This window comes from Carassius auratus, linkage group LG42F (genome assembly GCF_003368295.1).
Source record: "Carassius auratus strain Wakin linkage group LG42F, ASM336829v1, whole genome shotgun sequence".
Taxonomy (NCBI): domain Eukaryota; kingdom Metazoa; phylum Chordata; class Actinopteri; order Cypriniformes; family Cyprinidae; genus Carassius; species Carassius auratus.
This window is the reverse complement of record NC_039297.1, coordinates 174,104-242,804: the sequence shown is the minus strand read 5'-3', so window position 1 is coordinate 242,804 and position 68,701 is coordinate 174,104. Positions and strand designations below refer to the sequence as shown.

Below are 68,701 nucleotides of genomic sequence, written 5' to 3'. Positions count from 1 at the left end.
CCTGTCAGCGTAGATGAGCTTCTAGAGGAGATCTGTGTGAGGAGAGGAGCTGCGATCCGTCCCATAGACACACACTTAAACACACACACACACACACTCTGAGAGTCTGCTGGTGAAATGAGCACCACACTCCCACGCTCTCAGACACAATGCTGGAGAATCAGAGCTGTCCAGCCCCTCACACACACACACACACACACACACACACACACACACAGAGAGAGAGAGGAGGGCTCTATCTGTTTGTCTGTACCAGAATCCTGCTGCTGGATATCTCATCAAGACCCTTCTGTCATGTGAACATTATGTCATTTATGGATGGAAACAAACCTTTATGATGTTTCATTCTGGTGATGGAGAGCTGCTGTGCATTTATTCAGCCTGAGATATGTACTGTGTGCAAATATAGAAGATTTTTCACATTATTCTTATGTATGTAAATGTTATATAGGCTATATATACATAGTCATTCAAAATTTGCAATCAGTAAGATTTGTAATGTTTATTTTTTCTTTTCTTTTTTTTTTAAAGAAATCTGCATTTATTTGATTTAAAAAATTATGTAAATTCAGTAATATTGTGAAAACTTATTTCCATTTAAAACAACGGTTTTCTAAATAGATTGCAATGGATTACCATTTAAAACAATGGTTTTTAATATGCTGATTTATTATAAGTGTTGGAAAGAGTTTGAACAATTTTTTTTTTTATTCAAGTTGGTTTCATGCATATCTAAAAAAAAATATTCATAACATTTTCTAGAAACAACCGATTTAATGAAATATCAAGTACTTTCCGAGTGTACATTTGACTACACAATTTATTATATATTTTTTTATAATAAAAAAAAAATCGAAATTCTGTTTAAAATTAAAAGCTTTAAATAATGATAATAAATAAGTTTTATTTAAACAGAACAAAACCTTTTCGTAAATTGTCACGTGACACGCGAAACCTAACGGAACAGATGACGTTTAATTAAAAAAGGCGCGAACGTTTCACATCAACGGCTGTTTTAGTTTTAAACAAAACCAAAAGAATATATCATATGAGTCATATGAGCTGTTTTTATGACACTATAATTGTACTTTATTGTCAAAGTGTCCAGAACGACGACACAGGGTGAGTAAACAATGACAGAATCTGTATTTCTGTGAGTAATTCTAATCCTTTAAGAGAAATGCTATTGATTTCTTTCACTATAGTGAACTTTCTTGCAACACATCTGCTCTTGTTTGATTGATTCGGACCCATTAATTCAGTTCATAATTGTTTATAGAGTTGGTGTGTTGCGTCAGTTTATTCTCCGCATGTGTTTCTCGTTTATTCTCTTTTTCTGGCTACAAAACAACTGACCAGCGTATTGTGGTTCATAAAACAACACAACAATGGTTTCTGCCAGATATGAGTGATCCAAGTAGAAGAATCTAACGAGCTCTTCGGTCCTGAGCTGTTTTGGGTTGTTTTTCCTCGAGGCCAAATTTCATACATTAATCCATTAATGAAAGCATTAGATTGTGATCCAATAAACACTAGTGGATCTGTCTAGAGGGAAACTGAGCCCAGAAATTAGGATTTCTCAATCATAGCCACTTGATTGTGTCACGGGTCAATTTGACTTGAAATACTGCTTTAAATATATATATATATTCATGAAATTTGGTGAATATTTCTCTTTAAGGGTCATGAATAAGCATGCAAAGTTTCGACACTTAGATGTGTTTTGGAAAGGCTGAACACAAATTAATGTCCCCCATTGGTTTCTGTGCCAAAAATCAACACAAAAGAACAGGGAAAACAGAAAACCTTTATTTTAGTTTGTCAGACACATAAAATACATGAGAACTTTTCCAAGGAAAATTAAGTTTATTTAGTTGAGTTTCACTGTCAAAAAATTTAATAAAAAAATGTTTTTTTTGGTTGTTTTGTTTTTGGATTTGTTACAACACTGAAAATAAGTGAGAAACCTTTTGCAAGGTTTGAGAAGTAGCTATAACAAAAAGGCAGGGGAAGTACAAACAGTAATAAATACTACTTACACAAAGTATAAATAATATTAGATAATATTTATACTAGTCACTGATATTTAAAGTAGCCTAGTTATGACAAAAAAAAAAAAAAAAATATGTGTAAGGGAAGCTAATTTTGAACTAAAATATGTGGGTCAGATTAACCCCTAAACACAATGAAAATAAACCCATTTCTAATTTCTCAAATATTTATGTATTTATTTAGTCTAAACTAAAAGTTTTCTGTTTTAATATGCTTTTTTTCCCCCTAGAAACCAATGTGGATTAAATGTTGTACCCAGTTTTGAACACAACAGGTTAATCTTAACTAGTTTTGTAGATCAGTAAATCTGGATTTCTACAGATGGTCACATGACAGAACGGTATATTATCAATATTGATCATATGTGTTTATGTTGATGGAATAGTTTACATTGAGATTTAACCCTTGACCCATTGCATTGGTTTCCAGGAGTTAATATCATTGGACTGAAGTCAAGCTTACGTTTAGCCCCAGCTATCTTTTTGGCTGTGCATTTTTTGGCAGTGAACTATTTAAAACTGTTTGATGTAAGACCAGTGAACTTTAATACTGAATCTTGTCCCTGCTGAGCAAAGTGCGCCACCAGGTGGTGAAGAAAGGAACTTCAAACATCAGTTAAACAGAGTTTAGTTAACTTCATGTAGAAAAGCAGAACATCATGTTCATAAATGAGTGAAAAATAACACCAGCATTGAGGATAATCACATGAGCGCATAATACTGCCGACATTTCCTTGAGGTACACCAGGAATGTCATCTTTAAGGGCTTTTGGTGTTTGCATAAAACATAAATAACAGTAAATAAGACACTTCCAGAACCAACCTTTCCGATCTAACTTACAAACATCCATTTTCACATCTCGCTTCATTCACTCTCATGTACTCGTCTTTTCACTTACAGCAAAACAACTAGAAACTCATGCAACCGATGAGCATATTTCAAAATTATTGATTTCAGATTGTGATCTCAAATCACAGGATGGGTTTTGCTTCGTGCACACTCGAGTTTGACGTTCAAACCAAAAGCGACCCTGAAATCCAAAACTACATGCTGAAGCAAATTCAGCAACTTCCTTATAAAGTAAAATCTCACTCCTGTAAAACGAGCAAAGTTCACCTTAGCGAACTTAATTAAGACCCTGAATGCCAGAGTTCAGAAAACATCTTCGGATGAAAGAGTTTAAAGTCATGGCGACTCATATATCAATGGGTTTCATCACTGGCAGCAGTCTTCCCTGAGTTAGAGGGTTTTTAGGTGAACCTCTGTAGTGACTCGTATCGCTTTTAGACACTTGTAGCAGGATTGATTTGGGATGTTCATTTGCAGCGTTCTTATTGGCTGAGAGGGTGTCACACTTGGTCTTTGGAGCCTTATTGGTGACGTCTTCCAGTGCTTTGATCGCTGGTTTCTCCGGAGGAACTGGAGGTTTGGGTTTCGAGGATGTTTGCAAACCACTTTCTAAACTCACGGTCTTCCTCTGACTGGCGGAGCACCAACCCATCCTTGTGTCCTTCCGGCCTCCGATCAGAGAGTTGATCCTCCTGACCGACTGCCGGACCGGCGTGCGCTGGAACTTCAGAGGAGATCGGATTGATTTGGTTTGGGGTGAATTCAGCGTCATCATGTTGAAGCGTTTAATCTGGTCGGCGACTCTCATTCGGCGAGCTTCATTGGCTCCGGTAGGGTTCTGTGGCATCTCTTGATCTTCATCGGTCTTATCTGTTAATAAAGACTCTTTGAGTTCGCTCAGCAGAGACGTATTGGCATTCGTTTGGGATCTTGTTGCATACGGAGTGGATTGAACTCTGTTGGACGTCTCCAGTCTGAAAGCCACGGGGACTCTGGATGTCTAAAGCGTCGACCAGTTGGCTGCAGTCTCCAGACGTCTCTTTTAGAAAACCCCTGCTTTTTATTTTCAAGACAAAGGGATCCGTTAGAGCTGGTGTCTACAAACCATTTCGGTCCGCTGTCGAACAGAGTGCTGTCTATATGTAGAGGTGTGTTAACGGTCTCTAACCATCTGTTATCATCTGAATCAGACACTGATTTGGTTTCGGCCGCCTCAGAGTTTGCACAAGTGCTGTCTTGCGGTTCCTCGTGGTTCTGCTGTGTGACGATGCTGTGGAGGTCACTGTGAGATCCACCGAAAGCTTGTTTGATCTTCAGTAGCGTGGGTCCGGTGTGAGAGCGCTCTTCACTGGACGAGTCCAAGACGCTGTCGTCGCAGCAGAGGCTCTTGGGAAGAACAGGTTTGCTCAGGATGACGGTTGGCTCGGAGCGGGAGCTGCTCTTCACACAGAGGCTCATGGGAGTCTCACAGAAGGAATCCCTCGGGAAGCTCAGGTCTCTGCTCCATGAGCTGCTGTGGTCTGTAGAAACACACTGCGGCGTCAGAAGGTTATCCTCGGAGACACTGATGAACCTGGAGCCTGTGAAGCAAGCGTAGACAGTAGCAATCATCTGAGAGAAAACCAAATGTGCATGTATGTGTTTTGAAAAGTCTCTTCTGCATTCAGTTGATCAAAAACACACACACACAAAAAAAAGTGAAATATTTCCTGTGAATATCTATTAATTCCAGTCTTCAGTGTCCCATGATCTTCAGAAATCAGAATAATATGATGATTTACCGCTCGAGAAACATTTCTATTAATCTGTGAATCCTGAAAATATAATGCATCAGTTTCAGCAGCACAACACTGATAATAATCACAAATGTTTATTGAATCATTATCATGATTTCTGAAGATCATGTGACACTGAAGACTGGAGGAATGATGCTGAAAATACAGCGGAGCATCACAGAAATAAATTACACTTTAAATTGTAATAATATTCCACAATATTGCCGTTTTGAACTGCATTTTTGATTAAATAAGAGCATATTTGTTAAGCAGAGTTACTTCTTTTTTTAAAAACATGCTTTTGACAGTCTAGAAGAAATAAATCAACAGCTTTAAGGTCGACCATTTACTATATCTCCAATACTGATGAATTCCCAAATAAAACAAGATATTCAATTAGTTACTTTTGATTTCATGTTGACTTTAAAAATCAAGAATATGTATTCAGCATAAGCTAATGACCACACAATATCATTGGCTTTAGTGGACAATTCAAGAAGTGGTCGCTGTATAAATGCATAACCGTATTTAACCAGGAATATTCCTCTGTTTCCAAAGCTTAAAACTATCCAAGCGTGTAGGAACGTTTGAGGAATGTCTTAACATCCCAAAAGCGTGTCAATAACAACACTGACCTTTCGAGGGGCTCTTGTTCAAAACAGCCGGACTGAGCTCCTTGGTGAAGTGAAACCCAGAACTCTGTGTCGCTAGGCGAAAACCTATGACCTCTGACCTCTTCGGCCCCGGTTGTGAGTGTGTAATGACGTTCTGTTGAAATAGAGGCAGCTGCTTTTTATCTTACAGTGATTCGTGAGTGTTTGAGTCACGTCAGTGTTGAATTAAAAGAGAAAGAAACACCGATAATAAAAGCGTTTCTGGTCAATCGTCTTTTTTATTTGAGCACATACACATGCATAAAATAATGACCACGTCAGAAATGGCACGGAACGACCCCAAACCACAAAGATACATTTTAATTAGGAACATAAAAACGGTTATAATAATAATATTAATATCTGTTGGCACTAAAAACAGTTTATTATTACTATACAAATATCTCAGGGGTTATATATATTTCCTTTTGTAAAGTCAACAACATTGGACAGCTCACAATGATTAGAACAAACACATCACATTACATCAATTATCTTAGTGTCATCAAATTAACAAGTGTAGAATAGTACTTTTCTTGCAGCAGCATTAAAGTGGTTTATCTCCATATTAAACATCTTAGTCGCAGCTGTTGAGGTTAGCAGCTTTCTTTTTTTCATGCAGGAGTTAAACTCTCAAACCAAGGCAGTTAAATATTGTAATGATATTTCTATGTTCTGCCTCATTAATAGCAGCATGTACCTACATTATACTGCCACTAGATGGAGCAAGATACTCATAACGAACATCAAAACAAGTCCTTAATTCTGTTAACAGCTTCTCAAAGTGCTATATTATTCACCCATGAATATTATATAAGTTAGATGACACCATCATGATTATTATAAACATGCGAATCACAGTTGCGTAGGAGAGCGAGCGGCTGATTGTTCAGTCTCTGCTGGAGGTGGACAGAGATGATGATGGACTTACAGACTCTCGGCTGGATTTGCCCAAACTGAAGCGCAGACGCAGAGATTTCCTCACAGGCTCTTTCTTAGCGACTCTGGGCGAGAAACAGCCGGCCTTCCCCGATTCAACTCTGAAATCCAGAGGAGAAACGATTTGAAAAACAAACACAGTGTTTCTGAAGGGTTTCTGCAGATTTGAAGGGAGCACAGTATGTCAATATGGTCTCTAAACATTAAGATCTTATATAAGAAACACTTTAAAGTTTGAAAATGTAACTATTACTTTGATTCACTTTCCCAAAATCTAGCTTAACTATAATAAAAAAAATAAAAAAATAAAAAGTGACGTTCTTCCTCAATTTTTTGGGACGATTACTTAAGCAAAATGACAAGACTTCATTATTTTTTTTTTTGCGAAATCGATCAAAAATGAAGGGAGTTTATAATTAAAACGACCAAAAATCTTCCAACGGGGTCAGAAAAAAAAATCTACTTTTCAATTTCTCAAAAAAGACTTCATATCATTAAATGTGTCTCGAGTTACTGAGGAAGATATTTATTTTTTGAAGCATGCAACATTTAATAGCCATGACTTAATGAACTGAAGACATTCAGCTCCAAATTAATACTTTAAGGCCTTAATTTATGAATTATAGACACACAGAAACCACATGCGTCACTGCAGCTAACAGATGCAGCAGATTCCTTTCGCAATTGGTTCAAGTTAGTCGTGTGATTTCCTCACGTTGCTGCTTGGTTTGCAGCGACTTCTGTGTAAGCTCTGCTTCATATGTCAGAAAACGTACGTTTTTCTCCGCGCCTTAAAGGTTAGCTGACTAACACTAGGAAAGCAGAAGTGAATATGATGGTGTGTGTGTGTGGTACCTGCGGACTCTGAGTCGTCTGCTCGTCCTCTTGGCCGAGCTGCTGGACGCCCGAGTGTTTCTGCCCACAGACGACAGTAAACCGCTGTGAGACGAGTCCAGAGCTCCTGCTGCGCTGTGTGCTGAGAGATCAGAGACATGATGATGATCACACACACACACACACACACAGACACACACACAGAGTCCTGGAGCTGCAGCAGGACCTCACCTGATCCAGGTGTAGACGCTCCTCCAAACAGAGCGTTCGGGAACAGCTCCAGGCCCAGGTTCTTCTTGATGGACCTGCGTTTCTTGCTCGAGAACCCGTAAGTGTGTGTCGACTCGACAGGAAGCTTACGCTTGGAGTTCGGAGTCATGATGACAGGAGTGGCTTTGGAGAAAACTGAGAAGAAGAACCAGAGTTATTACTGGTGAGCAGAAGAGACTTCTCAAAACATTCAGAAATGGTCATTATTCCACTGTTATCTGCTAATATAAATGTTCTTCCTACAGATACGACACAAAAGGAAACAAAGCTGATTAAACAGAAAAGCCATTTCAAAGCAAGAGTTGGAGAACGACAAACAAAGCTTCGTGTGACTGAGAACGTGCAGAAATCATTTAAACAGAAAGAGAGGAAACTGAAACCTTAAATCATTACCCATGCACATGATGCATGAAAGCGTGTGCAGACGAAGCCAGCGCAAACTCAATAATTAAACACTTTAAAGACGGCCCGTGTTTATTACATGCAGTGACATCCACCCACCTGCTCCATCAGACTGAGGGGTATGTGTTGGGGTTCTACTAGTTTTAAACCTATTCAGAGCTCCATTAACCATGTCTGGAATACAAAACAAGCCCATTCAACTAATCATATGCATTATTAACCGCATCCAGCTTCCTTCGAACCAGTCGTTTGGACAAGGACATGTGATGGTTCTTACCTCCTAAACTGCGTCTGTTGCTCTTCTTCAGGTCTGAGTGAGCGTTACTGTCTTCTAGAGACACAGACGATGGAGAAAACACTCCAGCATCACAACCCAACATGACTGGAACCTTCTCCATCAGGAACCGAGGAACCACACCTTTAGACGACAACAGATCGGTGAGATTCCTCCCACTGCGATTCACTGTGTTAGCTGCTTGAAATACACATCTACACATGCATACGTCTCTTAACGAAGCTTCAATTGCATTTCATACATGCATCTTAAAAATAAAAAAAACCTGCTGATTTAAAAAAAAAAAAAAAGTTTGATTTGATGAGGAAAATAATGATAAAAAATGACGGCTTTTATGTAATTATGTAGCCAAATATCAAAAGCAGTCAAATGTCAGTGGTTACAGTTTAAGTGTCAAAAAAAGTTACATTTTAAAAATAAAACATGCTTTAAAATAACAAGTTAAAATGAAACGCTTTGATTGATTTGAATGTGACCATTAATCGACCCCAGAAAACCATGAAATGGGTTGTTAAAGTACTGAAATATGAATGAGCTTTAATGTTTAATAATGTAGTTACACACACACACCGAGGTGTTGAGCGTTGTCTATGAGCCGCTGCACGGCCGCTGCCTGATGCTTGAGTCTCTTCTCTGTGCTGCTGCTCATCTTGTCCCCGCCGTCTCCACAGTGAAAGAGATTAGGAGCGAAGATGACCGACAGATTACTGCTGTCCATCTTATTCTCAGCACATCTGAAACAACAGAGCGATACACACACACTTTACATGTGTTCGGACACGGGAAGAGCCTCAGAGCAGCTGATAATGATCATAACTAGAGATTGGAGAGGAACGGAGGCACTGCTGCATGTGGTCGTACCGCTGGGAGACGCTCTTCAGGAAACTGAAGAAGTACCGCAGTGTGTTTAGATTCCTGTCGGGCAGCACGCAGGACAGCAGGACCGTGGCCGAGGTCCTCTCCTCATCCGTGGGCAGCTCCTGGGCCTTCAGGAAAGCACTGTGGAGGTCAGGGGTCAGAACCGGTTCGGGAAGCTCTCGGAAAAACTGCTTCAGAAGTCCAGCGACGTCCAGCGGGAGAGCAGTGGACAGACAGTCCTCGCCCTGCTCCAGTCGGGCCTACAGGGTCAAACAATACAGTCGCTGTTCACTAACGCGACCGGTCTGAGTCTCTCGGGTGAACCGAAGCGGAGAACACTCACCCTGAGGCTCTTGACCCGCAGCACAGAACCAGACTTCCTGAAGAGCCCCTCGGTGTCCAGATGCTCCAGGAGACTCGTACAAACATCTGCTATAAAACTGAGAAGGAGACGCATTAACACTACATACACGTGCAGGGCAAATAATAATAACAATAAAATATAAAACAATTAAATACAGGTCAATATTTGGCAAATATATCAATTCAAAAAATCTATGAAAAATCATAAATATAAAATAAAAATAAAGGGCAATCAGTAGAAAAATACATAAAATGTAAAAATAATTAAAAATTATAATATAAAAAAACAAAACCAGGACATAATTAACCAATAACATATATATAAAAAATGTCAAATTCATAAAATAGTATTAAAAATATAAAACAAAATTAGTAAAATATAAGGAAATATAGGGCAAATAAATACAATTATATATATTTGCTCTATAATGAAGAAGTATTTTTTTTTTTAAATTAGGGACATAGATAAAATACTGTTATATAAAAAATAAAGGGCAATATAAAATAGTAAAATGAAATACTGGGAAATAATATATATATATATATATATATATATATATATATATATATATATATATATATAGCAAAAAATAAATAAAATTTAAAATAATGTAAATAATAAAATTTAAGGTAAATGTGTCTATATAGCATCAGGCAAAATATTTATATTAATTTGTTATTAATTAATTAATCCGTGCTCCTGTGGCTCAGTGGTAGAGCATTGTGTTAGCAGCACAAGAGGTTTTAGGTTCAATTCCCAGAGAACACACCTACTGGTAAAAAGCATAAAATGCTTAAACTAAATGCATAAAAATTTAAATTAATTAACTCCGGTAGATGTTTTTCCATTTACATTAAGCCGATTTCATGTTTTTTTATTACATGCTTAACCACATTCCAGGGATAGTTTTACTTAATCACTTCGAGGATCAATCACACAGCAGCAGTGTTTCTGACACTGAACCCATTCACACACACCAGAGGAACAGCTTTAGGGTGCTGCTCTGGTTATTAAACATATATAAAAACTCATGTGACTCGGTCTCACCAGGGTACATCTCCGTAGTCTAACACATGACAGTGTGGCAGAGCTTCAAGAGCAACCCCAAACACCTTCACCTGGAGAAACAAGAGAGATCTGTTCAGCTACTGAAGGACCAGCCAGAACAGGAACAAGAGACGCTCTGTGTGCTCGAAAATCAACAGCATTCCCTTCAGAAGCTAAAGAAGAAACGGCTCAAGGGCACGAATTACTCTCAGAAGACCAGAATCAAACTGACTGTACTCTAATTAAATCACTTCTCCTTCTGTGACTTTACCGCCAATAAACAACCATATAAACCTGTTATAAAATAAGGGTTTGGTTTCTGTGATGTGTTAATCCAGCAATATATTAATGAACCGTTCTGTGATAATTTATATTTATGTATGAAACACATTTTAGAATTGTGTTTACTCATCTTTGTACTACAATAAACCACAAACACACAAAGTTTGGCGCATTATGACAGATTCTGCACAGATAAACAGGACAAACAATATCATCTAATGAATACTGAGCATTAATAATAAAACACAGGTCTGGTTGCAGGCGGTCTCAATAATTAGAGATCTATCTAGACAGCATTCTGAGGTTTGTATATTTCTGTTTATTACTAAATCTGACATATTTAGTGTTTTGCGAATTGGTGACGTCACGTAACAAGCTCGCTACCTTTTAAGACACCGCCGTGGATTGACAAAACAAGGAGTTTTCCATTATAAAATCAATATTTAATGATTTTTTATGAACTTACCGTGTTCGACGATGTCTGTTTGTTTCTGTTTTTATTCCAGTTTTTGATTTTTATTCCATAAACCGATCGGAGATGCTGAACAACGGCCAGACGAACCACATTTCGCTCCAAAACCTTCATTACTACGGATAAAAACAGCTAAATGTGAGCTTGAAGGTGCGTTCGGGTTAAAAACAAGCGGAATAACGCTTTGGGTGTTAAACACAAACTCTGACGGCTAACGTTAGCTTTAGCTTGTTTTCCCTCAGAGTTCCGCTTGACGCTTTTCAATAAAAACAACCGTTCAAAGTCACCAAACTCCTCTCATATTTAACTTCCCGACTCTGCTGCGCCTAAACCTCATCTTATATAATAAAACAACGCGGCTTTTAAAGTCTTAAAATCGTTGTATAAACACTGTGTTTGTTTCTGTCTGTCCGCTTCACAACGGCAGCTCGAAAAAAGACGTTCAAATTTCGCCCTGCCCTACGTCACTCAAGCGCTCTCTGCTCGCTGATAGGTTCCTGGTCAGTCACGTGAGGGCTGGACACGCCCCATTGAGCGCGACACAAGTCCTGCGGGCTACAAACGTTGCAACATATTTTGCTACATTTAAACTTTTCTTGCAACTCTTGCATGTTTTATTCCTCAAAAATCTGAGTTTATATTTTGTAATTTCCATCACAGAATAAAAAATAAAAGGTAATTCTGACTTAATTTATGACACAATTCGGACTCATATCTTGTATTTTTCTAGTATTTATATTATATTATTTATTATCTCATTTATTTATTTCAGAACTGCCAAACAAATTATGAATAAAAAATAAAAGAGGTAATTCTGATTTAATTTATGACACAATTCGGAATTGTATATCTAGTATTTTTTATTTATTATTTATAATCTCATTTATTTATTTTAGAATTGCCAAAAAAATGTAAATAGAAAATATATATATATATATTTTTTTTTTGTAGCAGAAATAGGTTTCCATAGCTAATGTCACACAATGCATTATATATATTTTTAGTTTAGAAATCAATCTGTGGTAGTATCATGGTATTCTTTGAAGAACCCTTGAGTACCTTGTAAATGCAGTGGTGTATATATTTATTCAGTACTTTTTTTATGCTTTTACCAACTCTCTACCATAGCATTGCCACTGTTTTGTATCCTTCTGTATTTATTTTATATTTAATTTTTTTTGCATTATTTATTCTAGCATTTTGGCTTGATGCAGGCATGCAAAAAGCATGCTAATGATCACTCCACACACTGTTCTCTGTTAATCTGTTTTTATTACAACATTACATGTATATACAGTAAAAGAGACGGTACAAATGTACGGCTGAGACTGAGGTCGTGGTTGGTTTAGAAGCACTTCCTGTGGACGATGGAAGGACCGGCCTCGTCGTACTCCTGCTTGGTGATCCACATCTGCTGGAAGGTGGACAGGGAAGCCAGGATGGAGCCACCGATCCAGACGGAGTACTTACGCTCGGGAGGAGCAATGATCTACAGAGAGACCGGAGAAACACTGAGTGTCTGAAACTCATAATCTGAAACACTTTCACTACACTTCAAAAGAGATTCGTGACACTTTATAATAATAATAAGGTTTCACTAGTTAACATGAACTAAGAATAAAAATACTTCTAAAGTGTTTATTAATCTTAGTTTCAACATTTACTAATAGACTGATTTTTTAAAAAGATGTTTGATTAGTTAATGCATAAACTAACATAATTATTGTAGAGTGTAACTAAGAAATGTAACGTTGATAAATAGTTTGTAAAACATATTTAATACTTATTTATCTATACAAAAGTGCAATTAATAATGTATATAGGCAAGTACATTAAATTAAAATCGATTAGAAGTAAAAAAAAAAAAGGCATGCATTGCATTTCAAAGTGTGGGTTTGATCAGTTCATGCATTTATGGGAATCGAACCCATGACCTCCCACAGTCTCTAATGTATTGTTGCAGCTTCTCACCTTGATCTTCATGGTGCTGGGGGCCAGAGCAGTGATCTCCTTCTGCATGCGGTCAGCAATACCGGGGTACATGGTGGTGCCACCGGACAACACGTTGTTGGCGTACAGATCCTTACGGATGTCGATGTCGCACTTCATGATGCTGTTGTAGGCGGTCTCGTGGATCCCAGCGGACTCCATACCTGAGAGCACAGCGTTCAGTCATCAGCACTGAGCAGGACCTGTCAATCAAACCGCGATCTCGCGAGACTCACCGATGAAGGAAGGCTGGAAGAGGGTCTCGGGGCAGCGGAAGCGCTCGTTACCGATGGTGATGACCTGACCGTCGGGCAGCTCGTAGCTCTTCTCCAGGGAGGAGGAGGAGGCGGCGGTGGCCATCTCGTTCTCGAAGTCCAGAGCCACATAGCAGAGCTTCTCCTTGATGTCGCGCACGATCTCACGCTCAGCTGCGGAGAGGCGAGATTAACCCGTTATTAGCTCGTGCTGCTGGCGCACGTGTTCTCGCGCGCGGACTGCAGCGCACTCACCGGTGGTGACGAAGGAGTAGCCTCTCTCTGTCAGGATCTTCATCAGGTAGTCGGTCAGATCGCGACCGGCCAGATCCAGACGCATGATGGCGTGGGGCAGAGCGTAACCCTCGTATACGGGGACATTGTGGGTCACACCGTCACCGGCGTCCAGCACGATACCTGCGGAGCACACCGGGAACCGACCTCATACACTGATCTCACACAGCATTACAGTTATACACGCGCGAGACTGTATCATAAACAATACCGCGCTAGTGATAAATATGAAATGAATGATTTGGAAACATCACTAAAATATCATACTGGGAATCTGGGTTATTATTGCTAACTAAAAGTAAAACCATAACAAAAATAGTTGATATAAAATATGTAAACTTATTTAATCTAGTTGCCAAGTCAACATTTAGCATTTTAATTTTGAAGTTAAAAAAAAAAAAATCTGAAAAAATGAAATAAATAATAATAATAATAATAACAACAAAAATAAACAAAAAATAATAAAACGAATATTAAAAAATTACTAAAGCTTTAAGTACAACTGAAATAAACACACACACATATATATATATATATATATATATATAAACTAATAAAAAGAACCAAACACTAAAACATTCGCTAAAATAATGGTTAAAAAACAAAAACAAATTCAAAATAGCCTATATATATATATATATATATATATATATATATATATATATATATATATAAATAAAAAACTATTAAAAATGTCAAAACATAATAATAATAACGGTAAAAATTAAATAACAAATTCAAAATATTACTAAAACTATGAAAGTATCTGTTAATCCTTAAATAATTAAAAAATAAATAATAATCCGGATATGATGCCCCTGCAGGACAACAGAGGGAATTACATATAGCAGAAACTACTCCAATGCAAACTTCATTTTAAAATTTTAAGAGTGAAATAAGAGATTCTACCAGATATTTTAACAGCTAATTGTCACGATCTAAAACATGCATGTATATGTTAACTCTTAGTACTGATTAGTGTCTTTATTAAAGGCCTCACCAGTGGTACGTCCAGAGGCGTACAGGGACAGCACAGCCTGGATGGCCACATACATGGCAGGGACGTTGAAGGTCTCAAACATGATCTGCAAGAGCAAAGCAGACAAGCGTCATGAAGCAGTCTGACTCTGTCTCTGAGAAACCCTCCGAATCTTCCTCTGTACCTGAGTCATCTTCTCTCTGTTGGCTTTGGGGTTGAGAGGGGCCTCGGTGAGCAGGGTTGGGTGCTCCTCGGGGGCCACACGCAGCTCATTGTAGAAGGTGTGGTGCCAGATCTGAACACACACACATCACTGTGTCAGTCACAACGCCACATGCATGCATTCAACCAGAAGAGACTAGACGCGCACCTTCTCCATGTCGTCCCAGTTAGTGATGATGCCGTGCTCGATGGGGTACTTCAGGGTCAAGATACCTCTCTTGCTCTGAGCCTCATCACCTACATAGCTGTCCTTCTGACCCATACCCACCATCACACCCTGAGGAGAGAGAAGCGAGGTTAGAAAGCATGCAGCGGAGCGGTTCCTCTCTCGTGGTGTTCGGCAGATGTGTTCGCACCTGGTGACGGGGTCTGCCGACGATGGAGGGGAAGACAGCACGGGGAGCGTCATCTCCGGCAAATCCAGCCTTGACCAAGCCAGAGCCGTTGTCGCACACGAGGGCGGTGACCTCTTCGTCGTCGCACATGGTTGGTTTTCTGGTTGGTCTGTGAAGGAAACGGAGTTTACATCCTGAGGACGAGTGCATTAACCACACAGACGTCGAATCCAAAAAGTAAGACAGACGCTAATTGGACAAAGATCTTACTTTAGCTATTTGAGATAAAGTATGCATGTGTGTTTTAAAGTACCAAAATGACTAAAGCTGAAATGGAAATTAATAAAAACTATATAGTAGTTTAAAAAAAGCAATTGATAAACACACAGCAAAATGTAACATTTGAACTAAAATGAAAATGGAAAACAAAAAACTGAATTCGGAAATATAAAGAAACTAATAAAAATGACAAAAGCATCAAAAGTACTAAAACTTTAAATGCATTTAAAATTAAAATTGAAGACAGAAATACAAACAAATTAAAGATAACTAATAAAACTAGTAAAAATGACAAAAACGTGTTTATATACATTTTATATATATAAAATGTATATAAACATTTTATATATATAAAATGTATATAAACACGTAAATAAACATATATTTTATATATATATATATATATATATATATATATATATATATATATATATATATATATATATATATATATATATATATATGGAAAAAACTCAGCAAGATTATTAAAACTTTATCAAAAATGAAAACATAAAAAAGGATTCAAAAAATGTAAAAAAAAAGAAAAAAGAAAATAGTAAAACTAACTGACACTAAACCGAAAGCATAAAAAATGAATAAAAAAATATATAAAAAAAAAAGAAAAAAAAAACTTTAATGGACACTAAACTGAAAGCATAAAACATAAAAAAGGAATAAAAAAAATATTACAAAAATTACTAAAACTTGATCCAGTTCCGCATTTACATTTATACACTTATCCAAACACTTTTACGCTTTAGTAACCTAATGATGTTTCTAATAAGTACGAATCATTCTTGTTAGAAACTCACCTAAATCACATATCTACGTGGTATGAATTGCATGCAGCGCAGGTTTTTACAGTAGAATAGTTCAGTAATAATAGCCTACAGCGATCAGCGGCTCTGTCCATGAAGGGTCAGTGAAATCATATCTCCTCCAAATGCCAAAGAAAGGCTAGGGTTTAACTGAAGGACAGACGCCTATTTAGGGCTCGACGAGTCTCTGCTCGCAGCTGTCACGCTTCATTCAAACTAAGCTGATGCTTCACCAAAAAACGCCTTTAAATCTATTCTGAGATTACATCTGAGTTGTTAAAACGTTCTCCAGAAGCAAGATCTAAGTCCCGCGTCTCTCACAAACTCATCAAACTAAAGAGCTAAAGAGATTTCAGATGCAGAAGGTTCTCCGGACGATCGAAGGACTCACCAAGTTGTAATCACAAGACTGATGCTTCCACTGGGACAGAGACACAAGGTGAGGAGCCCCTTTAAATAAGAGCGGCTCTCGGGGCCCGGGGCGGAGCCTGGGGTTCACACAAGCCCAAATAAGAGCACGCAAGAAAAATAAAAACCAGAAAATAACCCTCTCCACCCATGAACCTGATCCCACCAGAGTTAAGAGAGGCTTCCTGAGTTAAACACCAGATCAAATCTGACTAATCTGAAGATGTGTTTGCCATTGAATAGTGTTTATACTTTCACATATTTCAAATATATTATTTTCATGACAAATTGTAATCTGTGTGTGTGTGTATAAATAGTTTCACCTAGGTTCATGTTCTTTTATCTTTCTATGTATTTTGTTTATATAATAAAGTATTTTAATCATGCTAAAATAAACCTTTTATATATAATGTTCATCTGCTTTTATTCAATATTTGTATTTTTATGTAATTTAAAATATTATTTTTTATAAATTATATTGTAAAATCATTTTTGTTATACTAAAAACATACTCATATATATATATATCTAGTGTGCATGTGCAGTGTTTTTTATGTATGTAATTAAAAATGTGCTTTTTATACATATAATATATTTTAAAGATTTTTATTATACTAAAATATACTTGTTTATAGTTGTTTTTATAAAGTATATTTTTTATTTAAAAAAAATAAATAAATAGTGGTTTTATTTAATATTTTTCTTTTTAAAATACAAATTTTATCTTTTATATTTTTGCTTTTTAGTTTTTTTTTAGTTTTTTTGCATGCTTTATCACTGTTGTATCATCTGTATAATTAAGATATGGCGGATAATCATGTATTAATCTTTCCTCCCAGTTTTCAGCAAATCTTCTTCATGTCTGGTTTTTGTCACAGTAATGTCAGGCTTCTGTGGGAAACAGAGAGAGGTTTTCGAGGCTATAGTCAGCGATCTCTTGATATAATTCTGATTATTCAGCGTTTTACGAACACAGGCGGCCTGAAGATGTCCATAACCGTCTCGTTTTAGTAACGTCTTAGAGGCTCCTCGCTCTCTCCAGGAGGAATACTGTATATGTCAATGGGCCAGTGAGCTGGCATGTGGGCTCGAACCCTAAATGTGGTGAACAGCTGAGGGGTAACAGCAGCCGGCCCGCTCCCCCGAGCCGCGCTCTGATTGGCCGGGCTGTAGTAGCAGCTGCGCTCTGATTGGCTTAGCTCTCTCCTTTTAGGGTCACAGTTCTCATCAGGTGTTATGAGCCGAGCGTTTGTCCCATTGGTGTGATTCATAAGAGCACCTCATTAGGAAATACAACCTTACAATGACAACACATGGACGTCTGGAGCCGGGTTTGTGGCTCTTTCTTACACACATCTCCAAACTAGAGCATGAAGAAGAACTGAGAACCGAAATAGAAGAGTGTGAACCATTCATCCATCCATCTGGATAAAAAAAAAAATCACTATAATATAATTAAATAAAATATGAAATGCATTACAAAATCTGAAAATGTGATGGATATGTAAAACTAAAATTGTACAAATATTTATTAATTACATAGAAAGATAAAATAGATTTATTTTGATATATTATACATATATTTAAAACCATTTCTTTGTTGAAGTTAAAGTCTATTTTAATTTTTTATGAATTTATAATTAATAAATTATAGATAATTTAAATTCAAAGTGTGAATTCTAACAAAAGCTAATTATATATTTTTAATTACATAAAATAGGATTATATATATATATATATATATATATATATATATATATATATAAAATGCAAATATTTTTAATTTCATAAAAATATAAAATACAATTATTTGTGTTTATTTGTATTTATATAATTACTAATTATATATTTTTAATTACATAAAATAGGATAATATATATATATATATATATATATATATATATATATATATAAAATGCAAATATTTTTTAATTTCATAAAAATATAAAATAAAAATGATTTGTATTTATTATTCAAATGTTAATCTCTCTTTTAATGTGATTAAAACCACTTCACTTTTTGATCACTTCGATCGCCATGTTCAAGAGTGTAAGAATGGTTGAATTGTGTCCAGAGTAAATAGTTCTTGATATCTGTGTCTGTCTGAGACTGAACGTGTGTTACTGAGAGCTGTACATGTGTCGGTTCAGAAGCAGAGATTGATGAGGCCACAGCTTCAGAGCTCACTATTAATAGCTGTTTCGCTCTGTGTGGAGAGCGAAGGAGCGTTTCACTGATGAACCGAGACACGTGTGTGATCTAATGAAGGAACCAATCCATGCCATTATCATCTGAAGAGCATTGAAGAAGTTCACATCTGTTTTTACTGTTCACCAGTTAATATGTGCATCATATTACACACCAACAGCAGACGTTTAGATCAGCAGTGATGGGAAATCAGTTCCTCACGCCACACACAAAACTCTGTTAACAAGCCAGTGATTTAATAAAACTGACTACAAAAAAAAAGATTTTTTTTTTATTACATAAAGAAAGAGATCAAATAGATTAACCTGATTTCATTTTTAAAATGAATGGAAATTTTTCATAATTAATTTATTTTAATAAAATGACTTTTGAATATATATTATAAAATATTAAATAAATAGTGTTTTTATTTATATTTATTTACTAACAATGCAGATAAATCTCTCTCAGGCTATTTATGTATTATTAAGAATTTTTTCCTCAGTTTTTGTCATGTCACAAATTATGACAAAATGTATTGTACAGTTAAGTAAAAATATTTGTAAAAAACGCAGTGAAGGAATTGATGAAGTTAGATTAGACAAAGATTAGACTTCACACATAAATATAAGGATTTTTTGTTTGTTTGTTTGTCAACTACACACACACACACACATATATATATATATATGTGTGTCTGTGTGTGTGTGTTTGTGTTAATTTAATAAATGAATGCCAGTTTTATTAATTTATTAATTCATAATGTATTTATTAATTATTATTTTATTTAATTATAATAAAACGATAACGTAAAAGGAAACAAATTGTAAAACTAAATTAAATTGATCAAATTTTTATTAAAATAATAAGTCAATTATTTAGTTAATAACGTTAGTTCTTCTGTTCTGAGTTTAACCATAAAGTTTCTCATATTTCTCGCACAGAGAACAGAGTGACGAGCAGCAGCGCCTCTAGCGGCGTCATGACGTAGAGCGTCACCAGAGCGTGACGCTGCGACAGTGTGACTGTATGGTTTGGTTTTCTCCGGCGTTTGGAGCTGAGGAGAGAGAGAGAGAGAGCGGAGCTCACGATGAAGGGTGAGTGAGTGATTACTGGTGTCACACTCTTTCTCTCTGTCCAAGTGTTTCCAATAGCACAAACACGATTTATGGAGTGCAATTGCACTTTAAAACAACTGGCACAAATCTTTGGCACAGTTTGAAGGGCAGGCTGCGATATTAATAATATGATAATAATATTACAGTGGGATGTAGTTTGAGTTAGATTGCAGATGGAAGTTTATGTTAATCAACAAAAATAGTAAAATTTGTAAAAAAAAAAAAAAAAAAAAAAAATATATATATATATATATATATATATATATATATATATATATATATATATATATATATATATATATATAACTACCTTTTTAGAGGAAAATTTAAATATTCTGACTGTTTGAGCTATATTACAATTAACCATTTAGATAATGATAACCATGCATTTAGTTTAAATGCACAAATATTATAGATTATATAATGATATTTCATAAGGCTACTACTTTAATATATTTAACATGTCTATATTAATAATATAATACAATTCTGTATGAATATCCTGAAAGGCCGTGTATGTTGTAGATGCAGGAGTCTGTTCACACCAGCAGGCGGCGCTGCGCTGTTATTTATCACTCCATCAGTGACTCTGTTTCCTGTGTTTGTCTGAAGACCTCTGGTGTTTCACCTCTCTACTAAACACAGTCAGGAAATCAGTCTGTAATCCAAAAAACCCTTAAAACTGGATGCAAAGAACAGAAGTTTGCATTTTGTACAATGTCAGTGAAACCTGTTCATTGTTGTCTGTCATGTGATGACAGTTATTTATTTATTTAATCAATTATATGATATGCTGATGATTTTATTAACTACACATCAGTTTTGGAAATTACCCCCCTCCCCCCAAAAAATAAAAAATAAATTAAAGTCATTATGTTTGACAAAACACCATTGAATAGACTTTATAAAAAGTAGCTCTAGAGAAAAAAAATCGTTTTGCATAAATAATGATAATAAATTGGTATTAATGTTTTTTTAAATGTAATTTTGAAATAGGAGATGATTAAAAAAAATACTATAAATATTAAGCTAAAATCGCCACGGTCATAATTAGTGAGTCATTCATTCAACCAATTTGTTCAAACAGTTGAATCATTCAGAAACGAGGCAAAGGACTTTCTTTATGAATGAGTCACTGAATCATTGACTCACTTGATTTGTTCAAACAGTTGAATCATTCAGAAACGAGGCAAAGGACTTTCTTTATGAATGAGTCACTGAATCATTGACTCACTTGATTTGTTCGAACAGTTGAATCATTCAGAAACGAGCCAAAAGACTTTCTTTATGAATGAGTCACTGAATCATTGACTCACTTGATTTGTTCGAACAGTTGAATAATTCAGAAACGAGGCAAATGACTTTCTTTATGAATAAGTCACTGAATCATTGACTCACTTGATTTGTTCAAACAGTTGAATCATTCAGAAACGAGGCAAAGGACTTTCTTTACAAATGAGTCATTGAATCATTGACTCACTTGATTTGTTCAAACTGTTGAATCATTCAGATACGAGGCAAAGGACTTTCTTTACGAATGAGTCACTGAATCATTGACTCACTTGATTTGTTCAAACAGTTGAATCATTCAGAAACGAGGCAAAGGACTTTCTTTACAAATGAGTCATTGAATCATTGACTCACTTGATTTGTTCAAACAGTTGAATCATTCAGATACTAGGCAAAATACTTTCTTTATGAATGAGTCACTGATTCATTGACTCACTTGATTTGTTCAAACAGCTGATTCAGTAAGGAATCACCACTGTGTGTCAATCAGAGACTCATCGACTCTGATGTGACTTTGATTGCAATGACTTTTATTTGTGAAATTATGCAAAACAGACAATATTTCACCTATGATGTGGTATATATATATTATATAAACAAAAGAGGGTAATTTTAAATTTTAGGCTCTTATCAATAGGGATGGTTACCGAATAATGTCAGCTTTAATGAGCATTCATCTGTCAGTCCATACAGTGAAAACTCTTCAGTGTTTATTTCATTACTTAGATTTATTTTGTAGGCTATTACTTACCTAACCAGTAATGTTAGATCTTCATGGACAAATTAAAGCACTGTTCTTTCATTTGTATTTTTGTTTACTTTATTCATGTTCTTTCACATATCCTGTAAAGACAAACCGTATTTGCAGCATGTTTTTTTTTTTTTTCTTTGATTGTGCAATGAAGTGTGGCTGTAAACATCAGACATCTGTGCTGGAGGAGACTAAAACCTCTTGCCAAGCTACTGTTAATTGAACGACCCTGTTGGGAAGAATATCTGGCTTTGTTACAAGAAATGGCACTGATGTTATTTAAAGGAACAATACAGAACAAATTTAAGAAATATTATGGATTTATATGATGATTTAATTGTGGGTGACTTTGTCAAACTTAGTTACACATGCACATGAAAGATAAACACCAGTTTTTAACTAAATATTTGGCTGCAAATGTTATTATCTGAAAGACTGAGTGAATCAAGTGAATCAGTGAATCAGGTATTTAAAACTTGATTCTGAATGATCCAATTTCTGGTAAACTCTGGTTGCACTGGTGAAGAAAGTAGTTAGATACTACACTGACTGAATCTGTGAATCTGTGAATCTTTGAGCATTTTCTTTTAGTTATTAAACTACACTGTTGAATAATGAATCAAATGAATCAGTGAATCTTTGAATTAGTATTTTGAAGCTGAGTTTTTGAATGATCCAGTTTGATAAAATGGATCATATTATCAAGTCATGTAAACAATGTTAAAGTTTGATTAAGCTACACTATTGAGTAATCATTCAAATGAATCTGTGAATCAGTTATTTAAAACTTGATTCTGAATTATCCAGTTTCTGGCAAACTCTTGTTGCACTGGTGAATACAATAACTAGGCCTAAGCCTCGTCTGTAAAAACGGGTTAGTCGACTTAAACATAACAACAACAAAACAAAAACCAACCCTAACCCTAAAAACCAAGCTTGGCTAAATATGCTAATAGCTAAAAAGCACATTTGACACCAGGACTAAAACCTAGACTAGCTGACAAAATCAAACCCTACACTAAACTAAACAAGAGTGCGAGAGACGCTGGATGTGATGATGTTTGAATGCAGCTCTAGAATCTGTTGAGGTTCAGCGGGTTCACGCTGCTCTTACGTAACCTGGAACATATCTCTGTCTGTCTCTCCTTCACCTTCACACACACACACAGTGAGAAACTGACGAAGCACCCGCTGGAAGCCAAATTCTGTAACCTGTCCTTGTCTAACAACAGCCTAAATCTTGATTTTCACTCCACACCAGCTTTTAGCATTTAAATGCATTATAAAGACATATTCATATTTGTGGAATGTAATCTTTTTAGCTTTTATATTATTAAATTGATATGTTTTGTAAAGTGTTATTGAGATCATACAATGCATTATAAGGTGCATTACCAGGCATAATATAATATGCCTTTTGTAATATCAAATACATTTACAAATGTATGTATACATTTATTTTTAATAAATTATTATAAATCTAAAAAACTAAAATGTAATTATTTATTTAAAAAGAAAACTAATACTTGAAAAAATACTTGTGTAGTATATTATATCAAGTAATTGTTAAACACAGGGACAGCGCCATCTGCTGGCAGAGAATGAAAGTGCATTTTCAATCAGCCCGTCTGCTGTTTTTGTTCAGAACAAAGCGTATATCAACCAATGTTTTTATGCAGCAAACACACAAATTTGTAAATGATAAGGAGGTAATAATAAAATAATTAAGCCAGTAAAATATAATAAATGAATCTGAAGTCTGTCTGCTTTTAGATGCAGTGATTCACAAGCTTTTTAATCAGCCAAACCCCATTGAGCTAAAATATTTGCTTAAAGTTTTAGCTGTTATTTGACGTCTGTATAGTTTGTTTTTATTAAATCTCATTTATTAGTTATTTAGTTTATTTATTAGTTTTTATTTATTAGCTGAAATAAAACAAGTTAACTTTTTTATATTTTATTTTATTTTACATAACATTTATTTAAAATATCGCATTTTTATGGTTGTAGATTTAGTTGTGGGGAAAAAAATACAATTATAAATTTGTTTGTGTTTCATTTTGATTTGATTAATTTTAAAATGATTTTATTTGATTAATTTTAAAATGATTTTATTTGTTGTAATTTTGCATGTTATTTTATAATTTTTTTAGATTTGTTTTATTTTGAAATTATTTATTTATTTTGATTTTATATTATGATTTTAGTAATTTTCATTTTCATTTTGATTATAATTTTTTTTTTATTGATTTTAATTTGATATTATTATTATTTTAATAAATATTAGTACAGTATTTAAAATAAGTTGCACATCACTAAGTCGGGTCAAAATTCTATTATTGAGAAAAAAAATAGATAAGCTGCACCTGTGTATATTATATTATTAAATTAAGAAGTACTGTAAAATGCCGGTAAATAAACAGTGGCCGTTTCTCAAACAGAAGTCTGCATCCTCTGGAGGTCGCATTTGCAGGCTGTATAATTAATCAAGCCTGGTTTATTTCAGTAAACCAAGCATTACATTCACAAGTCATAAGCATCTTACTACAAATTATGCTTAACTACGACTGATGGTCAAGTTTGTAACGTTTTTAAATAAGATCATCTTTATGACGGATGCAGCCTTCTGTTTCAGAAATGGTCAATAATTCAGTGAATCATTCATGAAGAGTCACTTGCTTCGTTTTTTGAATGAATTCACGGTTTCTTTAAATCGTGGGAGTCATTGATTCAGTGAATCATCCATGAAGAGTCACTTGCATCGTTTCTGAATAAATCAGCTGTTTGAACAAATCGATGAAGTCAATGATTCAGTGAATCAATCATGATGTGGAAGAACATCATTTTTATGCAGTTGTGGTGAATTAAGGGTTCAGAACTGAGAGCTAGTTCCACATTCATCAACCAAATCAGTTGAAATGAGAGAGAAAGACAGTCTTTCTATTGTGGTGTTCTCATTAATGGATGTGAAACAAACATGGAAACTTATCAGCAGTCAGACTCAAAACTCTAAGCCTGAGTGAATCTATCAGATTGATTCCTCGCCTACTGAACCACAAGTCATTCTTTTTATTATGTTCAACTTCCGACCACAGACGTTAAATTCCTGGGTGGATCTCAGGCAGAATAAGCTTCTATTGATTGTCAATATCTGACAGCACGAGACTAATGACTCCTGATCCACTCTTATGAATTCGGTCAGATGAGTGTAAATCTTTTTCTGTAATGAAGATAAATATTCTCCATTTGTTCCACAGTCACAGGAAGCTCTTCTGGAGCACAATTTCAATCTAATATCATGGCCTACTGCTTTGTTAATTTGTTAAAAATCATTATTGAGGCAAACAGTGATTCAGTGTTGTGTAGCACTTCACACTGTTTGGCAGATACTGCATTTAAAACCTTGAAAGAAATGAAATGAAGGTTTGAATGAAGCATCATGTTTTTATCTTGATCAGGTCTGAGTCTCACGGCAGCATCACCATCATGTCCATGAATGTGGACCTCACAACGCCTGAGAACATCTCAGCCAGCTCCCAACGGAGATACGAGACGAAGGACCGCAAAATGATCTCACATCTGACATCATGGGAAACACACTTTCTTCCTCATCTTGTACCTTCAAGGCCTGTAGAGAATGTCCCTCCCCTCACAATCTCACACACACTTGTTTGTTTTAAGAATTTCCCATTAACCCACAATAAATCTCAGTGTTGCTTTTGGCCAAATTTCCCCCTTGATGTTTTCACACTTCATCGCAATCAAACATGGAGGAAGTCTTAAGTCTGTGACCCCATGAGAAGCATCCAGTGTTTGATTCAGCTCAGTTGGCGTTTAATTCAGCATGCATGAGTCCTCAGGACAACGGCGACGCCCTTCTGAAATAATGATTCAGCCCTGTCTGAACCCCTGCCGCTCTGTGCTCCGCTTTATAACAGACGATGAAAAGCTTTTGCTTTCTGTCCCTTTACGTTATAAACATGAGAGAAATTCTGTCTTTCAGATTCAGACAAGACTGCAGAATCTGAGCAGCAATTTATAAAACAAGAACAACGACATCGAAGTACTAGCCATGAGTACATGATGTCACTTCCTGCTCTCAGATCATTGCATTATTGATGCATTTGGCAGACACTTTTATCAAAAGTTAATTGCATTGCATTCAATGATATTTGGCATTTTGAAATGATGTCCAGAATGCTGAAACTTACATTGAATTCAATGTAAACATTAGTGGTCAACCGATATAAAGCCCGATATTTGATGTTTTTAAATTATCGGCATCTGTATGGCTGAGTGTGGTAAGCAGCTTCTTTGAACACGACAAGATAACACCACTTACATTAAATCCAAGGTATAATTTAGTGGATGGCCAATATATTGCCATGGCTGATATTTGAAAATATTTAATTATCGGCACCGATAATTAAATTAATTAATTTAATTATAATTTTCCTGGACTTTATATGAGAAGATATGATTATGGAGTGCATGTTTACTTTCTTTTTATTCATGTTTTCAACTAATTCTTTATTTATGATAAAAGCTATAATAGGATTACAGATGCAAGCACTTGTTAAAGCATAAATCCACTAAAGTTAACTTATTTCACATTCATTTTACAATGAATTATTCCTAATTTAGAAACTGTGACAAATAAATTTAATTGCAGCAATTGTCATGTGTTTTATTTAAATTATATAGTATAATGCCATATACATGCCATATATATGGTTACCGAATGAAGATGGTTAACTGCAAATCTGTTTATTTTACACATTTTTATAAATTTTTCATGTTAATTAATAATATAATCAAAATCAAAATTTCAGTACAGCAATTGTTATGGATCTCATTTAAATTAAAGAATGTTAAATAATATATATCGGTGTTATATCGGTCATCAGTTCTTTAAAATATCGGCATTGCTCATAAAAAAAAAAAATCCATATCGGTCAACGACTAGTGTACCTTTAATTCCTAAATGCATTCTCTTTTATTATTTGTCTTTTTTACTATTTCTTTATTTGTGCAAAACACTGCAATACAATTACAGATTGAAGATATTAAAGTGCTAATCTGTTAATTTTTTAAAAAAGTATTTATTTATATGCATTTTATTTATTTTACAATTCATTATTTGAAATTTAATAAACAATAATCAAATTGTCTATGCAGCAATTTTTATGCATCTTAATTAAATTAAATCGTGTTATATCATATATATAGGCATTATGTCGGCATCGACTCTCCAAGATATCGGTATCAGCATCGGTTGCTCGGTGATCAGTTTGTGCATGATTCCTGGGAATCGAACCCATGACCTTGAAGTCCCAAGCAATGTGCTGTACTAGATTTATTTAGCTTTCTCATTGCATTTAGATTCTCCCAGTGAAATGATAAACTGATGTGAGAAGCGTAAACAGCAAGAGGAGGGGATTGCTTGTCATCAAGATTTACATCGTTTGCATATTTAGTTAATTAGTGGTTTGGTGTTGCTTTCTGTTATTACACAGTTTACAAAACTCCCTCTAACCCCGAGTTATGGGTTCAATTATGATTCTGTCCCTGAGCCAGAACATCAAGTTCAGGAAGTAGAACCACCTTAAACTTTCCAGATGGTCTGATCAACATCTAAAGAGCGATAAGAGAAACAAAATGATGCACTGATATGAAAACAAAGAGACTAACGCCACACACACAGCTCGTCACCACTCATGGCTCTTTTACCCTGTTTAGACACATTTGGAGTGCTTCCTGTTGACTGGTACACTGTGTTTACATTGCACCGCGTCCGTCTGTGGGTTTCTGTAGATAAGCCTCCATTGTGTCTGAGAACAAGACCTTCACAGTCTCTCCTGTCACATTCCTCCGCAGGTCGATCTGCCCAAGGAAACCCTCATCAACTTCCTGTCTCTCAAGGTTTGTACCACCCGCTATTATTATGAGCTATTCTGAGTAAATAAATGGCATTCCAGTGGAAAAGTGGAAGAGAGAGGGACCCTATGTGCCGACAATCCTTGTGATGAGGGAAACCCTCTCCATCAACATGAGTCACTGCTACAGGAAGAACAGCCCGTTTGTGCCGTTTAACCAGGAACAAACATGAGCTCACACAGGATGATGGGATATTTCACACTAATCCAGAGCTTCAGTAATTCAGCAGTTCAAAAGTCTCCACTAAACCACAAGGACTGTGTCAGGGTTTTAGTTTGAGCAATTTTGTTTGACATTTTTATTGTTTTTGCTATTTAAAAAAATATATTGTTATAGTTTTAATGCATTATATTTTGGTTTCAGGTGTTTTAGTACATCAAGTTAAACTAAATAAGAAATGTCTTCGAAACTAGCTGAAATAAAATAAGTTTAACCCTCTGGTGGCTCCTCAGTCATTTTTGACTAAAAAATTATATTTTTATTATATTAATGGAATGGCGAAGTTTTTGGCACTTCTTGTGTAAATATGAAAAAACAAACAAAAAAACAAACAAACAAACAAACAAAAAAAACAGACATGAAATAAAAAGGTTAAATTAAACAGGAAAAAAATAAATAAAAATGACTGCACTGGTAAAGAATTTCCTCTAGTGGAAGCGTTTGGTACTGCAGCCTTTTTTGGTGACATCAACCTCAATTTCGGAGCATGACTTTTATTTAGGTTTATTGTAGATTTATTTATTCCCAATTAGTTATTATAGTGCTTCAACTTTAAGTTATTTCAGTTGGTTTATCAATTCACTATTTATAATTAATAAAATATATATTTTTTATTTTAGTTTCATTTCAACCAACAAGTTCATGTGCCTCAGTTTATGAGCGAACAACATTTTTTGTGGATTATTTTATCAGTGTTCATAAACTCTGATTAATACTTTTAAATATTTCAAATATATTTATAAAAAATATACATTTTATCATATATACAGTATATATATATATATATAAATGCATGAAACTGATGGCCATATACACAATATTTATTTTATATTATGTAAATACACCAGAATTACAGAAATTTTCAGATTATGAGCTATAAATTGTTATGGCCTGTGCATGCGAGATTAAATTAATACATTTTAGTCCAATATGATAATATTACCATTTCATGAAAAATAAATTCTCTCCAGACCAAAATGACTTGAACACAATAATTAGGGTTAACAAACATTTGTCACACAATTCATTTTTATTTCAAAAACAAGTGTACATGTTACAGCCGAACATCTATTGGATCATATTGAGTCGTGACGAAGGTCAAATAAATAAGAGCTGATATAAAGCAGACAGACGGTTTATAAAATCTGTACAGCAGCTTTGGGTTTCTCTGAAACATCACAGACCAGACAGAAATCAGACACTTACTGGAGTTTAGTATTAATAAATACAGGTGAAAAAATAAATAAGATACATCCCTCTACTATTTTTATGTTTTTTTTTTTGCACATTTATCAAACAACTGCATTCGCTGTAATTGCCCTGCGAGCGGCTCAGACATATATATATAATTATTTATTTCTATTAATATATATAATATTTAAAATATAAATGCATGGCCATAAACACAATATTTATATTATGTAAATTTATTATAAATATTCTATAAATGATATAAAAAGTCCAGTTGGTTCTGAACGTGGGGAATGTTTCTTCCGGCCGCTGCGGTTTATAAGCGACTAACAACAATCTACAAGTAAAACACTTTAACGTATAGAAACAAATAAACCGAGTGAGAGGTCAGGAAACACGTGTGTCCCGATGCAGATCTCTTTACTGTGGTCTGTGTGGATCCCACCGACGTCTCCTTTGGTTTGATGCCCAACTGCTCCAGGTCTGTCAAAGCGTCGCCCCGTTGAGCCGCTGGGACGCTCCGAACATCACACAAACACTAATAAAGCAGGTTCACAGTACTTGGTTCCTCTTGCGCTGGAGGCCGAAGCTCCAGGAGTCGCCAGCGTTCGGTGGAGTCTCTGGCCTCTGAAGACGAGCTGTGAGACGGACGCTAGCGCTGGACGCGTCCGCTGGAGAGTTTAGCGCGTGGGATGGAGATCTGCTCTGCGCTGGTCTCGCTCTTCACACTCTGGAACTGGTTCTCTCTGGACGGCTCCATGTAGACGAGTGAACTCTTATTCACGTGTTTCTGCAGGATCACCGTCTGCCGGGAGAGAAACACAGCTGATATCATTCCCAGAAATACATCGTTTCCACCAGATGACTCGAATAGCGCAGTTAAAAAAAGAATCATTCTGGGATGATTGTGTTGGGGAGAGCAATAACTAGCAAAGGACAAAGATAAAGAATTTGTTGGAGAATGCAAAAAAAGTTTTTTTTGGGAAAGTGTAAAAAAAAAAAAAAAAGATTTGTGGAGGAGTGCAAAAATAAAGAAATAAAAATGTAATTGATTATTGAGGAGAGAAAAAAACTATTTAAAAAAAATAATAAAAAAAAATAAAAAAATGTTCTGGGGCAGTGCAATAAATAAATGATTTGGAGGGTGCAAAAATTAAATTAAAAAAAAATAAAATATTTTTTTGTGGAAAGTACTAAAAAAAAACATATTTTTGGGGTAGTTTTGCAACAAATAAACAAGTAAATGATTATTTAGTAGAGTGCTAGTAAATGAAATAATTTTTTTTTGGAAAGCAGAAAGAATAATAATAATAATAATAATAATAATAATAATAATAATAATAATAATAATAATAAAAACTATTTGTAGGAAAGTTAAAAAAATGATTTGTTAGAGAGTGCAAAACATTTTTTGGGGAAGTGCAAAAAAAAAAAAATAAAATAAAATAAAAACGATTTATTGGGGAGGAGTGCAAAAAATTTAGATTTTTGGTTTGTGCAAAACTAAATAAAAAATAAAACGATTTGTTGAGGAGAGTAAAAAATGTACAAATAAATTTAATATTAATATATTGTATATTTATAAAATATATTAACATTAAAAAGTCAACATGAAATCAAAACAAACTGATATTCCTGTTCTAACTGTATCACTGATGTTACACTAAAGAAAAACTTGTTTTTTTTTCTCATTAAATATTGTTTTGCTCAGAAATGCGTCACATGAACGTTTTAAAGGGCTGCAAATGAAGTTCATGTCGACATCGAAAGCTCTTGTTTTGCTGGAGTGTTTTTGTAATTATGATGATATATGATACTCATATGCTGCAATAATTAATTTGCTGACGCATTCTCTTCTTCTGAGACTCTTGGCAGACGCCTCGTTGCTTCACTCTTGTGACATCGTTCGTTCTCGGGTCGCGGTTCAGAGTCGCTCACCTTCTTGGGCGCGCCGTAGCAGGACATCTGAACCCAGTTCTTCCTCCGGTTCACCAGGACGGCCGTCAGGAGGAAGATGACCACAGCCAGCAGGATCCCCGCCAGAATCCAGGCCGCTGATTGGTAGATGAGCGTCATCTCCGTCTGACTCGGGACGTCCCGCGAGAGACCTTCTCCATCTACACGAGAGAACACTGACATCAGAAACGCATCGATCCTGAAGCTGCAGTGATGTATTCCCTCGTCTAATCAGCTCAGATTCATCTGCCTCGACTTCAACAAATCAAATTAAAGCACTAAAAAAAGTATTAATTTTAAAACTATAAAATACATTGATACAAATAAAACACTTACTTAAAAAGCTAACATAAAAATGTAAACCGAAAAAAAAATAATAAAAACGAATCATAAAAATGAAAAAAAAAAGTGTCTAAAAAATGTATCATAAAAATGTTAAATGAATATAAGTAATATTAAAAAAACAAAAATAAAACACATACAAAAAATGTATCATACACATGTAACTAAACTAAATAAAAACATAAATAAACAACTTTAAAATAAAAGCAATTCAAATAAAACTAAATTGTGAAAAACAACTTAATAAAAAAACTAAAATAAATATATAATTGTAAAACAAAAACAAAAAATATATATATAAAAACATTTTTTGTTGTGACGTGCAAAAAATAAAATATCAAAAAAAAATTTGGGGAGTGCAAAAAAATCAATTCAAGAAAAATTATTGTTATATAATTATAATTATATAGATTTTCGGTCTAAAACTAAAATCAAAACAAATAATAATAATAATAATAATAATAGAACAATAAATAATAAAAATGAAAATAAATGAAATATAAATATAAATAAAAAACAAAGCTTGTAAAAAGATTAAACAGCTAAATAAAAATAAAAAATCAATAATATATATATATATATATATATATATATATATATATATATATATATATATATATAATTAGATTTAAAATGAAATCAGCTGGGGTAAATCACCTGTGATGGAGAGGACCGGAGGAGCGGCAGTGATTCGGCTCTCGGTGACAGCCGTCGACAGTATTACCGGCCCCGACGTGCTCGTGATCTCTGCAAACACACGGAATCATCTTGAGCTCATCGATCTCTCAAACATACTCTAAACGTGGCATTCATTCAGCTCATTCCTCGTGGAGGAAATCAAGCTTCAAAATCAAAACAAAGCACAGAGGAAACACCGAGGCCAACAATGGCAGGATTTTTCCCTGTGAAGGAAAAGCTGACGGAGGGATGTTCGCTTGTTCTTTCCTCACATTGAGAGCCGCGGCTCAGGAAACATGTGAACGTGTCGATATCGCTGGGATGTTTGCCGTCGAGACTCGAACAGCACAGATCAACATCAGTGCTTGACTTCGATTAGCGTGATGCTTCATCTAACGTAGCTGAATTACAAACATCAGCTTATAAAGTTGAATGTAAAATTGAAATAAATTAAAAAGAAAAATATTTTTAATTAATAAAAAATGTATTATTAATCAGTAAAAAAAGATTAATAAATCATTTAAAAGATACCAGGAATCAAAACACTAAAAATTCTAACAAAATACTGTGTATATAATAAAAATATAATAAATGTAATAAAAATGTAAACACTCAAAAATGAATAACAAAAAGAAAATAATTGGAAAATAAAAGCAAATAAATTACATATGTAAAAAAATTACATTTATTATGTTAATAATATAATGGTTTAATAAAACACAAAATTATTACAATTTAAAATTAAATGAATAAAAATTACAAACAATAAATATATCATCAAGGGCAGTTTAATAAATAATACTTACAAAAGACTTTATAATAAAAATGCTATATAATATAATATAATATAACATAACATACTATATAATATAGTATAATATAATATTATATATATATATATATATATATATATATATATATATATATATATATATATATATATATATATAATAAACTATACATTGTGTTAAAATAAACTAAATGTATTAAAAAAATATAAAAATAAAAGGACAATTTAAATAATTTTTAAATGTAAATTAAAATGACCAAAAAACTGATTGCATCACAAAAATGTAAAACTAAAATAAATGAATAAACAATCAATAAATCAATCACAATTAAACCCTTCCTAAATGATTGAATTAAATTATAAAAATTCAAAGTTGAATGAATAACTATATTGAATAAATGCTAACCAGAATTATTTATTCGGATTATTAACAAGTGAAGTAGAATCACTAATGCATTTTACATTGCAGAGTCTGTGCATTAGTGATTCTACTTCACCTGTTCAATCACTTTTTCCCATGGTAGAATCAGTGTAAAAGCACAGCAGTCATTAGTGTGTTTGTGTATGTAGACACACATACCCAGCATGCACTGCGGGCAGCACTGGCCCTTCCGCAGCACAGGGACCCTGCAGTCCGCGGCTGGACACTGCTGTGAGAAGCACTGGACGCTCCCGTTACGACAGACGCAGCTGCTGCAGGCGTTCGGCTTCCACGAATCACCGGCCTGCAGGACTTCTCCAGAGCTGGAGACGCAGAACTCGGGACGCAGCGGCTCCGGTTTGTCCTCTGTGGACAAAAACACAGAAATATGACATTACTGTACATCATCCTGCTTTCACTGCATTAACCACAGGCCAATGTGCATTTAATGAGCCGACGGAGGGACACCACATGTGTTTCGTGGCCCGCGGGTCACGTGTAAAAGTGTCCAGTGGGTTTATTGATTGGAACTGGCCTCCGGAGAAGCTTTGTGTGTCTGAAGAAGCACATGTTCATAAAACAACCTTCATCTGGACTCAAAACTAACCAGTGACAGGTGAGGGATCAACTTCTGAGCTCTTTTATGACGTTTACTTTTCATCAGCGATATAGGTTTTTCGATTCTAGTTCTTTAAAAACAATAAAAAATTCCATTTATCCATTTAAAGATCCATTTATTTTTACTTATTTTTATTTTCACAATACAAAAAAGCGTTGCAAAGCACTTTCACGGAAAATGAAAATGTTTTCTGTTTTGTATGTTTAATGTTAATGTATATCGAAAATAGCAGAGGGCTTAAGACAGAGCCTTGTGGCACACCATACGTTTCTGGTGTTAACTGAGATGATTCCCCAGTTTAAATAAACAAAGTGGTAACAGTCAGACAGGTAGGATCTAAACCATCTTAAAGCCTTTCCTTTTATACCAGTATAGTTTTTTAATCGATCTGTGAGTACATAATGCTCTAATGCAGCTCTAAAGCCAAGTAAAACTAGTGATGAGAGGCAGCCTCGGTCTGACACAGGAAGCAAGTCATTTATAATTTTAACAAGTACAGTTTCTATATGTTTGTGTGTGTGTGTGTGAGAGAGAGAGAGAGAGACAGTGTGAGTGTGTGTGTGAGGGAGAGAGAGTGTGAGTGTGTGTGTGTGTGTGAGAGAGAGACAGTGTGAGTGAGTGTGTGATACCTGGACAGACGTAGCAGCAGCCGTCTTTGCTCCTGATCGGCTCGTGACACAAAACTGGAGGACACACTTCAGATTCACACAGAACTCTTCCCTGTCGACACGTACAGCTGCTGCACTCGTCCAGACGCCACGTCTCTCCCTCCACAAACAGCTCTCCGCCGGGAGCACGACACACCACCAGATCCAGACCCTCCGGCTGCCCGCTGCCCGCCTCGTCTGACACACAGAGACACACACAGAGTGAGGCTTCATCCTGAGACTGAGCTCATTTTCATTTACATTTACATTTAATTTGATGAAAAACTGACTAAATAATCCAGTCTGTCTTTATACACACATAATCCACTTTAGAGAAGCATCTGTCTGAAATAGAAATCTTCTGTAACCTTATAAATGCTTTTACTCTCGCATTTGATCAATTTAATGCATCCTAGATTAATAAAAGTATTGATTTCTTTGTTTTTGAAATCTTGTATCACACTTTCACACAAAAATATTCTGCAGCACAACTGTTTTCAACATTGCTAATAATCAGAAATGTCTCTTGAGCAGTAAATCATCATATTTTCATGATTTCTGAAGATCATGTGACACTGAAGACTGGAGGAATGATGCTGAAAATACAGCGGAGCATCACAGAAATAAATTAAACTTTAACAGAGATTCACATAGAAAACAGCTGTTTTAAACTATAATAATATTTTACTTTACTTTCCTTCAGCGATATACGTTTTTTAAATCAATTCTAGTTCTTTAAAAACAATCAAAAAGATAAATGTACTTAAAAAAAACATTATAAAAGTAAAATCATGAAAAAAAAACATACAAGAATGCATAATTTTAATTTTATTCAGGTGTATTTTTATAGAGCTTTTTATAATATAAAAAAGCATTGCAAAACGGAAAATGAAAATTTTGTGTTTTGTATGTTTAATGTTAATGTATATTGAAAATAGCAGTGGGCCTAAGACAGATCCTTGTGGCACATCACACGTTTCTGGTGTTAACTGAGATGATTCCCCAGTTTAAATAAACAAAGTGGTAACAGTCAGACAGGTAGGACCTAAACCATCACATAGAAAACCGCTGTTTTAAACTATAATAATATTTCACTATTTTTACTGTGGTGGTTTTGATCAAGTAAAGACAGGCTCTGTGAGCATCAGAGGCTCTTGTCAGTGTCGTACCCTCACAGCCGGGGCAGCACTGATCCAGCCGGAGCACAGGGTGGGCACAGCTGGGCACAGGGCAGGTTATGAGCACACACATCTCTCTCCCGGCGTGACAGAAACAGTCCCGACAGCCATCGTGCCAGCCGTCTCCATCCTCGAAACGCTGGCCGCTGGCCGTCAGACAGAAGCTGGAGGAGACGGTGACGGAGACACTGGTGCTGGACACACGTCTGTCTGATTCTGAACATCAACATCATCACAGTCATGAAGAGATTCACAAAATGACAGTTCACATGGTGACAAATTACAAAACCAGTCAGCTGATAAGTAAACCTCCCAAAAAACATGTCCAGGTCATGCTTCCCCCAAAAGAGAGAAAGAAATATAATATATTTTGTATAAATAAATCCATGCACCTTTGAGGATTTTTATCACATCTTTGTAACATTTTTTACATTACTGAAATGCATCTGAATAGTTTAATTTTATTACTTATTTATAATTCTCAATGTTGAGACTGATTAGATTTTCATTTCTGTAATTTTTGACAAAATACTGAAATGCATCTGAATAGTTTAATTTTATTACTTATTTATAATTCTCAATGTTGAGACTGATTAGATTTTCATTTCTGTAATTTTTGACAAAATACGGCAATATAATCAGTGGTATTTTAATATCACTGATAAAATATTATTTTGTCATTTACTATTTTGTTTTTATTTGTAAATTTTTTATTACACTTTAATTAATACATTTTTTTGTATGTTTTGTCTTTTTAATTATTTGTTAATTTGACAAGTTTTAGAATTTATTTAATTTTTGTAGTTAGTGAAAACTAAATAAAAATAAAAAAAGAATAAAATGCTTTTCAAATTAAATAAAAATAAACGGATAAAACAAAAAGCATCATAAAGATGCAAAATTAAAATAAATATTTTAAAAAACAAAACAAAAATAAAAATTAACTAAAACTGTTTTACTTTGTTTTATTTATTTCAATAAATAATAAATAATTTAATAAAATAATAATAATGTAATTTAAAATAAAAACATGAAAAAATGCTTACTAAAACAGTTAAAATCATAAGAATGTAAAATGTAAATAATTTTAAATAAAACTATACCGCAAAACAAAACAATTAAGCAATAGAATCAGAGGTTTTTTAACATAATTATTGTGTTTTTATTTTCCATTTTCAATAAAATTTTAAAGTTTTAGTAATTTTGTTGTTATTTCCCCTCATTTTTATTAGTTTTTATTTTAATTATCTATCTATATATATATATATATATATATATATATATATATATATATATATATATATATATATATATATATATATATATATATATTAAAATTAATTTTAGTTAACATTTTCATCATTTGAATTAGTTTTTTTAATTGTCTATAATTTTTCTAATTCCTTTTTTATTATTATTGTTTTATAAATATCTGGATATTTCCATTTCCATTTAAATTTTATTTAACATTTTAGTAATTTTGTTGTAATTTTTATTATCAGATTTTATTATTAATGTTCATTTTCAGTTTTAATTCAAGAAAAAAAAATTACAAAAATGATAAATTTGGCCTTTTTTATATATTTTATTTCATTTATTTTATTTAAAGTTATGGAAATGTTGTTTATGGTTTAAGTTAATGATAATAACTGATTTTTTAAAGGAAACTCAGCATAAATAATAAAACTACTAATCTAAAATGTATTATCATAATGATAACATCAGTCTAATATGATAAGACTATTAGTGTAATGTGAATATGATATTCTATTATAATCCCTGATTTCAGTCTCCAGCTGAAATAACATCCTCTGAACGTCTGATATTCTGCCAATCATGAGTTTATAATTATTCTGTGGATAAACTGAACTGAATGAAAGTTAAAGCAACACACAACTGCTAGAAAAACCAAAGGCAGTGTTTTCCAGCTTCTGCATCTGCGTGTGTTTGCTTTGTTTAAAAGTGTTTTAGTGAAGGTTTCATCTCTAAATATATTTAAGCTGTTTGCTGAAAACTGATCCAGATGTGTGAAAATAGCTGCTGTGTTTATATGTGTGCGACCGAACTGAAATACTCTCCACAAACACACCACATTTACACAACGATGGCATGAAAATGAGTTGACAGAGTTAAAATAACCAGCCTGAATATGAATAGATTACTGTAATATTCTTTATGATTTATAAGTGTCAGTGTTGCATAATTTCGATGTTAGTTCGTTTTAACAGTTTTGTTGTGCATTTTATACATTTTTTTAATAATTTAGCATTTAATTAGATTAATTATTTTAGTGCATGAAGTTAAACTATTTCTGTGTTTTTATGGTTTTAGATAACTAGAATAACCCTGATGATATGCATATACTGTATAAACACATATGACATAAACCAGACTCACTATGCATATCTTTTCTGAGAGCGCACATGTATTTCCTCGCATTTTGACATCTATAGACATTTATAAATTGCTTGTAGGAACACTCTGTACAGCGAGGCCTCAGATGAGTTCTCATGACCTCTGACCTCTGCTCAAACACTCACCTCTACACTGACAGACGCTGCAGCCCTTCCTGCTCTTCCTGAAGCCGTCGCTGCAGTGTTTGTCGCAGGTGAACGGCGGACAGCGGACGCAGCGGCACATCTCACAGCCGTGCTTGTTCCTCCTGCGACGAGAAACAACACATAAACCATCAGTCAACCGGCACTGACCCGCATAAACCTGCTGATCAAGCTACAGAAGCGCGGCTCTTAACGCTCTGATGCACTTCAACTTCTGAAGACGGATGAAAGCACGTCTCACGAGACCTCGTAATAACGCAGGACACTTTTATACGTAGAACGTCGTGATTCATTCAAGTTTCTGGTGTTTGGGCACCGGATCCAGATGCTCAAACCAGTCTAACGGACATCTGGTTCTGTTTTCCTCTTTAGAACATGAGCTTCAAGAGTCCAGATATAAGCCAAACCAGATCACTGTAAAACACGCTCACTTCAGCGCTGAACATCATGTCTAGTGCCCTCAGTAGTGCACCGCCAGTATATGAGCTCACTAACTAGAGCCAGCATGGTGCTGGTTTTATTTAATATTAATATAAATCATATTTAATATTATAGCAATTTAAAATTTTAAATAAATAATAAGTAAACATAACATTAAATTGTATAATAATAATTAATATTATATATTTTGGTAAAAAATATCTAGGTTTATTTATCCTTAAATGACAAATAATTATTTCTCTATAAAATTAATTTAATTCATTATCATTTTATTTTATTATCAATTTATCTAAAATATTAAATATTTTTTTATTTATTATTTTGTATTAATTTTATTTATATAAATATTAAATTAATTATATTTATTATTATTTACTACAATATTATTAAAAAAGAACTAATACATAAATATAATATTAAATAATTTATATTATATTTAATATTACATTTAGGGTACAAAATACTAGGTTTATGTTAAAATGACAAAAGTTGTTAATATTATATTTAATATTTTATTACACAAAAATATATTCTAATATAATAGAAAAATATATTTTCAATTTGTTATTATAAAAAAACTTGAATTTTCTACTACACAGTTATTTAAAATTATCACACAAAAAATTACAAAAAAGTATTTATTATTCACAGGAAGAGGAAACTACTATTTCCACTGGTATCTATTCATGAATGATCATCATTATAGCTGCTAATGAATCATTAATGCACGAGTAATTATAGAGTCATTGTCATAGATCATTAATGAACCAGTCAGAGGTCACTATACTGTCTGTCAGTGTGTCTGTTGTTCATGAATTAAACACGTCCCCTTGCCGGGCAGCAGTACAGTAGTGTTCACTGCTGAGACAGCATGCAGCACACAAACACAGAGCCGGGTCTTTGTGTAAAGTTTTGAGTCAGGACGACTGCTGACTCCACACATACTTCTTTACGTCCTGTCAAATCCAACGTGGAAGCGATTTAAGACCCCTTTTGTGTGGAGTCGACCGGTTCGACTGCTTCATCATTCACACCTCCGTCAAACATCATTAGTGCCGATGTGAATAATAATCTTACTGAATTTACGTTTAGCATTAGCCAACACTTTCAAATTCCTCTGCAACCAGAACCGAACTTAGTAGCCTCCAAAGCCGTATCTAAGGCTGTAGGCGCGAATGACAAGCTAACAGGCTAACGGAATGCTAACATGATGCGCTAGCAGTTGAGATAAAATACACTTGTATCGATCTTACTGTGTTTAACCCTTTGTTAAAATTATTTTAACACCATGATTTTGTCAATTTCAACCGTGGGTTAAAGAACATTTCTTACTCATACTTAAAGGTTTTAACCCATTTAACCCTGGGTTAACATTAATTTGAACCTGTGATAAAGTCGATCATGACATTTTAACCACGGGTTTACATTAGGTTAACACTTTCATGGGGTTAATTTTACCCCCTGTTAACATGAACCCTGTGCTGATGTCATTTTTAACTGGGTTAACATAAAGTTTAACCTTATGACAAGGCCACATTTAACCCTGGGTTAACAATATTTTGACCCTGAGATTAAGTCAATTTTAACGCTGGGTTTACATTATTTTAAAACTTTGATGGGGTTAATTTTACCCCCTTTTAACATGAACCCTGTGCTGATGTCACTTAACTGGGTTAACATTAGTTAAACCCTGTGACAAGGCCACATTTAACCTTGGGTTAACAATATTTTGACCCTAAAGTTGAGTAAATTCTAATGCTGGGTTTCCATTATTTTAACACTTTGATGGGGTTAATTTTACCCCCTTTTAACATGAACCCTGTGCTGATGTCACTTAACTGGGTTAACATTAGTTTAACCCTGTGACAAGGCCACATTTAACCCCGGATTAACAATACTTTGAACATGAGATTAAGTACATTTTAATGCTGGGTTAACTTTTTGATGAGGTTAATTTAACCCCTGGGTAAATATTATTTTATCCACTAGTTGCCAAAGCAACATTCCTTGTTTTAATTTAGTTTAACTTGATCTACTAAGATAACAAAAAACAACAAAAACTATAACTGGCTGCAGATAATTTAGCAACAGAGGAGGGTCATCTTCATTTAAATGCTCATGATCTTTGGGTTTGTTTCCAGATCTTTGTTGCATTTGTTTATCTTACTAGCAATAAATGCTAGAATCAAACACACTCTGAGCAGAAGATGATCTCAACATGAGCCACTATAAACAGGGATTTCCTCCAGAGTGAGCTGAAGAGAGAGGGCTCAGATGACTCAAACGTCTTCAGAAGTGATCCAGTAAACCCTCCTTTCCCCTGAGGGAGCTCAGACACCGGGTTTACAGTGAAAATCTATCTGCTCCATCCTCCACTGGAGGCAAGATACCATTGAAATCACACTGCACACTCACATACAGACACGATCTGCATTTGATTGTTGTGTTGAAATGGAAAGATGGTTCTGAAATAAAAAGCACTGCTCCTTATTTGGAGAGCAAAGCACCAAGATGTTTGACCAGGGTCACATATTACTGGGGGTCAAACATTAATTTAACCCTGTGATAAGGTCACTTTTAACCCTGGTTTAAACAACATTTCACTTTTGTATTTAGACAGGACGTAGCATTGTAATTCGGTTATGATTATTTAATTACTACTATAATTACTTTTAACAATGGGTTAAACAATTTATCACTTCCATTTAGGCAGAGGTTCGCACTGTGTTTAAACATGGGTCAACCCATGGTTTTAACCCCATGGTAACGTCACTTTTAACCCTAGGTCAGCATCATCTTCACCCTGTGATGAGGTCACTTTCCAACATGGGTTAAACAATGTTTCACACTACTATTTAGACAAAGGTTTGCATTAATTTTAACCCTGTGTCAACATTATTTTAACGCCATGATGACGTCACTTTTAACCCGGAGATAAACAGCATTTCACACTAGTATTTAGACAAAGGTTAGCACTACATTTAACCCTTGATTTACACTATTGTAACCTTTTGCTGTTGTCATTTTTAACCCTGGGTTAACACTATTTTTACTCAGTACTGAGGTCACTTTCAACCCTGGGTTAAAATTATTTTAGCCCTTTGATGAGGTCAATTTTTCTCCTGAGATGACATTACTTTAACGCACTGATGTGGTTACTTGTAAACTAATTTAACCCTGTGATGAGGTAAATTTTATCCCGGGTTAAAACAATTTGAACTTTGTGCTGATGTTACTTTTAACTCCGGGTTAAACAAAGTTTTACACTTGTATTTAGTCAGAGGTTAGCACTGCCTTAACCATATTTTAATTCAGTGAGGAGGACACGTTTAACTCTGGGTTAACTATTTTAGCCCTCCACTGACATCACTTTTTTACACATAGATGTAAGAACCACATTTAACCCTAGGTTAACAGTATTTAATCCCTAATATCACTTTAACCCTGGGTTAAATTTTTTTGTTTAAAATTTCATACTGAAAGAGCTAACACAGACTTTATTTCTGAGAGTTATTTAACCTTACAATTTCCGAGTTAATTAGCAACACCTAACTTATTATAACCTAACAGCATGTGACAAGTTTATGAATACATGCAGAAATATATATATATATTTTAATAATTCATGACATTTGGTTCTTAGATACTTATTGTTACTGGTCATGAGCAGAGATATAAACTTACATGTATCCATACGGGCATGTCTTGCTGCAGGTCATGGGACGGCATTTTGGTGCAGATACACATTCACACACTTCACAGCCATAGTTGTCTTTCTCATAACCCAGGGGACACTCCAGAGAGCAGTACGTGGACACATCAGGACAGGTTTCATCTGAAAAACACAGTAAATTACATACAAAAGATGACGAGTAAACAGCAAGGGCCCTATTTTAATGATATAAACACAAAGTGTAAAGCGCACGATGCAGGTCCACTCAAGGCATGTCCAAATCCACTTTTGCTATTTTAATGATGGGAAAATGGACGGCACTATGCGAACAGCGCCGGATTGAAACTAGCAAACACACTTGTGTTGTGCCTTGCGCCGGGTGTATGATAGGGCCTTATAACTTGTATCAAACTAATTTGTATTTCACCCTTCTATTTAGACAGAGGTTTAACCCTGGGTCAATGTTATCTTAATCCTGGGTCAACATTATTTTAACCCCATGATGACATCAATTTTAACCCTGGGTTAAAACATCTCACACGTCTATTAAGACAGAGATCAGCACTATATTTAACCCTGGTTTAACACTATATAAACCATGTGCTGATGTCATATTTAACCCTAGGTTAACATTATTTTAACCCTTTCATTAGAGAGCACAGAAGGTCAGCTAAAATGAAAGCTGTTAAACATGTGAAACATTTAGTTTCATGCATATAACTTGCTAAATTCAAATTTAGTTATTTTTTGCTAAACTTTTCGATGCTGCTAGTGGTGAAGAAACCCCAGACTCTTGCATGTTTACTTCGAACTAGGAGCGGTTCACAATCCCATGAGCACCATGATGCCCAAACGCACTACTGACCTCTGATACTGACTTCAATTCACAAGGGAAAAACTTTCAGTGCCATGTCATTTCAGTCATGATGGTGCAGATTTGTGAGTTGGATTTGTGTCTGAGATCATTATTTCCTGGACACGCTCTGTATGTCCAGAGTCAGTGTTTACTTGTGTTGCGGGCCGTTGGCACTTTCTCAAACACAGACTTGGGAGATTTTTGGAGCGGTTTGCACGCAACGCAGTTCTCATGGGTTTGTATGTGTGTGTGTGTGTGTGTGTGTTTGCACTCACTGCTGACACACTGGCACAGCAGACAGCCGCTGGGGTCTTGCTGGAAGCCGAATGGGCAGTCGTGCCCAGAGAGAGAGCAGTTTTCCAACGGTGGACAGAGCAGCGGACTCACAGTCTCATATGACGGCTCTAGAAGAGAAACTCAGTTAGTTCCTGTTTTTCTTTTTAAATGTCTCAGAAAGCTAAAATATGCAGAATGAAGTGAATGAAAGTTGGTTTACAGTTTAAAAAGCATTTATTTGATCAAAAATACAGTAAATATTGTGAAATATTATTACAATTTAAAATAACCATTTTCTATAGTCGAATATTGTAAATTGTAATTTATTCCTGTGATGCAAAGCTGAATTTTCAGCATCATTACTCAAGTCTTTTTCATATTTTTTGGGAAATCGTGATACACACTTTATTTTTCAGGATTCTTAGAATTATTAAAATGATAAAAAAAACAGGCATTTTCACATGGTTGTGTATTATACAAACTGTTTTTGAATTGAATTCTTCACAAAAATAACTGTATCATGATCCCAGTTTAAAAAAAAAAGTTATGTCAATTATATTATGAAAACTTATTTCTTAACACTTCATTAATGGAATATTTATCATTTTATTATTTTGCAAACATTATGGGAACGTTACTTTAGAATGTTCTCAGAACGTTCTGAAACAAGTTGTTACATTTAAAAATGTTACATGAACGGGCAGCTACAATGTTTCCATGAACGATGTATATATATAAAATTGTGAGAACATTATTAAAAACTCAATAAATCTGAACAAACGTTCTATTAATGCTTCTGGAAGAATGCTTGTTTATTTTAAAAGAACCTTTAAAACTTTAAAAGAACTTTTCCAGAACATTCCAAGATAGCTGGGAATAGTTTCTGAAATTTAAGCAACTCATACTGGGAAACATTATTTTATTCATTCTAATCTAATAACTCCTATATCTGAACTATACAGAAATCTTTCATCAGAACAGCATGCTCTGAACAGATTCACAAAAAGGAACAATAAATTACGTATTTAAAGAGACTGATTTCACATCGACGCTTTTCTCAGATTTATAGCTGTGATGCAAACTCAGAAGTGTCTGGTAAATGCATCCTCATGTGCTCATCTGGTGCGTGTTGCAAGATCTGCGTGTTGAAGTGAAACTTCAGAGTCATCTGTTCTTTGGCTCGGATCATGTGAGCCGCTCCTGGGGTCTTTCGCTCCAAACGCATCAGTACAGTGCAGTTTAACTGCGAACAGAAGCGTCCGGTTTGCATCGATTACACATAAACACAGCTGCAATTACCGTGCTGCGATCCTCCTCATCTGACAGCCGTGACGAACCGTTTGTGTTTAAAAAGGCCTTATGAAGCAAAGTAGCATGAACAAACTACAAAACACAGCTCTTCTGATTTCTACGTTGAAATCAAACCCAGCCGTCAAAGCTTTTGTCCAGAGCAACACGCTGGGATGCCACATGTGCCACGAGCATCAATTGCGACAATATTGGCATGTCCAGAGCTAAAGAGGTGTGACTAATTATTCTGCCAGAAAATAATGATGTATAATTAAGGACAGCAGGTGGCTTTCATTTGGCAGCTCGGAGCAGTAAAAGGCAAAGCTTCTGTAGTCTGCAGACGCCTGCTGCGCGACGCTGTTGAGCACACGCAAGTCTGAGCTTTAATGGGCGTGTGTGTGCGTGTGTGTGTGTGTGTGCTTCAAGAGCTCGAGATACAATAAACCTTTGGCAATATCTTCAGCTACTGCTAAACAGAGACAGATTGCAGGAACAACAGGAACGCAGCGTTTCTTCAAGAATCGGCTGAAAACATCTCTTTGACCCTCTAACTCTAGCACAATATATATAGATGTCTGTGTGTGCGTTATTTTTTTTTTTTTGTGAAAAGACTTGAGCTGCTAATTAATCCATTTAAACGCCTCCAGTTACTGATACTACAGATATCTCTCTTGCTCCCTCCGTCTACTGTGAGGTCATTTCCTGTTTGCCGCTGGCTCAGAACCCCTACTGAAGGGTCGTGACCTTTGAGACTTTGTTTTAAATAGATGGAATGTTTTGATCATCATAACAGTGAAGTGTCGAGACGACGTGTGAATCAGTGAGTTTCTCAAGCGTTTATGTTCAAACATCAGTGTGTGTGTGTGTGTGTGTGTGTGTGTGTGCTCGTACCCTCACAGAAGGGGCAGCACTCTCCAGGGATCTTCACAGGGTTCTGGCAGCTCTGTTTGCAGGCCATGGCTGTGCAGTGCGGCTCTCCGTCCACACACTGACAGAAGGTGCAGTCGTCCTCCTTCCACTGCTCCTCGTGCGCACGCAGCCTGTGATCCACCCAGCAGCTCGCTTTAGTGCTCTCCACCGCCAGCAGCTCCACATCTACACACACAGAGAGACAGAGACACACACACACACACGAATCTCTGTTAAAGTGTAATTTATTTCTGTGATGCTCAACTGTTTGTCCCACTGAAACTGTATGAGTTTGACCTTTGATCCTTAGGAGCAGACGGTCACATCTGTAAGCAAACAGATCTGAGTCTCTCTGGAGAGACGTGTGGACAGAAAGCTGTCAGTAACCGTGTGTGTGAAGAGCGTCAGGTTTGTGGGTTTCATCAGTTGATCTTTAAATGCAGTCCATCAGAGCAGACCGATCTAAGATGAACTGGTAATAAAGAAGATGTTCAGTACCTATACAGACGGGACAGCATTCCCCTTCAGGAACGTAGAAGTTCTCGCAGTCCACTTCGGCACATTCGGCTTTAGAGCAGAACGACACTCCGCCTCGACACTGACACAACCAGCAGGGGTCCATACGGTACACCTCGCCCTCCGTGAACTCCTTCCTGTCATGAACACACCTGGGAGAAACTACACAACAAAACACCATTTTAGTCCGGACTGTCTTGATATCTCTTATATTAATAATTATTAAACTTATATTTATATGTAATTACATCATATAATATGTAAAATTGTATAATATTATTATATTTTTTTAATAAATAATATATAATTATTTAATACAATTTAAAAAGATATTAAATTTAAAATTATGAAAAATAAAAAAAAATATGTATTTTTTCATAAATAATTATAATTATTATACTCGTGTTATATACATGTAATTATTAAATGTAAAATTGTATAATATTATAATAATTTTTTTAATCAATAATATATAATTATTTAATATAATTTAAAATATATTAAATTTAAAATTATGAAAAATAAAAAAATTAATGTATTTTTTTCATAAATAATTATACTTATTATACTCGTATTATATACATGTAATTATTTAAAATAATTTAAACATAAAATTATGTAAAAATAAATGAATATATGATTATTTACAAATATATATATATTATATATATTAATAGTATGTATAAAATATTTATATTTTACATTTATTTGAAGGAAAGCACAAATTTTGCACAATATTGTTGTAAATAAAATATTACTAAATATAATGAGTATTACAATTATACATGAAACATTTTCACTATAAAATATTATATATATATATATATATATATATATATATATATATATATATATATATATATATATATATATATATATAGATAGATAGATAGATAGATAGATAACATTTTCTTTATATAATCATATTACCTTATTACTTGTTAGTTTTGTGTAATAATGCTTTGGCAATACTGTACAGTACGTAAACACAATCATGCACAAAGTATTTTAAACTGAAAGTCGAAGTCAAAGTTATCGAACTCAAAGAGGAATCTAATAGAATATATCACACAAATCATTTTCCATGTTCCTTTCATAGTTCACTGTGAATCGACTGCTGTTCATTGTGATAGCGGGGTGGTTTTAAACTTTCATTAAACTAAATCTACATAAACCCAGCAATCACACACGACTGCGCTGGACATGGCCGAGCTCAGCACTTCTGCGGCGTCTCCGGTGAGCTGTGATTCTCAGATGTGGCGTGTGAAGCCATGTAATCGACGTTCACTCACGCACAAATGCACACTTACACATGTGAGGTCAAAGAAAACCAGAGAGACGACCCTGCGGTCAGAGCCGGAAACCCTCAGTGTCTCCAGAGCCCTCGACACATCAACAATATGAACAATAGCTCCAGTACGGCTCATTAGAGACCCATAAACCCCTGCACTCAGGAACATCAGCGGACCCAGACACAAAGACACACAGCAGCTCAACATCACATTACGGAGGGTTCTGGACATGGTACCATGGTATTTTCATCGCTTTATGGACTGTGTTTTTTTCAGTATTTAAAAAAAATATAATCTTGAAGGTTTTGAATTTGCATGTCAGGTACCAATCTATGAAATTAAAGGAAAATATTTATACAGAATATACTCCGACTCATCCTGACTCAAGACACACACACACATTCCCATCAGTGACTTGTTGAACCCTTCTGACTGATGCGTAAGCAGTTTTTTTCTCCGCCTGCTGCGCTTCTATTTAAGTCCATTAGTTCCAGGAGGCAGCACACATTTAGCGCAGGGCCAACAGCCCGACACAGGAATTTGGATTGTTGGTAAAACAAGGAATATTTGACGCCTACAAAGAGTAAACACAGAGGCCCTGTCTCACTGACCCCGCCCCCTTTTCACACCTCATCACTTCCTGTCTGTCCAGCTCTCACATGAGAATCTGTTTCATGTAATTATCAGCATGTCCTGACCAGCCAAATAACACGTCTGACACCCAACAATCACTTCGGAGCACCTAAGGGCAACTGATGATGGATTAAATATGATATGAGACGACAAATGATACTTTAATGCTTTTGCGTTCACTCACAAAACTTCCACGTTCCCAGAGAAACTTTGCATTCACTCGTAAAACATTTGCATTCTATCATGAGAATTGAGTCGCCCAAATAAACGTTGCATTCACAAGCAAAAGCATCAAAATGGTTTTTCCTTTATTATTTCTATCACAAACGTTTTGTGAGCGAATGCAAAGTTTCTCTGCGAAACGAAAATGTTTGCAGACTGAAGAAAGTGGAACAGGAAAGTTTTGCTAGCAAACACAAAGTTACTCTGGGAAACACAAAAGTATTGTGAGCAAATGCAAAATTGTGTGAACAAACGTAAAGGGGAACGCAAGAGTAATGCATGTGAATAAAGTTTTGCAAAAAAAAACATAGGAATGTAGAAGTATTGTAAATCTTTTTGGGGGAATGCAAAAGTTTTGTGAGTGAACGTAAAGTTTTGCGAACAAATGTAAAGTTGTACAAAACAAATTGGAAGCAAACAAAGTTTTGCTAAATTACATAAAGGAGAATGCCAAAGTTTTGCGAATGAACAGACATTATTTTGAGGGAATGCAAAAGTTTTATGAGCGAACACAAAGTTATTTGAACAAATGCGAGAAACTTTTTTGAGGAAACAAAAAAGTATTGCAAGCAAATAAAAAGTTTTACTAACAAACGTAAATGGGGAAAGAAGTTGTGGAAATGCACGTAAAAATTTGTACGAATGCAAATGTTTTGAGAGCAAATAAAGTATTGTGTACAAACGTAAAATGGAAAAGAAAAGAATTGTGAGTGAACAAAAAGTTTCGTGAACAAATGTATAATTATTATGAGAGAACAAAGTTTGTGAACTAACAATGGGGAACGCAAAAATTTTTTTTTTTGAAAAAAAGTAAAGAGGTACGCAAAAGTATTGTGAAAGAACGCAAAGTTTTGTGAACTAATGTAAAGAGGAAGCCAAAGTTTTGTGAAAGCACAGAAACAACATTTTGCGAATTAACTTATTTAGGGGAACACAACATTTCGTGAACTAATTTAAAGGGGAATGCAAACTTTTTGCATAAGAACTAACTTTTTATGGAAACACAAAGTTTTGTGAACAATAGTAAACTTTTTTGGGGAATTTTTTTTGTGAAGGAATGTAAACTTTTTTTTAGAGGAACTATTGTAAAGGGTTTTGTATTGTAAAATTTTAAGAACAAACTTTTTTAGGGTAACGCAAAGTTTTGCAAACAATCGTAAACTTTGAGGGAACAAAATTTTGTGAACAAATGTGCATTTTTTTAGGGGAATGTAAAGTTTTGCGACCGAATGTATATGGGAATGGAAGAGTTTGCGAATAGTCTTTTTTTAGGGGCAATGCAAAATCTTGGGAAGAAATTTTGGGAAGAAAGAATGTAAACTTTGTTCAGAGATGGAGCGAGAGCAAGGACGCTCGTGTTTCAGGTCTGGAAGATGTTCATTCTGTCATTAACTTTCACTCAATGACAGTTTTACACCTTCCTAAACACACATCTCCATGTAAACCCATAAACATCTGCGTTTCCCATTAATTATCTAGAATTTGGTTTCAAAATGAACTTAAAATATTCTTGTACTCAAGATTTCCACCATGGCGTTTTGCCAAAGCATCCGTCAATTGAACCAAAATGGAAATCATGATATGGCTTAGTGCATTTACCAAGTCACAAAATGCTATTTAAATATAAATAAATAAGTAGATATTGTCTGTTGTGCTGCACAAAGATTACAGCATATCACTGGAATTGCAAGGAGAATCGTTGACCAAAACTTAAAGGTCTCCCTGCAGGTTCCTTCCAAGATAAAAGGGTTTAACTCTTGAAATTGAAGAAATTAAGAGATAAGTGTTGTAACTTTACTACTGTTATGTAAAATAGTAAATCTTAGATGGACAGAAGTTCTCCCACATTAGTTTCTCAAAATCCTGTGGGAAACACTGAACAATTCTATTCATCTGATCACTAATCCATGCGATTCATTCATTCATTCATTCATTCATTCATTCATTCAGCCTCTCGTGATCACTCTCCTCATTGACTGCATTGTGTTTGTAATTCCCTCATTGTGAGCGGTCGGGAATATGATGCTCTGATACGGCTGTGGAGACGCTGTGATCCTCCAGGGTCTATTTTGGCCGTGGTTCAGGAAAAGAAGAGTGAGAGATTGAGTTTCTCTGTTGTGCTGCTATTACAGGAGCAGCAGCTACTACTGGCATCGAAACAAGGTTTACTTCAGGATGTTGTGGAAATAAAACACACCAGCTGTGTGGAAACAGACGTGCGGGACAAACACAAGTTATGTGACAAATGCAACGACAGCTGATCAAATCTACTGCTTAGGATCACTAATGAATGATGCATCATGAGCTCACAGGTCATTTACTTTATTTAGCAGTTCTTATCAAAAGAAGAGGATAATGGATGAATGTGAACAATGATATTCACTTTTCTGTTCATGCTTTAAATGTCTTGAATGCACAGCAACAATACAAAAATATATAATAATAATAATAATATTATGTGTAGCGATTTATACAATGCTGGTTGTGTCAAAGCAGCTTTACAGTGTCAAATAGGAAAATAAATAATATATTTTTATTATGATGTTAATACATTAATATTATTATTATTCCCAAGAAAGGAACATAATATAAAATAATAATAATAATAATAATAATAATAATAATAATAATAATAATAATAATAATCATTATTATTATTCCAAAGACAGCAAAATAATATAAAATATATTCTGCATGTTTAATTTTAATTTTCATATTATTATTTTTTTTTTATAGGTTTAATGTTCTCTTTGTAGCACCTTGAGAAGTTTGCTTAAAAGGCACTATATAAAATTGTAAATAAATAAAAAAAATTGTCAATTAAAACCTAATATATATTATTCTTATTTTATTTAAAAACATCTGTAAATGAATGTTTCCACTGATGTTTTTTTAAGGTCAGATGAGGTAATACTAGGCCTTTATTGCTATTTTTTTTAATGCATTTCTGTTTTTATTGTCTATACTTTCTAATTATTGCTTGTTGCACTGCAATGAGACACACATCAGTTTCAACTTTTGATAATCTTCTCAAGCACGTTTCTTTCTAATCAGTCTTGCTTGTTTCTGAACACAAGGCCTCTCTCGTGGGGAGTGAACGCCCCTAATAAAAGCCTCAGAAGCATTTGTTTACAAGCTAAACCCGTATTTAAGCGGAGACTCATCCATCTACAGCTGGGGGAAAAAATAAACCAGCATGAAATAATGACATTGCATATCACACAGCGATATCTTCCAGAAGTCAGTGGTTTACTGATGGAGTTTCCAGCCATTTCCTTCCCGTCCGACCCACGTGCAACCTGATGCAAGCCGAGGACGAAAGAAGAGCTTCTTCACCCCTCGCACGTCTCAAATCACGTCTGAATCCCAAATAACTATTTACAAGACGACAATCGTACAATGGGATGGTCCCAAAGAGGTTTCAGGGTCACACAGACAGTAAATTAAGTGATTTAAGCCCAATCGAGGCGGAGAATAGAGCCAGTGTGTATGCGGCTCATAGGAAATGTGGAGGCTCCGATCGAGCCGCAGAAACTGCTGAATAAATACAGTATCTGTACTGCGGTGTTTGCTTTAGCTCCGCTCCACACAAAGCTCACATTGATCAACTTCCTCTCTTAATATTGTCACGGAGGAAAATTACACTCACGTTAACGGCAGAAAGGCTCTGAATTCATCTCTGTCCTGTAGCTGAATGAATCTATTAAGACTCTTACACAAGTCCTACAGTAATGGTGTGGTTTCTGGTACGCTGCCATAAAGCATCCTATGAAGTACCATGTAAATACCATGCTATATAAATATATCAATCATACTGTACCGTAATATATCATAGTACCACTTTATCATCATGTGCTATGGGAATACTGAGGTTTTCCAGAGGCTATCATGATAAAAATATACCACAATGTTCTCCGAAGGACGAGTGTTTCTGTCATTGAAATAAGAGCAATATTTCCTCAATTACAATATTTTGAGACTCTAAATATTAATCTAAACAGAAATGAGATCAACTGGAGATTTTCTCCCAAGAAAGACCCCAATATCTAACACACAGAGTTTCAGAAGTGATCTCAATAACGTCTTAAAGCGTGCTCAGATTTGTCAAGATTAATTTGGGTCTGTGTTTATTTCTCGGAAGAAATTTTAATTAAATGGAGAGCGAACTGAGACTCCCAAGAAAAAACTCCAATAATCTCACTCATTTCCTCTAGAATTTCAGAAAAGATTTCAATAAACGTCTCGAGCAGGGCTCAGATTTGGCAAAATACCAAAGACTCCAATCAAAAGCCAGAGATCTCAATTTGAGCTCGGTCTTTTCTCACCAAACAATCAGAGTTGCTTTGCATTTAAAACAGAGCTCTAGACTCTTACTTGGTGATGACTGGTGGCCCATTTGGGTCTGTATTTATTTCTCAGAAGCATGAGATTAAATGGAGAGCAAAATGAGACTTTCTCATATATGTTTCTTCCAAGAAAAAACTCCAATAATCTCATACATTTCCTCTAGAACTTCAGAAGAAATCTCAACTACATCTCAAAGAGTCCTCAGAAACCAAAGCCTTCGATCAAAAGTCTCAATACGAACTCAATCGTCTCTCATCAAACGATCTTAGCTGCTTTCCACATTAATTTTTTCCTGGATGATGTCTAGGGTCTGTTTTTAGGGTCAGAAACATCTGATCCGTCAATGAAACAACCACCAAGAACATTAAATCTCATGAGGTTTAAAAGAGCAACTTCTGAGCAATACAAATCGCCTCTGTAAAGATGTTAAAGCAGAATCAGAGGTGTTACTGAGCAATAGTTTATTTATCTTTGCTTCTGCAAACTCCATTAATGGCATTATGTAACGCATCATTGTGTGCATTATGCTTCAGAGGTCTAACCCTAACCCTAACCCTCTCCAAAGCCCAATCACAACAACGTGCACGCATTCAGCGGCTAATGCATACGCCATTATTTACATCCTCAGTTGGAGATAATTAGCTATTCGCTAGCGATGGGAAAATCACCACCACAATGTCGTCTCTCGCATTCGGCACACAAAAGCACAAAGGCTTCATTTAAGGTGATATATTTGCTTGTGAAAATGGTTCAAATGTGTCACGGGCAGAATGGTGTAATAGTATAAAGTGCCTGGCAACACTAACATCACGTCTGTGCAGCACACACACACACACACACACACACACACACACTCCAGAGTAAGCGGAAATTGGTTTTATAAGCGCAGAAGGGCCCTTTGTAAACAATGCATATATCTGAGATCTCAGACACTCTTTCATGAAAGTGAAGCGGCTCTTTGTGAACGTGTTTTTCTTTGCACCAAGGGCACAAGGGCGGCAGTCTTCCTCCGTCGTGCGCGCTCGCAGGCAGAGGAGGCTGTGTTGACAAGCAGGGTTTACTCATGGAAAAAGCGTACAATGCACACTCTGTTCAGAGACTGACTTTGGATGCTAGTCAGCGCAGAACAAAGCCAGCTCAGTCCCACCGCCCATGTGTGGCTTTTTTTGGGGGTAAGCCCTCTGGTTTAACATCGATTTTCAGTATATTTCATGTGAAGAGAAACAATGAGTCGAGCTCCAGCGACTTCAGCACAGCATTGGAGTGAAAGAGAAACAAATAGGTTGCAAATGGCATTTTGTACTTCCACGAGTGAGTCAGATGTCCGGTGAGATGTGAAAAAGCTAAGTTTTCAGTGACCTGAACTGAGCTCATTTTATTTAATAAAACAAATGACTTTTAAAGGGATCGATCATCCAAACATGGCCAACTAAAAGGACACGATGATCAAGCAGTATGAAATTACTGTATATATAACAATGCTTTTCGGTTCTCCCACAAAAGTTTTGTTTCTTTGAGAAACGTTGCAGTTTTTTTTACAAATGTTTCACAAAACTTAGCGATTGCTTGAAAAGCCTTTGAGTTGTGTGTGTGATGATGCAAAGTTTATAGGGGGGATGCAAAATAAAATACTTTATTCTTTTTCAATGCTTTTTTTGTTTTCTCGTAAATGTTTTGTAGTCCTCGCAAATTCTATGGACAAACAAACAAACAAACAAAATATTGACTACTAATTAGACTTACAATTAACCTGTCCACCACAACTACTGTCTTTAAATTAAATAGAGAAAGAAATATATATATATATAATACTTTAAATGCTTAAAAATACATAATTATGTTTTACAAATACAAAAATATATATTTTTTCTATTTATATATTTGTCCAGATATGCGGTATGGGGCATGTCTGACTGAGAACATGTGCAAATCTCCTTTAGTCGAGGGGAAAACCAGATACCTGATCACATGTGCGCAGTAGGTGGCTGAAACCTGGTTTTCAGGGACGAGTCTGTTATATAAGCTACACACTTGTGCATTGATAACAAACAGACACTCACATCCCACTCGGACAGTCGCGCAAACAAGCTAATGATCAACAGATGTGTGCTTGAGTAATCACACACAAGCGGCGCTCAGTGTTTGGCTGCTGAAGGGGCGTCACTGAACACAAGGAGAAGAACGCTGAGAAACCCACTTTACTGTATGAGTCGCAGATCTGTCTCAGGACTCTTCTGCTTACTGAGCCTACTTTCATTGAAACAAAAATACGGCAAAAATGTGAGAAATTATTATAGTTTAAAAACGGCTGTTTTCTGTGTGAATCTGTGTTAAAGTGTAATAGATTTCTGTGATGCTCCGCTGTATTTTCAGCATCATTCCTCCAGTCTTCAGTGTCACATGATCTTCAGAAATCATGAAAATATGATGATTTACTGCTCAAGAGACATTTCTGATTATTATTAATGTTCAAAACAGTTGTGCTGCACAATATTTTTGTGGAAACCTTGATACATTTTGATTTTAAGGATTCACAGATGAAAAAAAAAGTTCAAAAGAGCAGCATTTATTAGAAATAGAAATCTTCTGTTACATTCTGAATGCATTTACTGTGACTTTTCATCAATTTAATGCATCCTTGATCAATAAAAGTATTTATTTAATACACTTTGTTTTAATCATAAATTTTTAATTGGTAGTGTATGTCTGGTTGAGAAGGATTATTAGATGGATTAAGATTATAATGATTTTACCATGGTAAAAGTTTACATCAGGTACAATGACCCACAGTGGCGTTTTGCTACTATAAAATAGTCTCAACATCTAACTACTGGGGTGCCCCAGGGCTCAGTTCTTGGACCACTTCTCTTCTCTGTCTACATGGCATCATTAGGTTCTGTCATTCAGAAACATGGCTTTTCATACCACTGCTATGCTGATGACACTCAACTCTACCTCTCATTCCATCCTGATGATCCGATGGTAGCTATTCGCATCTCAGCTTGTCTAACAGACATTTCTTCCTGGATGATGGACCATCACCTGCAACTCAAACTTGCCAAGACAGAACTGCTTGTGATTCCAGCAAACCCATCGTCTCATCACAATTTCACCATCAAGTTAGGCACATCAACCATAACTCCTTCAAAAACAGCTAGAAGCCTTGGAGTTGCTTGATGATCAGCTGACTTTCTCAGACCACATTGCTAAAACTGTCCGATCCTGCAGATCTGCTTTATTCAACATCAAGAAGATCAAGCCCTTTCTTTGGGAACATGTTGCACAACTCCTTGTTCAAGCTCTTGTTCTGTGGCTGGACTATTGCAATGCTCTCTTGGCAGGTCTTCCAGCCAATTCTATCAAACCTTTACAATTAATTCAGAACGCGGCAGCAAGATTAATTTTTAATGAGCCAAAAAGAATACACGTCACACCTCTGTTTATCAATTTGTACTGGCTTCCAATAGCTGCTCGCATAAAATTCAAGGCATTGATGTTTGTCTACAAAACTACCACTGGATCTGCACCCATTTACCTAAATTCATTACTTCAGACTTATGTGCCTCTAGAAGCTTGTGTTCTGCAAGTGAACGTCGCTTGATTGTTCATCCCAAAGAAGCACAAAGTCACTTTTACGGACTTTTAAATTAAATGTTCCCTTCTGGTGGAATGAACTCCCCAACTCAATCCGAGCAGCTGAGTCCTTAGCCATCTTCAAGAATCGGCTTAAAACGCATCTCTTCCATCTTTATTTGACCCTCTAACTTTAACACTCATTATTCTAATTCTATTCTTAACAAAAAAATCTAACTACCTTTCTAATCTTTTTGTATTCTATTTTCTTTTCATTTATTATTAATCGTGTGTGTGTGTGTGTGCGTGTGACCTCTAACACTAGCTTGCTCTATTCTTTTTTTATTCTATCTGTTTTCTTTTTATTTATTATATTATTTAAAAGCCCATGGTACGTGTACTGTGTTAACCTAACAGAGACTTGTTATAGCACATATATATCTTTGCTCTTTTTGTTGTTTTTGATTGCTTCCACTGTCTTCATCTGTAAGTCGCTTTGGATAAAAGCATCTGCTAAATGAATAAATGTAAATGTAAACATAAAATAGTGGCAACAGCGACATAAAATTACAATTATCCATAATATAATTTGTTGTTTTGCAAAGAACCTGAACAGAATTCAAAGATCCATCTTCTGCAATTTATATTTGTTTGTTTATTAAATATTCCGTCTGATTTGGTGATGCTTTTAGTTACTAATATAGTAGTAAGCTGAGTTTGCTTCCTTTTTTTTTTCGGAGAAGATCATTAATATCAGAAAGGCAATTGGCAAATCCTCAAGTTATTCAGAGTTATTCAGAGCAATTGATCATGAAATTTTGGAAGAAATAGTGCAGCACCTAAAATCGTCAACCTGCTATCTTGACACACTTCCCACATCTTTTTTCAAAAGTGTGTTAATCTGTTTAGAAACAGATCTCTTAAACACCTCACTTCTTTCTGTGACTTTTCAGACTTTTCAGAAAACTGCAGTTGTTGAGCTCCACATGAAAAAGAGCAATCTTGATAACACCATAATGAGCAATTACAGATCAATGTCAAATCTTCCTTTTATAGGCCAAATTATAGAAAGGGTAGATTTAAATCAGCTGAACAAATACTTTAACTCAAATGGATACCTGGACAATTTTCAATCTGCTTTTCGACCGTATCACAGAACAGAGACAGCACTTATTAAGATACTAAATGATATTCGATTAAATTGTGACTTTTGCAAAATATCGGTGCTGGTATTTCTAGATCACAGTGCTGCGTTTGACACTGTCGATCATAACATACTACTAGAGAGACTGGAAAACTGGTTCGGGCTTTCTGGGATGGTACTCAAATGGTTCAGGTCATACTTAGAAGGGAGAGGCTATTATGTGAGTCTAGGAGAGCATAAGTCTAAGTGGACATCCATGACATGTGGAGTCCCACAAGGCTCGGTTCTAGCACCGCTCTTGTTTAGCCTGTATATGCTTCCACTAAGTCAAATAATGAGAAAGAACCAAATTGCCTACCACAGCTATGCTGATGATACCCAGATCTATCTAGCCTTATCTCCAAATGATTACAGCTTTGATTCACACTGAGCTACTGTGATCTCACTCCATTCTTCTTCAGTCTCTTCTATAGACTGTTGCGGCTTTCTTAGACAGAACTTTGTCACCAAGGATTTTCCAGAGATTTTCAGTCAGGTTTAGATCAGGAATCTGGGCTGGCCATTTCATTATTTCAGTGTTTGTGTCTTGAAGAAACTGGTTTAACCATTTTGCAGGGTGATGGGAGCTTTGTCTTGCATGAAAATTGCAGGCCGATTAGGAGATGAACGCAGGGAAGGAACCACATGTTGCTGAAGGAGGTTCAGATGAATATTTGCATTCACTTGCCATGTATCTGTATAAGAGACACAACTCCTGCTGCAGAAAACATCCCTCAAACCATCACTCTTAAATGTGCCGAGACAGATCGAGACCTGGATCAGTGCTGAACTGATGAGCAATCCCATCTGCAGTGCTGAACCCATTCCCTAATGAGAGCCTCTACAATATCCTGACTTCTCATGCCTTTGTCCTACGTAGATAACCAATCTTTTTAGGGGACTTGAATGATTTAGAGTGATTGTCAAGCTGATTTTGATCTCCACTGTATCAGATGTGTCTCAGTGGGAATGCGCTGGAAAAGCTGTGTTACCTGCGGCTCGCTGGCACTGACTGCGGTTGGCGTACATGAAGTGATCATTGCAGCTCTGAGACGAGCAAACACAGCCGTCGGCCGTCAGATTACAGCCAGAAAACACACACGCCGGGTTCACGGGACCCACAAACTTGTGTCTGTGATCGTGACGGTGAGAACCTGAGAAACACAGAGAGGTACAGATCACACAGAGCCTAGTGATGATTAACAGACCATGATTAATGCAGTATATAAATCATGACTTAATGTAAACTTGGACACATTTCTGGTTCAATTCATTTAAATAAATGTAGGTTCAAATAACTTTATGCTGAACATAAACAATGTGACATGATGGTTTATGTAACGATATATCATGCATGAAAAATGTCTCAGAAGAGCTTTTTTGGGACGTGTTCCAATCTGAATGCAATGAAAAGAAAGGAAATAAAAAAACGATAGTGCCAATACTAATTAAATCTATATGTTCAATGTATTAAATAATGTTCTTAGGTTCAGAGTACATGTTGATTTAAATGCCAGATTTTGCCAGTTTTTTGTGTAACCATTTGACTGCTCATTCAAAAATAGACAAATATGGGAACCAAAATACCAATAATACCAGCCACCAGAAACAAAATAAAAAAGCAAACAAACAAAGAAAAAAACCTTTTTAAGGGACATTTAATCATTAACAAACCTGAAATACAGTAAGACTCTTATTTTGAAATGTCTATGCTTTTCTACTCAAGTTACTTAATAAAAACATGAGACACATTAAATATGCATCTTACAACCATCTAAAGCATATTATAACATAAAAACCATAGAGTAAACAGTCAAAAAAACTGTAAAAAGTAAATTCATCAAAGGTGCATCATAAGCAATCATTAGACATAAATGTGCAGGATTCACTGACTGAAAACTGCTCTAAAAACATACAAAATGCCATGTTTTTACTCTGAAATGTGCAGCGTTCACATTTATTTAACTGAAACATAGCTATTTGAAAATTAAAATATCACAATGCTGTTTTTCACCCCAAATTTACCTATATGGCTATTTATATTTCTATATATATATATATATATATATATATATATATATATACACACATATATTTCGTTTCAACCTTCATATACCAAAATATAATTAAAGAGCCTACATGTAGACTTCATAATTTATTTTTATAAAAAATGTGTTATATGTGTTGCAGACAACAAAAAAAGTGTGAATATATTTTCTCGGATAAAAATGTATGGAGGTCAAAATTAATTTTTAAATGCTTTTTTTTTAAAGAGCCAATAAATATATATATTGGTAGAAAATATATAATTATGTAAATGCATATTATTTTAGCAAATTTGCTTGAGCATGTTTTTTGTATATTTTAACTTTTGTTATACTATTTAAGACTTGTTAAGGCCTTAAATTTGATCAAATCCACAAAGGACCCACGGAAGTCTGTTGTTTTGAGGGTGACATACTGTACGCACCTGTTTTCCCAGCATGCACGCATGCGTCTCTGTTGGGAAAGCTGTAGGTCTCGATGCAGGAGTGTTTGGATTCACACACACACTGTCCGTCCACACTTTCACAGCCGCTCACCAGCGGACAGCTCTCGTCCTCATCGCTTGCATCCATCGCATCGGGTACCACTGCGGAGAAGAAGACAGCGTTACCATGGTAACACAGACTCATCAGTCAGGGATGTTTGGTCTCAGTCTCGTCTGTCGCTGAGATTGGTTTGCTTTGGTTCCACAGATTGGTGCCAAACAGAGACGCTTTAACATTGATCCTTGAAAGATCTCTTTAATGTCTGATTTGTTTCTTCTAGACAGCAGTGAGACTTTCGCCTGTTGTTCTCAGATTTACCTTCATTAAAAAGCTTCACATGTGTCTCCTCTGATTTAGGTCAAATATTGCCTTGGCAAATAACTGAAATAAAATATGATAAAATAATATAAAAAAGTTGAAGTACTAAAATAACTACAAACTTAACTGCAACAAAAAATTATGTAAAGCTAAATAAGTTATTTTTTAAAAGCACATCATTTTATTAAAACTAATTTAAATTAAAACTGAAATCAACAATTTAAAAATATTAATACATATTATCATAGTACAAAAATAATGCTAAAATAAACCGTAATAAACCATACATGTAGTAACATTCATTCATATTGTTTACATTATTTTTAGTACTTCAAGTTAAACTTAACCAAAACGAGAAATGTTATCATGGCAACTAGTTAAAATAAAATGTATATTTAAGTCGAAGTACTAATATTTCTAAAATTAAACTAAAATAAAATAATTATTTTTATATTAAATTAAAGCTAAATAGAAAGAATTCCATAAAAGCACAACAATATTACTAAAACTTAAACAAACAAAAAAATAGACAAATATTAATAACAAAATATTAAGAAATACTAAATCATATATAAATAAAACTAAAATAACACTATTAGGTACCTAACAGTGTTATTTTAGTACGGTTATAGTTTACATTTTATTCTGTTTTCACTTGAATTTTATAATCTATTCTGACGATAAAACCCCAATGAGAAAAAAATCCCATTGAGAACATCTGAGACAAAACGGACTCTTGAAACGTAAACAAGACCGGAAAGAGAAACCTCAGAGTAACCGAACTGTCCTACACTAGAAACAGCTCCAGTCTTTCTCACTTTCACTGTCTCAGGTTTCTCGGGAGCTCTCCTGGAGTTCTCCATGTCCTTCACATGAATCTCTGTGTTTTCCCTCTGCCATTCGCATGTGTGTTAAATAAGTCTAGAGTATCCACGTCAGACGCAGAACCCCTCCGGCTCCTGCAGGTTCTGGCAGTAGACCCCCCAGCCGGCCACATGTGAATAAACAAAGACAAAGCAGCTTCAGGAGCTCCTATGGTCCCCCATGATGCTCTCCTGGGGCTTGGCTCAGAAACGATCACGAACCAGAAGAAAACGGTTCAGGAAATGCAATAGAGATGTGTTTTTACTCAAAAAGTCCTGAGGCGAAATAAAAACAGACCTACAGTGAGAGTAGATGTGGAAATTAACTCAACTCTCCCACTGACCTCACTGTAGTCTAAGAGAAACAATTGAGGTGTAATATGTTTATTTTTATTTTTTATTATGAGACCCAAACTCAACTGTTCTGGTTAGTACAGTAACCACAGTCTTAGACATTCTTAGTCTCTAATGAAACTGTACTGCTATCGAAGGTATAATTTGGGATTGTTTGACAATTTGGACATTATAAACCTCACTGTAACAAAATGAGAATTTTCGAATAAGGTACTATAGGAATACCATGATTTTTGGACATGTACCACAGCAATACTATAGTATTTTGGGGGCAATGCCATGCGTTTGGACATGCACCATGACGACGCTATAGTATTTTGGGGGGAATGCCATGCTTTTGGACATGCACCATGGCGACGCTATAGTATTTTGGGGGCAATGCGATGCTTTTGGACATGCACCGTGGCGACGCTATAGTATTTTGGGGGCAATGCCATGCTTTTGGACGTGCACCGTGGCGACGCTATAGTATTTTGGGGGCAATGCCATGCTTTTGGACGTGCACCGTGGAGACGCTATAGTATTTTGGGGTCAATGCCATGCTTTTGGACATGCACCGTGAAGACGCTATAGTATTTTGGGGGCAATGCCATGCTTTTGGACATGCACCGTGGCGACGCTATAGTATTTTGGGGGCAATGCGATGCTTTTGGACATGCACCGTGGCGACGCTATAGTATTTTGGGGGCAATGCCATGCTTTTGGACATGCACCGTGGCGACGCTATAGTATTTTGGGGGCAATGCGATGCTTTTGGACGTGCACCGTGGCGACGCTATAGTATTTTGGGGGCAATGCCATGCTTTGCGATGCTTTTGGACGTGCACCGTGAAGACGCTATAGTATTTTGGGGGCAATGCGATGCTTTTGGACATGCACCGTGGAGACGCTATAGTATTTTGGGGGCAATGCGATGCTTTTGGACATGCACCGTGAAGACGCTATAGTATTTTGGGGGCAATGCCATGCTTTTGGACATGCACCGTGAAGACGCTATAGTATTTTGGGGGCAATGCCATGCTTTTGGACATGCACCGTGGAGACGCTATAGTATTTTGGGGGCAATGCCATGCTTTTGGACATGCACCGTGGAGACGCTATAGTATTTTGGGGGCAATGCCATGCTTTTGGACATGCACCGTGGCGACGCTATAGTATTTTGGGGGCAATGCGATGCTTTTGGACATGCACCGTGGCGACGCTATAGTATTTTGGGGGCAATGCGATGCTTTTGGACATGCAGCGTGAAGATGCTATAGTATTTTGGGGGCAATGCGATGCTTTTGGACATGCACCGTGGCGACGCTATAGTATTTTGGGGGCAATGCGATGCTTTTGGACATGCACCGTGGCGACGCTATAGTATTTTGGGGGGAATGCCATGCTTTTGGACATGCACCGTGGAGACGCAATAGCATTTTGGGGGCAATGCGATGCTTTTGGACATGCACCGTGGAGACGCTATAGTATTTTGGGGGCAATGCCATGCTTTTGGCCATGCACCGTGGCGACGCTATAGGATTTTGGGGGCAATGCCATGCTTTTGGACATGCACCGTGAAGACGATATAGTATTTTGGGGGCAATGCCATGCTTTTGGACATGCACCGTGGAGACGCTATAGCATTTTGGGGGCAATGCCATGCTTTTGGACATGCACCGTGAAGACGCTATAGTATTTTGGGGGCAATGCCATGCTTTTGGACATGCACCGTGGAGACGCTATAGTATTTTGGGGCAATGCCATGCTTTTGGCCATGCACCGTGGCGACGCTATAGGATTTTGGGGGCAATGCCATGCTTTTGGACATGCACCGTGGAGACGCTATAGTATTTTGGGGGCAATGCCATGCTTTTGGCCATGCACCGTGGAGACGCTATAGTATTTTGGGGGCAATGCCATGCTTTTGGACATGCACCGTGGAGACGCTATAGTATTTTGGGGGCAATGCCATGCTTTTGGACATGCACCGTGGCGACGCTCTAGTATTTTGGGGGCAATGCCATGCTTTTGGACATGCACCGTGGCGACGCTATAGTATTTTGGGGGCAATGCGATGCTTTTGGACATGCACCGTGGAGACGCTATAGTATTTTGGGGGCAATGCGATGCTTTTGGACATGCACCGTGAAGACGCTATAGTATTTTGGGGGCAATGCCATGCTTTTGGACATGCACCGTGAAGACGCTATAGTATTTTGGGGGCAATGCGATGCTTTTGGACATGCACCGTGAAGACGCTATAGTATTTTGGGGGCAATGCGATGCTTTTGGACATGCACCGTTAAGACGCTATAGTATTTTGGGGGCAATGCGATGCTTTCAGACATGCACCATGACGACGCTATAGTATTTTGGGGGCAATGCCATGCTTTTGGACATGCACCGTGGCGACGCTCTAGTATTTTGGGGGCAATGCCATGCTTTTGGACATGCACCGTGGCGACGCTCTAGTATTTTGGGGGCAATGCGATGCTTTTGGACATGCACCGTGGAGACGCTATAGTATTTTGGGGGCAATGCGATGCTTTTGGACATGCACCGTGAAGACGCTATAGTATTTTGGGGGCAATGCCATGCTTTTGGACATGCACCGTGAAGACGCTATAGTATTTTGGGGGCAATGCGATGCTTTTGGACATGCACCGTGAAGACGCTATAGTATTTTGGGGGCAATGCGATGCTTTTGGACATGCACCGTGAAGACGCTATAGTATTTTGGGGGCAATGCGATGCTTTCAGACATGCACCATGACGACGCTATAGTATTTTGAGGGCAATGCCATGCTTTTGGACATGCACCGTGGCGACGCTATAGTATTTTGGGGGCAATGCGATGCTTTCGGACATGCACCATGACGACGCTATAGTATTTTGGGGGCAATGCCATGCTTTTGGACATGCACCGTGGCGACGCTATAGTATTTTGGGGGCAATGCCATGCTTTTGGACATGCACCGTGGCGACGCTATAGTATTTTGGGGGCAATGCCATGCTTTTGGACATGCACCGTGGCGACGCTATAGTATTTTGGGGGCAATGCCATGCTTTTGGACATGCACCGTGGAGACGCTATAGTATTTTGGGGTCAATGCCATGCTTTTGGACATGCACCGTGGAGACGCTATAGTATTTTGGGGGGCAATGCGATGCTTTTGGACATGCACCGTGGAGACGCTATAGTATTTTGGGGTCAATGCCATGCTTTTGGACATGCACCGTGGCGACGCTATAGTATTTTGGGGGCAATGCGATGCTTTTGGACATGCACCGTGGAGACGCTATAGTATTTTGGGGGCAATGCAATGCTTTTCGACATGCACCGTGGCGACGCTATAGTATTTTGGGGGCAATGCCATGCTTTTGGACATGCACCGTGAAGACGCTATAGTATTTTGGGGGCAATGCCATGCTTTTGGACATGCACCGTGGAGACGCTATAGTATTTTGGGGGCAATGCAATGCTTTTCGACATGCACCGTGGCGACGCTATAGTATTTTGGGGGCAATGCCATGCTTTTGGACGTGCACCGTGGCGACGCTATAGTATTTTGGGGTAGAGATTTCTATCTAGTATTGAGGAGAAATAAAAACAGACCTACAGAGAGAGTAGATGTGGAAATCAACTTTCCTATTGATCTCACTGTCGTCGACTGAGCTCACTGTCAATTGAGGTATAACAATTTTTTTATTTATTATGAGGCCCAAAACGGCAAGTACAGTAACCTCATTCTTAGACATGACTGAGCACTGAAACCAAAGCAGCCAAATATTGGTGCACTTGGCACAGAAACGTCCCGTTTGGGGAAGCCCGTGTCGCGGTTCTTCTCACACAGACAGCTCCATCACAAACAGGCTTTTCAAACCAGCCGTTGGACACCCTGCCAAAACTTTCCCTATTATTTCCTGTCACCTCAGAATGATCCGCTCAGCCAACGTCTTTTCCATTTGAATACTTCCTGCGAGGATATTTTCATATTTTCACACGACCCTGAACACTGGCGTCCACGAGACACATCTGTTCACGACGCCTACTGATCAGAGAGCGGTTTGTGTTTATCTGCACAGGTTTACCAAACATATACTATATACATATATACATATTTTTGGGACATATACCATGTTTTTGGACATGCACCATGGCAACACTATAGTATTTTGGGGCGATACCATCTTTTTTGGAGTTGTACCATGACAACACAGGAGTATTTTTGAGGGCAATACAAGAGTATTTTGAAAAAGTATTTTTTTTTAATACAAAATGGAAATTAAAATAACAAAATGAGAATCCAATTAAGTGTCAAGGTTTTTTCACTAATAAATGGTATTATCAAAGGTCTTCTTGACATGGTACTATGCCAGTACTATGATTCCCCCAGAAACGTACTTGTTGAATGCAGATTAGTCTGTAATAAAAACAGTCTGGTCTGGTGTCGCTATCTAAAGTCAACTAAAGATAACTAGTTTAATCACTTTCAAGGGCTTGATGGTAAACATTTAGCATCCTTCTAACTAGCTTGGTTTCTCTTTTGCTAGTTACAGGTCAAATGTGGGAAGCTGATATTTTATCTGTATAAAAAGGCAAACAGAGACAGTTTTTCTTGGCGTCCTGACATCAGGGACTGAGCTCAGAGGAAGTCTCTGAGACGTCTAGAAGTCAGGAAGACTAAACGGAGTTTGGTTTGACAGTGATTGAACTGTTAAGATGCATTCACACTGGACCAGTGTTTGGGAAACCTGTTCGTGAACAGTCATTATTCTGTTTGGAGACTCTAGTCGTGTTGAAATAACACACTGTGGCTTTAAATACGCAGTATTGATGATGTAGAGATAGTTAATTAGCATATTTAAAGGCTTTGTTTATAAAACAGAATAAACTGCAGAAAATTATAATTCTTTTTTTGTCCAACAAATCCAAAAATATTGCCAGTATACCAATAAAATCAACTCTCTTAAGAAAAAAGGCAAAAATAACATCCATATAACCTTTCTATTCTAAAATAAAATGAAATAAAAAAAGGTTCTTTTTAGTTGAAAAAAAACTTATTATATATATTATGAATATATATATATATATATATATATATATATATATATATATATATATATATATATATATATATAGATTATTAAAATGTTTTTAATAAGAAAACCTCTTTCACAAAAGATGGTTGTTCTATGGCATTATTGTGAAAACCTCAAATGCGACCTTTATTTTTAAGAGTGTTGAAGAACTGTTTAAAGAACATTTTAATAATGTAATGAACGGCTTTTGCAGTGGAAACGTTGTATGGATGTTAAAGGTTCTTCATGCAACCATAAGTGACCAGAACTATTTTCAAGAGCATATGACAAATGGATGTACCCCAAAAAAGACCGATATACAATATTCAACAAGCTCTTTTCATTTTGTCTTCCAGTTGCCTCCAGCCATGCCTGAATATAAATAGCCTCATTTATTTCTTTGCTAATGGTGGGGAGAGGTAATTAACGTGATGACAATCATGAATTATGTATTACTATGCTAAAGAGATGCTGGTTAATCAGTGGAACATGACAATCATTACTTAACTTCAGATTTTTGGAGATGCTCAAACGACATCTGCAATTATTTCCCAAGATCACGCTCTGAAAATTTACCACAATCTGAAAAGCACCAGCAATAAAATCACTTTATATTTCTGTCTCTCAGATCTTGATTTCAGGATCGAGGCACGTTCACCCGTAGACAAACTCAATCACAGCATCCATTAAGCTGGATCATTTGTGCAGGAATTAACCCCAACACTGCCACAGTAAATAAAAGCCAATCAAGGATGAATCACAGACCCCACAGGAGGAAGAGGAAGATGAAGACGAGGGCTAATGAGCTCCGGAACCTTCCCACAGACCGACTTCTGTTTTCACTCAATCCAAGTGTTTAGACCTGGAGAAAGTCCAGCTCCAGCCTGCCGTTATGACCTTCTCCTGACTAAACTCTTGGACCGGAGCCTAACATCACATCAGAGATCAAATCACAGGACACTGCGGTCAGTCGTGAGCCAAATCATCTCGTGCAGTTACATCAGCATCATTACTAAATCACTGAGTTCAGACTCGAATGCTAAACCTAGATTCACATTAACTGAGCTATTCAGATCAGAAACTGGATGATTCTCGATTACAAACCTCATGGTAAAAAAAAATGGGAATCAAAATGAATGTGAACTAACAAAAAGTACCAAAGTACCATGGTATTATTTTCTGGATATGGCATTGCCACTAATTTTATTATTATTATTATTTTTTTTTGTATTTTGGAAAAGTAACTATGGCAATACCATGTTTTCCAACATATATTATGGGACTACTATAGTATTTAAGTTTTCTGGACATGCACCTTTAGTATTTTGAACAATGAATTATGGCAATATCATGTTTTTAGACATGCACCATTGCATTTTGCACATACTATAGCAAATAACATGTTTTTGGGACATGTACCATTGGATATTTATAGCATTTCGGATATACTATGGCAAATAACTTGCTTTTATTTTTTGGACCTATACAATGGGAAAACAAAAATATTTTGGACACGTAATTAAGGGACGCCAAGGTTTTAGCCTGGCATTCTTGTAGTATGATTTGGCTATAGTAGTACATATCAATCAATATGATGGTACATATGCTCAAGCATGGTACTGTCCCAGTGACCAAACTCCGTCCAGAATCATCTGACCACATCACTCAATCACGAGGCGATGCGCCAACTAGAAGTCAAACTTTAGAAATATTTCCAAACACTGTGCAAAAGACCCACGACCATCCTCATCGTCATGTGGGTCGTATATGCTTTGGAAACATGCATTCAGTGTCATGGAGTCACTGAC

The 68,701-nt window shown here is 35.9% G+C and overlaps 3 protein-coding genes across 3 annotated transcripts; all 3 read right to left on the bottom strand.

Moving 5' to 3' along the window:
* Positions 1 to 3,208: 3,208 nt before the first annotated feature.
* On the bottom strand, positions 3,209 to 11,545 carry LOC113068206 (rho GTPase-activating protein 11A-like). Its single transcript, XM_026240870.1, is given in 14 exon segments — positions 3,209 to 3,889; positions 3,891 to 3,959; positions 3,961 to 4,481; positions 5,312 to 5,444; positions 6,261 to 6,369; positions 7,124 to 7,244; positions 7,334 to 7,507; positions 7,874 to 7,948; positions 8,052 to 8,192; positions 8,640 to 8,803; positions 8,931 to 9,187; positions 9,271 to 9,367; positions 10,339 to 10,409; positions 11,087 to 11,545. Coding segments are annotated over 14 exon segments (2,694 nt in total). The 5' UTR covers positions 11,207 to 11,545; the 3' UTR covers positions 3,209 to 3,247.
* Positions 11,546 to 12,344: 799 nt separating this feature from the next.
* LOC113068205 (actin, alpha skeletal muscle) lies at positions 12,345 to 16,783 on the bottom strand. The gene is made up of 9 exons (XM_026240868.1): positions 16,654 to 16,783; positions 15,187 to 15,334; positions 14,979 to 15,107; positions 14,793 to 14,903; positions 14,630 to 14,714; positions 13,591 to 13,752; positions 13,318 to 13,509; positions 13,064 to 13,245; positions 12,345 to 12,581 (listed from the first exon to the last, which is right to left on the bottom strand). The coding sequence occupies exons 2-9, from the start codon at positions 15,313 to 15,315 to the stop codon at positions 12,438 to 12,440; spliced, it is 1,134 nt and encodes a 377-aa protein (XP_026096653.1). The 5' UTR covers positions 15,316 to 15,334; positions 16,654 to 16,783; the 3' UTR covers positions 12,345 to 12,437.
* Positions 16,784 to 29,183: 12,400 nt separating this feature from the next.
* Positions 29,184 to 60,677, bottom strand: LOC113068204 (cysteine-rich motor neuron 1 protein-like). Its single transcript, XM_026240867.1, has 13 exons — positions 60,234 to 60,677; positions 58,756 to 58,917; positions 46,496 to 46,675; positions 45,980 to 46,183; positions 43,798 to 43,926; positions 42,678 to 42,828; positions 38,535 to 38,656; positions 35,986 to 36,210; positions 34,799 to 35,014; positions 33,710 to 33,916; positions 32,319 to 32,408; positions 31,302 to 31,480; positions 29,184 to 30,168 (listed from the first exon to the last, which is right to left on the bottom strand). Exons 1-13 carry the CDS (start codon positions 60,436 to 60,438, stop codon positions 30,016 to 30,018), a joined length of 2,223 nt encoding a protein of 740 aa, XP_026096652.1. The 5' UTR covers positions 60,439 to 60,677; the 3' UTR covers positions 29,184 to 30,015.
* Between the last annotated feature and the right edge of the window lie 8,024 nt (positions 60,678 to 68,701).

What these genes read in the sequence shown, in the direction of transcription:
- LOC113068205 (XM_026240868.1), bottom strand. Translation starts at nt 15,315, where the DNA reads ATGTGCGACGACGAAGAGGTCACCGCCCTCGTGTGCGACAACGGCTCT. An exon ending in CGCCTCTGGACGTACCACTG is followed by an intron (nt 13,753 to 14,629) that starts GTGAGGCCTTTA and finishes TGTGCTCCGCAG; the next exon opens with GTATCGTGCTGGACGCCGGT. An exon ending in CTACTCCTTCGTCACCACCG is followed by an intron (nt 13,510 to 13,590) that starts GTGAGTGCGCTG and finishes GCCTCTCCGCAG; the next exon opens with CTGAGCGTGAGATCGTGCGC.
- LOC113068204 (XM_026240867.1), bottom strand. Translation starts at nt 60,438, where the DNA reads ATGAGTCTGTGTTACCATGGTAACGCTGTCTTCTTCTCCGCAGTGGTA. An exon ending in GTGCTGCCCCGGCTGTGAGG is followed by an intron (nt 35,015 to 35,985) that starts GTACGACACTGA and finishes TCTGTGTGTCAG; the next exon opens with ACGAGGCGGGCAGCGGGCAG. An exon ending in CTGCTGCTACGTCTGTCCAG is followed by an intron (nt 33,917 to 34,798) that starts GTATCACACACT and finishes TTTTGTCCACAG; the next exon opens with AGGACAAACCGGAGCCGCTG.